The sequence below is a fragment of the Astatotilapia calliptera genome, chromosome 23 (genome assembly GCF_964374335.1).
Source record: "Astatotilapia calliptera chromosome 23, fAstCal68.1, whole genome shotgun sequence".
Taxonomy (NCBI): Eukaryota; Metazoa; Chordata; class Actinopteri; order Cichliformes; family Cichlidae; genus Astatotilapia; species Astatotilapia calliptera.
In genome coordinates, this window is record NC_137443.1 from 144,534 (window position 1) to 216,622 (window position 72,089).

The 72,089-nt window shown below is 43.6% G+C and overlaps 2 protein-coding genes and 1 long non-coding RNA gene across 5 annotated transcripts; 2 read left to right on the forward strand and 1 right to left on the reverse strand.

The window, feature by feature from the left end:
- The first annotated feature begins 16,835 nt into the window (after positions 1-16,835).
- LOC145424405 (uncharacterized) lies at positions 16,836-19,767 on the forward strand. Its single transcript, XR_013905474.1, has 3 exons — positions 16,836-17,682; positions 18,161-18,240; positions 18,689-19,767. It is a non-coding gene; the product is annotated as an uncharacterized LOC145424405 (long non-coding RNA).
- Positions 19,768-25,641: 5,874 nt separating this feature from the next.
- LOC145424193 (uncharacterized) lies at positions 25,642-28,687 on the reverse strand. The gene is made up of 4 exons (XM_080297260.1): positions 28,244-28,687; positions 27,236-27,391; positions 26,907-27,002; positions 25,642-26,747 (listed from the first exon to the last, which is right to left on the reverse strand). The coding sequence occupies exons 2-4, from the start codon at positions 27,347-27,349 to the stop codon at positions 26,508-26,510; spliced, it is 450 nt and encodes a 149-aa protein (XP_080153386.1). The 5' UTR covers positions 27,350-27,391; positions 28,244-28,687; the 3' UTR covers positions 25,642-26,507.
- A 2,236-nt stretch (positions 28,688-30,923) lies between these two features.
- On the forward strand, positions 30,924-39,534 carry LOC145424192 (protein NLRC3-like). Of its 3 annotated transcripts, none has more exons than XM_080297259.1 (6): positions 30,924-34,184; positions 34,269-35,127; positions 35,300-36,141; positions 36,881-36,959; positions 37,122-37,323; positions 37,523-39,534. In XM_080297259.1, exons 4-6 carry the CDS (start codon positions 36,957-36,959, stop codon positions 39,310-39,312), a joined length of 1,995 nt encoding a protein of 664 aa, XP_080153385.1. In that variant the 5' UTR covers positions 30,924-34,184; positions 34,269-35,127; positions 35,300-36,141; positions 36,881-36,956; the 3' UTR covers positions 39,313-39,534. The 3 variants fall into 3 exon arrangements, with proteins under 3 accessions (XP_080153385.1, XP_080153383.1, XP_080153384.1); XM_080297257.1 differs by having other exon boundaries at positions 30,926-34,184; positions 37,514-39,534; XM_080297258.1 differs by lacking the exon at positions 35,300-36,141 and having other exon boundaries at positions 30,926-34,184; positions 37,514-39,534.
- The last annotated feature ends 32,555 nt before the right edge of the window (positions 39,535-72,089 follow it).

Sequence of the window (72,089 nt, forward strand, 5' to 3'; positions counted from 1 at the left end):
TAACATCTGGTACATGATAATGTACACATGGGTTGTATATGAAGTATGGAAAAAAGGAAAATAGAACCGCCTGTACCTGACTCTCCTGCCCTAAACCTAAAAGGTTTCTGGATTGGCCCTCCCTCCATGTCTCTGGCCTATTCCGACAGCACCATCAGAGGCTCTTTGATGTATGTGAAACACTAATTCGAATCCTGCCAATTGTTTTTTGAAAATAAACTGGTGATTCTCCCTCCCCAAATCTGTTATCCTAATCCTAACCATTTCAATCCCTAACCCTTTTGGTTTATTTCCCCTCCCATCCCACTCCCCTTTTCCTGAGGCTTTGGGGGCGGGACTTGGTTCCCACCCTCAAGACCTTAAATCATTGCATCTGTGCATCTCTCTCTGTGTATCCCTCTGAAGAAGCAGCATGTCCTGCGAAACGTAAGGGAGAAAAGACTGAATTGGGCCAAAACTCTAGACCCCAGCCCAGATTTCTAGCTTTAAGTTGCCAAATTTGGCCTTTGATTTTTTATCTAAATGATTTTAATCCTATACAGTTAAATAAATTGGATTTTAAATATGTCAGTATGAGGCTCTTTATCTTGCCGGCCTGCAATTTCCTCTCAGCCTAACAGAGAAGAAAAACCATTCTGAAAACAAGTGGATTAGGACGAGAAGGAACAAAAAAACTCTTTTTTGAACTTAAAGAAAGCAATAGAGACTTCCTCCTTGTGGGATTACTTCAAGCACAAATGTGACTGTGAGTGGGAACTAACCTTTTCCATCTGAGGACAGATTTTCCACTCCAGGACTACAGAGGCCTAGAGGTTTCCATATTTCTGGAAGAAGGCGGCTCAGGAACCCTTCAGACACATCCAGGTAGGCCTCCTACTGACTATGGCTTTTTCCAACAGGTCTGGAGCGGCCCACTTCAGCCGGACAGAGAGATTTGACACAGACACACAGACAAATACACACAATAGAAATAGGAACGGGAGGGAGCAGAGGGGGAGGGAAAAGAATAGAAATGGGATTCGATTTCCTAGACAAATTAAGCAATCTACTAATTATCAACCTCTGGATGTTCAAACTAGGCAGTTGACCAAACAATATTTTAAATTAATACAGGCAATTCATCATAAAGCAATCATAGACTCAGCTATTGCAAACAAAGATCCACCAAGAGGGATGGCAAAACAAGTGACTAAACTCACAAGTTTCATTAAACCAGCCTCACCTTCTGAGGAGGTTCAAAGGGCAGTAGAGAGAAACACTAAACAGTGGTTAGAGAACAACTTACTGGCGCTGCAAGAACATTATATTAATGTGATTACAAACTATGCCAACCTTGCCTTTAATGAAAATGCTCTTCGAATCGCAATTGCTTGGGCAGGAAAAAGATATAAGGCCAGACTAACTCAATCCACTGTGGAAACTATACAGAACTTCTTCTCAGGGGAGGGAGAATCACTTGATGGGTCAGTGTATGCAGAATCATTCCCTGATAGGTCACTGGAGGGGAACTCAACATCAGATTTTGACATAGATAGTGAAGGAGATTTTCCACCATTACAAAGACTAGAACGAGAACATCACCGGTCCCTCTACCCTAAAGTGATAGTTGAGAAGCAGATTAGACCAACGGCTGCGGCCTTAGATGATAGAGGGAGGAACAGCCAGGGCCTAGACAGGGTCCAGCCACCCCTACGGGACTCTCAGTCCACTCCGTATGGAGAGGAATTAACAACAGACCCTCACATGAATGGGCCATTAGAGGTGACCCGTAATCGAACCCTCTCCCCTATAATACCAATATCCACAATCAAGGAAAACAATTTGGCTGCACCCACCCAGGTCCATTCAGGGACATGTGAAGCTGATAGTAGCCAAAAGAGGTCTGTCTCTCCGCCTCCCACCCTACAGCTTTCACGACAAGGAGCTGTGGAGGAGAGAGATCAACAACATAGGGAGACAGAAAATAGACCCCCCTTTTCAACATTTGATAGTGACTTTACAACAGATATGGGTAATCGGATCGAAACAGCTGGTAAACTCAATAAAAGCGAGGGCAATATAAGATCAAATAAACATCATCCGAGATTCACAAAACTTACTAATGTATCTCTTCACCAGCCTACACAGGTTAGAAGCAATGTGGTGGTTTCTCAGAATGACCCGGATTTACAAATCCATGGCCTTGACCAGGAGAGTGGCACTCACCATCATCTTCTCTCTCATTCTACTGCCACAGCAGTAAAATACAGGTTACAGACTGAGGGGAGTGCCGCTGTAATGGACACAGGAACAGGAGAGCGAGACACCGCTAAAAGAGTAACGGGAAATAACAACAACATGATGATGCAGGGTCCGGTCAAGGGCAATAATGCCGACTGTGGGACACAAACGACCTCATCTGACCCAAAAATTACTCTTGTTGCGGGCTCCCTAAATGTGTCAGCGGCAACCTCACATCAAAAACTAAACAACTCAAATCAAATGACTGAGAGAGAGAAAGACAAATATGTACACTTTCCAAATACCCATAAGGCCCGAAAAGGGAGAAAGATCATGGATTGGCAATTTAAATGTAACAAACCAATTTGGTTTCTGGGGGATTCTAACCTCTATCGTATGCCACCACATTGCTCAGGAGAGATTCAGGTTGATAGTTATCCAGGCGCGTCGTTCTATCACTTTAATCAGATCCTGGAAAAAACCCCTCCGCATGCACTGGTGAAGCTGGTGGTGCTGTCGGTGGGTATTAATAATAGAGACCAGGACCCACATAAAACATCCATAAAACAACTTAGAATGCTCTACAGGAAGGCTCAGTCTGTTTTCCCCAATGCAAATATTTATTTCCCACTGATTAACTATTCGCACCTTCTACCTCAGGAGCAGAAATACAACTTAGACATTGTTAATGACTTCGCGCTGAAGCGTTTGCCTGTAATAAGCCGTATAGCCGAGGACCAATTCCATACGGTCACAGATAACATCCACTGGACTCAGGAAACGGCGGGGCGAATATTCAAGCATTGGTGCAGTGAATTGAAATTGGATTTTTAACTCCTATTGAGCCTAATATGGGGGATCGCCCTTCAGACTTTACTCGGGCTCACTGTAGGGAGAAACAGTCTTCCATCTTCTGTTTACAGTCTTTCACTGATCCACCTAACAGTATTCAATTGGATTCTGATTTACCTACAGATGGGATACATGATTTGAACTCCCCTAAACACGGCTGGTGTGCTGAGGGGAGTAATATATTAAATTTATCAACCTTATTCCGACCCACTGCGCGACAAATAGAACTATTGGAGAAAGGGCTTTCTTACATTCCAACCCCAAATATACTAGATAGGGAGGAGTTATGGAGGGACATTTCCTTATATCACAGGAGGATTAAACTCTTGGACCATTTTGGTGAGGATAAAGAGGATGGGGACTGTAGGACTCGTTTTACGCTACCATCTAATTGGGAACCCACTTGGGGCCAGTTGGATGAGAGAGTGAGAAAGTTAATTGAAGCCGACTTGCGGGATTCTGCTGGATTCCGACTGTGGAGCAGGGGTACTGATGGTGTGGGAGGTGAGGATATGGAAGTGATTAGGGAACTTCAACAAAATAAAAACATTATCTTTAAACCAGCAGATAAGGGTTCCAAGATTGTGATTTTGGATAAACATCAATATGTTCTGGAAGCTAATAGACAGCTGGCTAATGGTAAATACTACAGAGCTATTGAGAACAGTATTCAACAGAACACACAACTCCAAGTTCGTAGTATCGTGAGTAAATTATACAATAAAAAATATATTACTGCAAAACAAAGGGATTTTCTATATGGCCCAGATGAACCTCGGAATAGACAGTTTTACCTCCTTCCGAAGATCCATAAAGATCCCCAGACGTGGACAGTACCAAACGTGATTCCGTCAGGGAGGCCCATTGTATCGGACTGTAGCAGTGCGACTTATAACATCTCCCTCTATATAGATCACTTTCTGGGACCTCTCTCGGTTAAACATCCTAGTTATTTGAAAGATACATATCACTTCCTGGAACTTATCAAACCAATACGATTACCAATAAATACGCAACTCTTCACAATTGATATTGAAAGTCTTTATACAAACATTAATACCGAATTAGGTTTAAGCACAATAAAAAACATCTTGGAACAGCATCCAGATCCTAAGAGACCGGACGCAGAACTCTTGCAGCTGTTGGAAATCTGTTTGAGGTGTAATGATTTTGAATTTGCGGGGAGACAATATTTACAGGTTCAGGGCACAGCTATGGGACATAGATATGCCCCTTCTTATGCTAACCTATATATGAGCCAATGGGAATGTGAGGCCCTGAGAAAGTGTCCGCATAAACCAACCTTCTATTTTAGGTTCTTAGATGACATCATAGGGGCGTGGCCCCATGGTGAACATAAATTCACTGAATTTATCAACATCTTGAATAGTCATCATCCCTCCATTAAAGTCAAATATGAAATACATCCAATACAGGTCAATTTCTTGGACACGACAGTATTTTTAGAACAACTGGGTCAAAATCTGAAAATTTCCACTAAGGTTTATTTTAAACCTACAGATTGCCATGCTCTCTTGCATAAGAGCAGCTACCATCCCAAACACACTTTTAAGGGTATCATAAAGTCCCAAATCATCAGGTTCTATAGAATTTCTTCAAAGGAATCAGATCTTCAGGATGCAATTGGCATATTATTCCGGAGCCTCAGGAAGAGGGGATATTCTAGTAGGTTCCTTAGAACAATTAAGAGCAGCACCCTTGCTGGACTAAACTCTAATGCAATGAGGGGAAATCAGACTCAAAATCAGACACAACAGGGAGAACAGAATAGACTTATGCCATTAGTTACCACTTACTCGCGTTCTCACCTACCATTGCATCATCAACTCAAAACAAACTTTAAGAAATACACCTCTGGTTTGATACGACTCCAAGACTGCAGAGTGATTTCAGCCCACAGGAGGAACAAGAATCTGAGAGATATGCTCGTCAGGGCCAAGTTGCCAGAACAGATGAGACGTATAAGATCGGGGAAACCCAATCATTGGGCCTTTCAACCGAAACGGTTCTTGTATAATCCTTATGGGAAAATAGGGGCACCCATCTTACAGAGAATGTCCCTAAACACGAGCAACATCGTTTATTGCATCTGTTGCGAAGAATGTGGTCTACTCTATGTGGGTGAAACAGGTCAAACTCTGTTGGAGAGGTTAAAACAACATATTTACAATATTGAGAGGAATGGACTGGACACTCCACTAGTATTGCATTTCCAAATTCACACATTACAACATCTGAGTATAACGGGACTTCAAACCTGTGCGACATGGACGGAGGGCCAGAGGAGGAGATATGAGAGATTGTGGATTTCCAGACTGCGAACTCAACATCCACGGGGCCTGAACGCAGTCTGAATTGCTCCCTTTCAATTGTATTGACAATTATTGCTGTTTTGTGAGACTCTTGACATGACAATAAAAGCTGGAGAGGTATATGCTGGGGCAAAAAAAAGAATATTGTGTCTTCAATTGAAATTTTCTTCTTCTAATGAGAGTGATAATAGACTGGTTTGCCACAAGGGGTGAGACATGAGTGACAGTGACCAGGCAGCTGTTGCCAGTGCACCGGACTCACAACAGTGACTGTACAAGATCAATAGGCCCCTAACCTAACCTAGCCAGATGCCAGAAGCCTGGGCACCTCACCCTGTTTCACCTCTAATCATTCTGTCCCCAGAAAAGCCACTTGAGGGAGACATTTAGCTTTTGATCATGTATAAGCACCATGTAAGAGTAACCGAAGGGGGATTATCTTAGACTTCAACATAAAATGATGGATATGAACTTCTGTGTGTGGTGTTTAACCCCTGGGAGCTCTAACTGGAATGTATAATGGAAGGAAACTGACTATAAGTGATGCCATTATTAAAGGAACAGGAAGCAAATAAACTTTATATTTTTTTGGAAGGAGATACATACACACATGAATTTTTGTTATAGATTTAATTAAAAGGCAGCAAATAAGATAACATCTGGTACATGATAATGTACACATGGGTTGTATATGAAGTATGGAAAAAAGGAAAATAGAACCGCCTGTACCTGACTCTCCTGCCCTAAACCTAAAAGGTTTCTGGATTGGCCCTCCCTCCATGTCTCTGGCCTATTCCGACAGCACCATCAGAGGCTCTTTGATGTATGTGAAACACTAATTCGAATCCTGCCAATTGTTTTTTGAAAATAAACTGGTGATTCTCCCTCCCCAAATCTGTTATCCTAATCCTAACCATTTCAATCCCTAACCCTTTTGGTTTATTTCCCCTCCCATCCCACTCCCCTTTTCCTGAGGCTTTGGGGGCGGGACTTGGTTCCCACCCTCAAGACCTTAAATCATTGCATCTGTGCATCTCTCTCTGTGTATCCCTCTGAAGAAGCAGCATGTCCTGCGAAACGTAAGGGAGAAAAGACTGAATTGGGCCAAAACTCTAGACCCCAGCCCAGATTTCTAGCTTTAAGTTGCCAAATTTGGCCTTTGATTTTTTATCTAAATGATTTTAATCCTATACAGTTAAATAAATTGGATTTTAAATATGTCAGTATGAGGCTCTTTATCTTGCCGGCCTGCAATTTCCTCTCAGCCTAACAGAGAAGAAAAACCATTCTGAAAACAAGTGGATTAGGACGAGAAGGAACAAAAAAACTCTTTTTTGAACTTAAAGAAAGCAATAGAGACTTCCTCCTTGTGGGATTACTTCAAGCACAAATGTGACTGTGAGTGGGAACTAACCTTTTCCATCTGAGGACAGATTTTCCACTCCAGGACTACAGAGGCCTAGAGGTTTCCATATTTCTGGAAGAAGGCGGCTCAGGAACCCTTCAGACACATCCAGGTAGGCCTCCTACTGACTATGGCTTTTTCCAACAGGTCTGGAGCGGCCCACTTCAGCCGGACAGAGAGATTTGACACAGACACACAGACAAATACACACAATAGAAATAGGAACGGGAGGGAGCAGAGGGGGAGGGAAAAGAATAGAAATGGGATTCGATTTCCTAGACAAATTAAGCAATCTACTAATTATCAACCTCTGGATGTTCAAACTAGGCAGTTGACCAAACAATATTTTAAATTAATACAGGCAATTCATCATAAAGCAATCATAGACTCAGCTATTGCAAACAAAGATCCACCAAGAGGGATGGCAAAACAAGTGACTAAACTCACAAGTTTCATTAAACCAGCCTCACCTTCTGAGGAGGTTCAAAGGGCAGTAGAGAGAAACACTAAACAGTGGTTAGAGAACAACTTACTGGCGCTGCAAGAACATTATATTAATGTGATTACAAACTATGCCAACCTTGCCTTTAATGAAAATGCTCTTCGAATCGCAATTGCTTGGGCAGGAAAAAGATATAAGGCCAGACTAACTCAATCCACTGTGGAAACTATACAGAACTTCTTCTCAGGGGAGGGAGAATCACTTGATGGGTCAGTGTATGCAGAATCATTCCCTGATAGGTCACTGGAGGGGAACTCAACATCAGATTTTGACATAGATAGTGAAGGAGATTTTCCACCATTACAAAGACTAGAACGAGAACATCACCGGTCCCTCTACCCTAAAGTGATAGTTGAGAAGCAGATTAGACCAACGGCTGCGGCCTTAGATGATAGAGGGAGGAACAGCCAGGGCCTAGACAGGGTCCAGCCACCCCTACGGGACTCTCAGTCCACTCCGTATGGAGAGGAATTAACAACAGACCCTCACATGAATGGGCCATTAGAGGTGACCCGTAATCGAACCCTCTCCCCTATAATACCAATATCCACAATCAAGGAAAACAATTTGGCTGCACCCACCCAGGTCCATTCAGGGACATGTGAAGCTGATAGTAGCCAAAAGAGGTCTGTCTCTCCGCCTCCCACCCTACAGCTTTCACGACAAGGAGCTGTGGAGGAGAGAGATCAACAACATAGGGAGACAGAAAATAGACCCCCCTTTTCAACATTTGATAGTGACTTTACAACAGATATGGGTAATCGGATCGAAACAGCTGGTAAACTCAATAAAAGCGAGGGCAATATAAGATCAAATAAACATCATCCGAGATTCACAAAACTTACTAATGTATCTCTTCACCAGCCTACACAGGTTAGAAGCAATGTGGTGGTTTCTCAGAATGACCCGGATTTACAAATCCATGGCCTTGACCAGGAGAGTGGCACTCACCATCATCTTCTCTCTCATTCTACTGCCACAGCAGTAAAATACAGGTTACAGACTGAGGGGAGTGCCGCTGTAATGGACACAGGAACAGGAGAGCGAGACACCGCTAAAAGAGTAACGGGAAATAACAACAACATGATGATGCAGGGTCCGGTCAAGGGCAATAATGCCGACTGTGGGACACAAACGACCTCATCTGACCCAAAAATTACTCTTGTTGCGGGCTCCCTAAATGTGTCAGCGGCAACCTCACATCAAAAACTAAACAACTCAAATCAAATGACTGAGAGAGAGAAAGACAAATATGTACACTTTCCAAATACCCATAAGGCCCGAAAAGGGAGAAAGATCATGGATTGGCAATTTAAATGTAACAAACCAATTTGGTTTCTGGGGGATTCTAACCTCTATCGTATGCCACCACATTGCTCAGGAGAGATTCAGGTTGATAGTTATCCAGGCGCGTCGTTCTATCACTTTAATCAGATCCTGGAAAAAACCCCTCCGCATGCACTGGTGAAGCTGGTGGTGCTGTCGGTGGGTATTAATAATAGAGACCAGGACCCACATAAAACATCCATAAAACAACTTAGAATGCTCTACAGGAAGGCTCAGTCTGTTTTCCCCAATGCAAATATTTATTTCCCACTGATTAACTATTCGCACCTTCTACCTCAGGAGCAGAAATACAACTTAGACATTGTTAATGACTTCGCGCTGAAGCGTTTGCCTGTAATAAGCCGTATAGCCGAGGACCAATTCCATACGGTCACAGATAACATCCACTGGACTCAGGAAACGGCGGGGCGAATATTCAAGCATTGGTGCAGTGAATTGAAATTGGATTTTTAACTCCTATTGAGCCTAATATGGGGGATCGCCCTTCAGACTTTACTCGGGCTCACTGTAGGGAGAAACAGTCTTCCATCTTCTGTTTACAGTCTTTCACTGATCCACCTAACAGTATTCAATTGGATTCTGATTTACCTACAGATGGGATACATGATTTGAACTCCCCTAAACACGGCTGGTGTGCTGAGGGGAGTAATATATTAAATTTATCAACCTTATTCCGACCCACTGCGCGACAAATAGAACTATTGGAGAAAGGGCTTTCTTACATTCCAACCCCAAATATACTAGATAGGGAGGAGTTATGGAGGGACATTTCCTTATATCACAGGAGGATTAAACTCTTGGACCATTTTGGTGAGGATAAAGAGGATGGGGACTGTAGGACTCGTTTTACGCTACCATCTAATTGGGAACCCACTTGGGGCCAGTTGGATGAGAGAGTGAGAAAGTTAATTGAAGCCGACTTGCGGGATTCTGCTGGATTCCGACTGTGGAGCAGGGGTACTGATGGTGTGGGAGGTGAGGATATGGAAGTGATTAGGGAACTTCAACAAAATAAAAACATTATCTTTAAACCAGCAGATAAGGGTTCCAAGATTGTGATTTTGGATAAACATCAATATGTTCTGGAAGCTAATAGACAGCTGGCTAATGGTAAATACTACAGAGCTATTGAGAACAGTATTCAACAGAACACACAACTCCAAGTTCGTAGTATCGTGAGTAAATTATACAATAAAAAATATATTACTGCAAAACAAAGGGATTTTCTATATGGCCCAGATGAACCTCGGAATAGACAGTTTTACCTCCTTCCGAAGATCCATAAAGATCCCCAGACGTGGACAGTACCAAACGTGATTCCGTCAGGGAGGCCCATTGTATCGGACTGTAGCAGTGCGACTTATAACATCTCCCTCTATATAGATCACTTTCTGGGACCTCTCTCGGTTAAACATCCTAGTTATTTGAAAGATACATATCACTTCCTGGAACTTATCAAACCAATACGATTACCAATAAATACGCAACTCTTCACAATTGATATTGAAAGTCTTTATACAAACATTAATACCGAATTAGGTTTAAGCACAATAAAAAACATCTTGGAACAGCATCCAGATCCTAAGAGACCGGACGCAGAACTCTTGCAGCTGTTGGAAATCTGTTTGAGGTGTAATGATTTTGAATTTGCGGGGAGACAATATTTACAGGTTCAGGGCACAGCTATGGGACATAGATATGCCCCTTCTTATGCTAACCTATATATGAGCCAATGGGAATGTGAGGCCCTGAGAAAGTGTCCGCATAAACCAACCTTCTATTTTAGGTTCTTAGATGACATCATAGGGGCGTGGCCCCATGGTGAACATAAATTCACTGAATTTATCAACATCTTGAATAGTCATCATCCCTCCATTAAAGTCAAATATGAAATACATCCAATACAGGTCAATTTCTTGGACACGACAGTATTTTTAGAACAACTGGGTCAAAATCTGAAAATTTCCACTAAGGTTTATTTTAAACCTACAGATTGCCATGCTCTCTTGCATAAGAGCAGCTACCATCCCAAACACACTTTTAAGGGTATCATAAAGTCCCAAATCATCAGGTTCTATAGAATTTCTTCAAAGGAATCAGATCTTCAGGATGCAATTGGCATATTATTCCGGAGCCTCAGGAAGAGGGGATATTCTAGTAGGTTCCTTAGAACAATTAAGAGCAGCACCCTTGCTGGACTAAACTCTAATGCAATGAGGGGAAATCAGACTCAAAATCAGACACAACAGGGAGAACAGAATAGACTTATGCCATTAGTTACCACTTACTCGCGTTCTCACCTACCATTGCATCATCAACTCAAAACAAACTTTAAGAAATACACCTCTGGTTTGATACGACTCCAAGACTGCAGAGTGATTTCAGCCCACAGGAGGAACAAGAATCTGAGAGATATGCTCGTCAGGGCCAAGTTGCCAGAACAGATGAGACGTATAAGATCGGGGAAACCCAATCATTGGGCCTTTCAACCGAAACGGTTCTTGTATAATCCTTATGGGAAAATAGGGGCACCCATCTTACAGAGAATGTCCCTAAACACGAGCAACATCGTTTATTGCATCTGTTGCGAAGAATGTGGTCTACTCTATGTGGGTGAAACAGGTCAAACTCTGTTGGAGAGGTTAAAACAACATATTTACAATATTGAGAGGAATGGACTGGACACTCCACTAGTATTGCATTTCCAAATTCACACATTACAACATCTGAGTATAACGGGACTTCAAACCTGTGCGACATGGACGGAGGGCCAGAGGAGGAGATATGAGAGATTGTGGATTTCCAGACTGCGAACTCAACATCCACGGGGCCTGAACGCAGTCTGAATTGCTCCCTTTCAATTGTATTGACAATTATTGCTGTTTTGTGAGACTCTTGACATGACAATAAAAGCTGGAGAGGTATATGCTGGGGCAAAAAAAAGAATATTGTGTCTTCAATTGAAATTTTCTTCTTCTAATGAGAGTGATAATAGACTGGTTTGCCACAAGGGGTGAGACATGAGTGACAGTGACCAGGCAGCTGTTGCCAGTGCACCGGACTCACAACAGTGACTGTACAAGATCAATAGGCCCCTAACCTAACCCTAACCCTAACCCCCCTAAGACAAGTAAAGTCATGAAAAAAGAAAAAGAGAAAACCCAAGAAGTGGGAGGAGCAAAGCAACAGTATAAAAGCCAAGACGGCACACAACACAGATACACTGAGCTCGGCCTGAGGAAGGCGAATATACGCCGAAACGTCGCGAAGAGCTCAGTAGATGCGCATAAACCCAAGATGGGCAATTTTTTGAACTGGGGCAGGGGTACCACTATCCTGTCCCACGGTGGAGAGTGCATCTCAGGGAACCGGCGATTGCTGGTTCCCTGATCTTTTTCAACACCCTATCCAGCCAGGTCCTCGTGGGATGGGAGGTGCCCCTGCCCTATCCAACTATCCTAACCCTAACCAGGGGGGAACCTTTAAAAGCCAAAGAAGTGCAAAACAAAAGACAAGAAAGTCACGTAGAAAGAAACAAAGCCAGAAAATAAGAGAAAAACAAAGAATAACGTACACCAAATAACGGAAAGGATTTAAAGGAAGGGGGTGCCATAAACACAAATAGAGTGAACAAAGGACGGGATGTCAAAAAAGACAGGGGGTGCCAATAAGAGAAAAATAGAAAGAAAGCAAAGTGAAAAGACAAGTGAGTCACGTAAAAAGAAAAAGAGAAAACCCAAGAAAGGGAAAACAAATAGAGAAAAAGACCAGTAAGAAAAAAAGAGAGAACCCAAGAAAGGGAAAGAGAAAAAGACCAGTAAGTCACGTAAAAAGAAAAAGAGAGAACCCAAGAAAGGGAAAACAATAAAGCAAAGTGAAAAGACAAGTAAGTCACGTAAAAAGAAAAAGAGGAAACCCAAGAAAGGGAAAACAAAGAGAAAAAGAAGTAAAGATAAAGAGAAACAAAGAAAAAAGGAAACACAGAAAGAAAGCAAAGTGAAAAGACAAGTAAAGTCATGAAAAAAGAAAAAGAGAAAACCCAAGAAGTGGGAGGAGCAAAGCAACAGTATAAAAGCCAAGACGGCACACAACACAGATACACTGAGCTCGGCCTGAGGAAGGCGAATATACGCCGAAACGTCGCGAAGAGCTCAGTAGATGCGCATAAACCCAAGATGGGCAATTTTTTGAACTGGGGCAGGGGTACCACTATCCTGTCCCACGGTGGAGAGTGCATCTCAGGGAACCGGCGATTGCTGGTTCCCTGATCTTTTTTCAACACCCTAACCCTTGGGGGAGGTTTATTTAAATTTTATTCATTTTCATGTTTACTTATGGCCTAAAAAACTAATTTGAAACCTAAAATTTGGAATTCATGAAAAACAACACGGAGACTGAAATTCATTGGAAAAACATAAATTTTATTAAAAGCACAATTAAAAACCAGTTGATTGAAAACTAAAAGCAAGGTAAAAACAATTTAAAAACCTGTAAGAAAAAGCATATTAATACAATTGGATTTAAACAACAATAATAAAAATACGGTACTTACCTGGAAGCCTAAATGAGGAAGGTACTTACCTGATCTGGAACCGGAGAGTAACGGACACGGAAGACGGAGTGGTTTTCACGTAGTGGGTCTTGGGAAGGGTCAGTAAAGTATGGCCCGTGCACTGCTCCCGCCCTCCTCGTGCAGGGGGGAGCTTCATTTTCCCTAACCCTTCCCCTAACCCTAAACTTTTTTTGGGGGGGTTCATTAATCTAAATCCATAAATAAATAACCTCATAATGATAAATACCACGGTATTATTACATACTACAAATTGTGTACAATAAACAAACAATGGGGAAACGGGACATATTGGGCGTTAGAACTTTATTAAAACCGTTAACACAACAAATTTTTATTCATACCCCTTTTAATCACTTTACAATTCACACTAAAACAGTTGTCAAAATCAAAATTTATTAAAACCCCTAAAAATACATGTTGATTGAATACACAACTCCAAGAAGCATAAAAACACAATTTGGCTAAAAACACAAATGCAATTTTCAGATCATAAACTAATTTCTCTATAAACTCACAAAAATTCATAAAAACACGATTGGATTTAAAACATAAACATGCAAATTTGAAATCTCATATACATCACTTAAAAATACAGTTTTTTGAAAATTCACATAATATACAAAATATAAAATACATTTCATGCAATTTTATTACAAAGGTTAAAAAACACACATTCATTTTAGTCTAAAACCATCCCAGACATTTCAAAATACATTGCCTAACCTAAAATTCAAAAAAACTCACATTGGAAACCAAGCCTATAAAAGGCTGCACAGTAGAGAGGAGCTCATTTGGGAGCTGACCGTTGAAGAGGCAACATCTCTCTCTCTCTGTGCATTCCCAGTTTATTCATTGTGCCCCAGCCTGAAGAAGACCTATCTTGGGTCGAAACGTCGCGGCAGTGGGCACATTAATTCATTGGTTTTCACTTATAAAAAATTAAACAATTTTATTAATTTCATCTATTTTGGTTTAAAAACAAATTTCATTTACTTTTTTTACTTTTTCTTTTTTTCTCGCCTTGTTTGTGATTGTAAATTCATATACACATAATTTACATATCTAACTGGAATAAATAGCACATTAAAACAATTATTAAATAAAGATAACAAAGGCGACATCAAGAGATACAAAAAAATCCATGGGGTCCCGGATGGACTCAGAAGGCTGGACGGTGGTGCGTCACGGGAGAGGGCGGCTGCCTTCCCGTAGACGTGTCCAGCAGGGGACAAGTGGCAGGGGTGGAGGGATGGACCGAGCACCGTCTGGACCCTTTAAGGACCGGACTCAATCCCACATCCCTAACCCTCATCTAATTATATTATATTACATTATTAATGTTAAGGTTCAGTTTGCATACAATTACAATAGGTTACAATTGTCCTACAATGAGCTGCTTTTACTTTCTTACTTTCAGTACATTTCAGAGCCTTTTCTTTATTTTACTCTGAAACTGGAAACTTTCCTGTTTTTAAACACACGTTTGAAATTTGATGGCAGTGAGACGTTTGAATAACGTTGTTCAACATTCCCAGTCACAGAGGAAGTCTCCTGGAGGTGGTCCTGCTGTAGAAGAGCCTGGTATCAAACCAGTGCTCCCAGCAGTCCTCGAACTGGGGACTCTCTTAGAGGAGCGCCAGGTGAGCATGAACCTCGGCCTTCCTCAGCTACTACACTGCTGCCAGAAAGGAAACCCGATGTTGCTGATGTCTGACGGCGGCGTGAGTCGTATACAGGAGCCGGCTTGTTTCCAGGAAGCTGCTCGCCACCTCGAGCCTCCATTTAAATGGAAAAACATGCGTCATGGAAGAAAATCATCCTCCATGTTTGGATATTTACATCATTTCATTCACACAAAAACATCTTCAATAACAGTCTGAATGAAGCTCAGGTGTTGATGCTGCTCACTGATTGGACGGTTGGTTTCAGCTCTGCTCTCAGTCTTTACTGCACAGGTAAAAGGTAGAAAGTAGGGATGGGTACCGGTATCCGGTGCCATGATGGCACCGGTTCTGACATAAACGGTAGTAACCAGACCGAAAAGCAGCGCACATTTCGGTGCTTTATTTCGGTGCTTTTTTTTTCCTGAGCTGTGATACACTTTAGATTCTAGCCGATCATTTTAGGTTTCCGAAGATAGAAGGCGGGGCCAGGTACGTACGTTCTTTTAGAGCAGAGCTACAGATTAAAAATGCCCAAGGCAAAGCGGTCAAAAGTCTGGCTGTACTTCACAGCAAAATATGCAAACTCAGCAGCCTGCAACAAGCGCTTTGAGCTGATACTGTGATACTGTCAAAGGAGGTAACACCTCAAATCCGATGAAACACCTGGCGACGCATAGCGTTTTTTTTAAAAGCCGAGAAATGCGCCGTATTTGATAGCTTGCTGCGAGACCTCACACCGAGCACATCTACTGCGGGTGGGTTGCCTGTTATTGGACCTGGAGTTAGCAACATTCCCCCAAAAACACGAAGAGGAGAGTCCTGGCCCCTAGCCCTGCCAGTGTAGCAGAAATGATGACGGATGATGATGGCAGCAGCAGCCGTTCTTCTCTGCGTGAGTAGCTTAATGTTGTTCGTGTGTAATTTATATTGAGTAGACTAACCACGTTATTAAATTAATGCATGTAAGGTGAACTAGCAAACATCATCATAGCTACACTGCAAAAACTCAAAATCTTACCAAGTATATTTGTCTTATTTCTAGTCAAAATTATCTCATTACACTTAAAATAAGACACAATCAGCTACAGGGCAACATTTCAGTAAGCTAAAGGAACTTGTTTCAAGACAGTGAATCTTGAAACTAGAGAAAAACTAGAGATTTTTCACTTGTTCCATTGGCAGATTTTTTCACTTAATACAAGATATTTTAGCTTAAAATAAGTGAAAAAATCTGCCAATGGAACAAGTGAAAAATCTCTAGTTTTTCTCTAGTTTCAAGATTCACTGTCTTGAAACAAGTTCCTTTAGCTTACTGAAATGTTGCCCTGTAGCTGATTGTGTCTTATTTTAAGTGTAATGAGATAATTTTGACTAGAAATAAGACAAATATACTTGGTAAGATTTTGAGTTTTTGCAGTGTACATGTTGCTGTCTTCTTGTTTGATGGCAGATACTCCCTTCACCCTGGCCAAAAAGGCTAAAATGACCAAAGAAAAAGTGGAAAACAGCTGAACATGAGAGGTTTTTGGACAAAGTTTGTGTTTTTTTTATTGTTTAAGCACTGCTTCCAGCCAAGAGTGATACCATATATGCCCCATAGCTGCAGAAAAGGCTAACATTGTTATCTTTTGACAAAAAAACAGCTGAACATGAGAGGTTTTTGGACCAATTTTGTGTTCTCCATTCTTTAAGCGCCGGTTTGAGCACCGTTTAAGCACCGGCACCATTTCAAAAGTACCGGTTTGGCACCGGTATCGATAAAACCTAAACGATACCCATCCCTAGTAGAAAGTGTGACTGGATTTATAGACTGGAAACGGAGAAACTCACTGTGACGACAAACAGTTTTGTTCCAAAAACAGTCAACAGTCTGGGTGTGTCAGTATTAGATGTATTAGATGTCTGTTGACACTGGCAGATAAAACAAGGTTTCATGTTAACAACGGAACTTTAGTCTGAACCAGCCCTCCTGGTTCAGATCAAGATTTCTTCCTCTTAAATGGGAGTTTGTCCTTCCCACTGTCGTGAGATCACTTGCTCATAAGAGCAGAGATCCTTTTCAAGTAACGACTGATGTAATAGGTTTACTTTATTGGAGAGGTAAACAGTAATTAGTAACTAATTACTTTTTCATATAACTTGACTACCACTGCATAAGAGGCTGTATGATTGCTGGGTTTTTCTCTGTATGTATTACTGTAGGATCTACCTTATAAGATAAAGTGTCTTGAGGCAACTGTTGTAGTTGTTCGGCGCTGTATAAATAAAACTGAATAAAACTGAAACACCAGATAAACCAAAGAATTGATTGTTGCATGGTATCTGGAGCAGGTGGCACTACTCCAGATTATTTATGAAACACTTCTTTCATGTGGACACGCAGGTGAAACCCTGGATTAACTTAATGGGTTGAAAGCTACCTTCGGTGACAGTTTATTGTCATCACTGGTGTTTTGGTAAGCAAATACAGTTACTGGAAAAATACCCCGGATATATAGCTGACTGGCTGTGCTGAATGTAGGAAGTTTAACAGGATCTAGATGGCAAACAGGGAAACTCCCTGGCGTTGAATGTTTGCATTGTTCATATTCCAAAGAAAACAAACAATGTCAGAGCTGAGCTCCGATCAGTGTGTTCTGATCTCATCAAATATCCTTGAGTTCATGAACAAACATTCTGTTTTCACTTTTAGGGTATACACAGAGGATTATTTGGTGTCAGTCAGACTTTAAGGACTGCTCACAAAAACACTGCTGATTGCTTTCACCTGAATTCATCTCATCACTGTGAGTATGACTTTGTTTATTTGACAGAAAATGAGAGAAGTTAATGTTTATTAGTTAACCTTACATGTAAATGTTTCTCTAACCCCCTACTTTTTTAGAATCTTTTTTTCATTGTTTCTCTGCTCTGTGTGTTTGGAGCACTCACTGTGGAAATATGAGTAATGTCACAGATGCTCAAACGCACTGAGCATCCATTTTGAAAATGTGTTTTTAAAAGATTAAAGGAATGAAATTAGAAAGGGAAGTTTAAGGGGCGGAAAAAGCAGTAGAGCCCTTTGAAGGAAAATTTTTAAATAAGGTCTGTCTTCCTGGAAGTGTCTGACAGGATGGAGCACGGGGACTGTAACATGATCAGTGGACACTATGATGGCATTTGTATCATGTCTACTGGAGACTTCAGCTATGTGTTCACTGATGTACAAACAGAAATGCTTCCACAGACAGATGACATGTTCTTCACTCTCGTTTTGTTCTTCAGTTTACAGACACCATGGGTGCTCGGCAGTCCACCATTCATATTACAAACAAGACCCACGGCTACACCCTTCGTAACCCCAGGTGACTATACCTTTGTTCTTCTGTGTTTGCTGTGGTGATTTCTAAAGTGGGCGGGATTTATATGTAACCCTACAGTAAGTTTCCACACATTAAAGATCTATACTGTATGAATCTCAAAGCATATTCTTTTGGTTTTATTTTACAAACTCATCCATATTGACCTTTCATACTGGTGAGTGCTGCTGAACTGAAAAGCTGATGAATTAAAAACAAAAGAAATGTACATAAAATGAAACAGAATTGGCTTAGCAGCATCACACCTGTGTTTGTGTGCAGTGACCACACGGGAAGCTGTAACAAAGACACATATTTAACACATATGCATGTTACAGTAATACCCCTGTCCATGTTTCTTACTCTAAAGACATTGACCCACCTGACTCATGATGAGGAGTATGGATCCTCTTTGAATAAAAATATTAATTCATGTTTTCTTTTTTCTGACTAGTCTGCATCTTGTTAGCGGACTTTGCCAGATTCCTTTGCCAACAAAACTCAAGCCTTCTGAATCTGGCAATGCTCTGTTCTCTAAGATTGGTGGCACAGCGTGTGGATCTGTTGGAGTCTTCACCTACGATCTCTACAATCCAACTACAGACAGAGCTGATAAGAAAATAGCTGTCATGTTCTCTGTTCCTTTTGACTATGGCCGGTACTCTAACTGGTTTGCAGTCGGAGCCTTTGACAGGGAAACAAACTGTGATAATGATCTTTATCACAAGATGTATTACAGTGATGAGAGAGGGTTTGTCAGAGGAAAAGCTGATGGTCATGATCTGAAACACAGAGATGATGATGTTGTCGTTACATTGGGCATGACAAACTCCAGTGTTGCAACACTGAAAGTTGATGTACACAACAGGGAACAAATCTAATTATTTAAATGAGAGGTCTTATTGCTTTTAGGGCAGATCTAGCGAAATGGCATGATCACCCTTCATTAATATTATCTGGATTTACTCACCCTAAGGCTGATGATCCGGATATCAGATGGTTAAGGGCCCCAGGGCTTCCCTTTCTTTTACAGAAAATGATCCTTATAAAATCTAGAGCAAAGATATGCCAGTAAAACACAACACTGTTGTAAAAAGGACATCGGATTAAGGCTGCAGCTGTTTGAGATTGTGAACCAGCTTCACATTACAGAAAACTCAGGTTAACCCTGAAGTTACCTGAATAAGCTAAAATCCTCTGGAGTTAAAACCTTTAGTACTTTAAAAAATTAGCTTTGACATTGAATCATTAAAGATCAGCTAAAGCAGGCACAACATGGTCACATAGACGGGATATATGAGTTGGATAACTGGTCAAATCAGACTGAACCTCACCACCAAATATTTTTAAAATCCTTACTAAACTGTAAGGGTGTAGTGCAAGATTTTAGGCATTTAATAATCTGTTATTGTTTCTGCTGGAAATACTTTCTGAGAAATACTGATGTTATGTTTCCTGTGCATAACTTTAAACAAACAATTGCTTTGTTTGTTTGTTATTTTACCCTGAACATCAATAAAGACATAAACCGGACTTTAATGAAACCCGTCTCTTTGCTTTATTCACTGACATTTCTTCCACTTTATTGATCTGGTTTCATTTTGTGAAAAATGTGTAATTCCTTTAATGATACAAATCTAATTTTGACACACATGTTCACAGTATTGCTATATAGAAAGAGCAGTCTTGGTCTTCCTTGGTCTCTTGTGTTCTGAGGGCCTCTGGATGTCTGGATCTCCTCCATACCTGCTTAATGCCCTGGGGGACGGGGCTGTGGCCCCCCCACACCCTCTAGCAGATCGTTACCTGAAGGAACCTTTTAAAAACAAGCGCGCTCATGCTCACAGGTGTACACACGGTGCTCACACACACAAACTACACCCTTTTTGGCTCCTACCTCAAAGCACACTGTGTGCTGTCGATCCTACATGCTGCACAATAAGGTTTAATATTTAGTATTAACCGTTATACACAGATTATCATGATGATGTTTTTTATTATATTGCTCTCTTTTTTGCTTGTTTTCTCTTTTTTGTTTTCTCAACAGCTGATCCAGGTGATTGATATATATCTGTAACAACTTTTTTTACACTAGGATTGTGAATCTTCATCAACAGTTTCCCACTTCTTGTGATATGATCAATTGTTCTACCTGCACTATTTTGTCCTACTCAGTTGTCATCCTCTCAATCCAAATTTGAACTTCCTACAATAATTCAGGTATGTTCCATGATCACTAAATTAAGATCATCATCATGTATACTTGATCCACTGCCCACTAATCTTGTTAAACTTTTACTCCCCTCTCTTGGCTCATTGATCACTAATATTGTCATCAGACATCAGATTTCAAAGAGGAATAAATTTGGATACCACCGGCATAAAAGTAGAATGGGAGGGAGAGCCTTCAGTTTTCAGGTCCCTCTTCTGTGGAACCAGCTTCCAGTTTGGATTTAGGAGACAGACACTATCTCTACTTTTAAGATTAGGCTTCAAACTTTCCTTTTTGCTAAAGCATATAGTTAGGGCTGGACCAGGTGACCCTGAATCCTCCCTTAGTTATGCTGCAATACGTGTAGACCAGAGGCGGAGCCAGACATTTGAAACACCCGGGGCTTAGCCCTAAAGGGTAGTATGCATGTGGGATTTTTTTTTTTTTTTTTTTGGGGGGGGGGGGGGGGGTTTAGAAATGACTGAAAGATTAATAGGCTCTGTTTTGAGTTTTGTTCAAAAAAGAATGACTTCATATAGGGAAAAATATATATCACATATACAGGACACCTTAAACTAGTTTTTTAATTAAGCAGCAAGGCAGAACAAAGTCAGGGCTGTATCAAGACACGAGGACTAAACCCCGATTCAACCAGACCCAGAACTGATCCGGAATTAAAACAGGACTACAACAGTTCAAAATCAGGACTATTTAGGATTTAACCAAGATAGAACCAGAATCAGAACTAGATGATAGTAGCACTAAAAATCATCATAGACCTGCACTACACTTATTTTTTAATTCTACCAAAGTACACTATTTAGATTGAGAAAAGTTTATATAATTATTTAGCCTTGTTGTGCAAACAAGCCTGCATAACTTAATAAATATAGAATTTGAAAAATAGCAAACCTAAAAAGAAACACTAGGTACGAGATACATGAGTACCTATGATACGGTGATACTTTTGGTAAACAACCATTTGACTAACATGTGTGTCTCACCTGCTCTTGTTCCACCTCTGTTCTGTCCTCATTCTCCATCTCCCTCTCTGTTCCTCTCTCTCCCTCTTTGTGCTGACAATCATCAAATATACAGTTGAAACCAGATATTTACAAACTCTTCAGATCAAAACACTTTTATAATTGTAACATCAAATCAGACTAAACGTTTATTTTTTTAGATTGATAAATATAAAAAACATAGTTTCTCTCTTTACTCTTAAAGTTAACAAATATCTGTATTTCTTAATTGCAAATGGCACCAAATTGTATTCAAACTGAGCCACACTTATGGAGCTCCATAGTTCTTTTCCTGGTGTTTTGGTTGACATCTCTTGATTTTCCCATGTTAAAGAAACAGGCTCTGTGTTTTGCCTTATATGCATCCACAGCTGTGCCACCAGTTTACTCACATGGACTCTACTAACCTATCAGAAGCTTCTTCAGCTCAGAATGGAATCGTCTGGAGTTTTCTTATTAATTAACAAACTTAGTGTATATGATAAAAAAAATAGACAGCTCTGTCTCTCTTTATTCTAACATTTAACTAATTCAAAAGATATTTCAATATTTATCTAAAACAAAAGTTTACTCTAAATTGATGTTTTACAGTAAAAATGTTTTATGTTTTCTCCCTAAAGTGTATGTAAATATCTGGTTACAAATGTGAATATCCTGCTGTGTACTGAAATCCCTCTTGGGCTACGTCCACACGTACACGGGTATTTTTGAAAACGGAGATTTTCCGTTTTCGTTTTAAAAAATAATCCCGTCCACACGTAAAGGCAGAAATGAAGGAAAACGCTGCTAGGAACATGCCAAAGCAGCAGGTGGCGCTATATTCCTAACCGTGTAGAAATGTTGGCCAATCAGAAGTCTAGAAGCCTCGGCGGGAAAAAGTAAACAAAGCTGGGGCATAGAAGCAGAACCGAGTCGTATGTGTGGGGGGACAGTAACTGTGTGTGTATATGTAAGCATGTAAACACTGCAGAGAGTACAATTAACAGTAACAGTATTGTAGAAATTCATTTCACCGAAACAATAACGTGGTGCACACTGTGACGTCAAAAAAGGCGCACATCTTTGACCTGCATTTTCTGCGTTTTTCTCGTCCGCACGTAAATGCAAAAACGGAGTTTTAGAAAATATCCACCCTGCCCGGAGTTTTTAAAAATCTCCGTTTTCAGTGACCAAAAACGCCGTTTACGTGTGGATGAAAGGTGCAAACGCATAGGTTTTCAAAAATACCCGGGTACGTGTGGACATAGCCTTGTTTTGCATAGAAATATACTGAACAACATACAAAGCATAATATATAAAATAACATTTACCTGAGTTTTTTCTTTGAAAGAACCCTCTAATGTCCATTCTTATATTTCAGTGCATAACTGAAACCGATTTAGTCGGGGAGGGTAAGAACTGAAAATATGAAATAAACACACGTAAGCTAAGACTAAAAAAAATGGCATTTGTTCGGCTTTTCATTTCGCCATTTGTTGATTCACTTGAAGAGCAAGTAACGTAATATGGGTCAAGTGATCAGTTTGATATCAATCTTTCGTGATACACAGTCATATTTACATTATTTGTACAGTACGAATGATTTGCTTTGGTACCTGGTCAAACTTAAGCTCTCCTTAGTATGGCTGGCTCCGTTTCTCCAACAGTGCACTCACAGGCAGCAGCTGCCCCGCCCCCTCGCTCAGTCGCTTAGTGCCTGAGCTCGGATCATACCAATATCAGGGGGGATTCACGCACAGTCGTAAATTCCCACAGTGTGCACTATGTGCTTCGAATATTGTGTGTGCTTTTTGTTTTATACAGTTATCAGCCAGGCATCTAACTATGAAAAAATTACACTCCAAAAGACCCCGGGCTTCTGACAAAACAACCCGGGCTTAAGCCCAGTAAGCCACCCCCACGCTCCGCCCCTGAATACAGAGGAGGGAACTAATGCTGACTTTAGTGACCAGCTCAGGATTCACTTCTACTCTTCTCTTCTATTGTATATTATAGAGATCTCTATATTGCTTTATACCTCAAAGGTTTTTGAAACATTTCATCATGTGTCCATCAATTCATTTGATTCAGTAACGTAAATAACTGATGTCTGCACATGAATTATGTTTCTATCAGTAAAGTCTAGACTATTAATTCTGATGGTATTATAGGTGCTCTTAGTCTATCTGTCTGCTTTATACTTAGCTTCCTCTCCTCACCCACAACCGGTTAATGTTGCTAAAGGCTGTATTTTAATCCAAACCATGATGATGAAATAGAAATCAAAACTTAAACTCTGTCTCCTCCTTTCTGGTGTGTTCAAGGATGCTGGTTGATTAGAGATGGTCTATCTCTAATCTTCTGTGCCATTTAAAAACAAAAACAACAACTGTTAAGGGTTCAACTATTGAGGAGGGATACAGGAGGTAATCCAAATAACAACACTGATCCGGCCGGGTGGAGTCAAACGATGATTTTAATGAACACACGTGTGGGAGATGAACACTGTACGCAGACAGCATCGATCTCTCTCTAACAATACACAAGCAGTTGTTTTATATAATCAGGGAAATTTATGACGCCCCCTCATGAGTCATCACATGCATAAGTTTCAAAACCACAATGACTTTTAACACAGTTTGAAAAAACAACATCACCTCGTCTCCATCCCAGGTGTCTTCCTGTCGCTCGTCCTGCCCGCGCTTATCGTCTGAAACATCAGACCCACATTCTGCAACAAACTGTTCTTTTGCAGGCACAATTTTGCAGTCACAAGCAAAATATAATTAAACTTTCACCTATAAATGAGTCCATCTACTGTGTGTGTGTGGCTGTGTGTGTGTCGACCTGAAATGCACTCAGTTTCACCTCTCACCTCACCAGCTAGACCTTGTAACCTTTCCACCAGACAGAAGGCCAGCACGTACACAACTGAAACTATATGTGTAATATGTTGAATAAATGTTTTAATCAAGAACCTCTACTAAAAGCTTAATCAAAAGATATAAACGAATAAAAGACAATAATGAATAACCTGGTTATTCAAATAGCATCCACCCAACAGCTCCTCAAAATAACTTACACTTAGACTCTGCTTTAGTTTCACTTTCACAAGCACGCTCTGCAAAAACCTGCGCTTCCTGTCTACTTTGGCACAGAGTGTACTCAGAGTTAGGCCTTTCTTTTATAATGCAATATAATCTGCATATAAACATTTAAGATTATGAAAAGCATTCAAAAGCATTTAAGACTATGAATTCAACTCAGCAGTTTAAAGTGGTTATAACTGCACCTGTAATAAAAGTTAATTGGGTGCCAATATGTTTAAACATCTGAATACAATATCAATGCTGTAGATTATGTTATTAATGTTATTAATGCAATAGTAATGATGATGACCATGAACAATAGCAGTAAAATATTTCTCTGATCTCCACACAACAAAAAAAACCCTCAAAAAACAAACAAACAAAAACAACTGGATTTAACAAAAGAGAAAAACTTTTCTCTCTTGGCTTCAAGTTTATTTTACTGACTCTCCATCGCAGTGGGTGGAGGAGATGGAGCCCTCAAGCAGCAGATTCTGGAGTTAAAGTAACAATCAGAAGAAAGCTGGATTAGAGAGAGGACGGAGAACCCAAATGGCTCTCTGACAGAGGATGAGAAATTATTATTTCGAATTTTAAATCACATAAAGTTACTTCAATCACTAAATTCACTAAAATACAAACCTCGGTTATGAAAGAAACCTCAAACAATAAAACAAGTAAATACGACTTTATTTACACAATGAAACCAAACCTGTCCTGCTCTACTACACTGAAAAAAATGTTTTGTTCAGTTTACTCAATTTTTTTATGACAAGTGGTTGCACGAAATAAATTTGTTTGAATCCAGAAATATTTTTTAAGTACACTGAATTTAATTTAAGCAAGTAAAACCAACATATATTTTTAAGCTACTTTAACTTAACTGTTGTGGATACGTCTTAGTCAAATATTATTAGTAAGTCCAACTAAGGTCGTGTTAAATGTACCAGAATAATTTGTTTCCTTTACACTTATGTCCCAAACTTATATTCAAATCAATCAAATTGTTAATTTCTCTCTTTTTCAATTAAGTTAAGTTTACTTAAAAAATATTGCTTACCCTGATTTGTAGTTTTTAAAAACGTCAATAATGAAAACTACAACATTCTTTCACATCATTTATTAATGCAAAATTTGTTGCAAACAGAATAAGAATCCACATCTCTAAGGGAAATTGCTGCAATTTGTATAATACAAATTACAAAACTTTTGCCTATGAACTAGTAGCTTTAAAAAGCTGTATTCAAACAAAACAGAAACAACAGACAAGAGAAATGTTAACCAATGTTTCTCTTCCTCTAAAAAAAAAAAAAAAACTCCTTACATAAAAGAATAAAACACTACCAGCAGTATAATGTATCACAATTAAAAACTGATGCATCCACAAACTAACCAGTTTCAGACTTGCTGTTCTGCGATCCATATTTAGAAATTGCATTTTAATAAGGTAATTAGACTTAAAATTAAACTTGTGTTTTCCTTACTGCTTATTGACCACTGTCTTTCCATTCTAGTCCTTCCTTGAAGATTCTGAATGTTTTACATATTTTCTGACCTAACATACTCGCTTCAAAACAATTAATAGCCTTTAAAGTGTTACCAGTGTGCTGCAGTGTGGTAATCATGAATTTTTTTTTTTTTTTTTAATCCGGTTGAGTTAACACTGATTATACGCAGGGCAGCAGCTATAACTGAATAATTACAAAGTTGCTCTTCAAGCTACTCAAATGTACCACACGTGAAACATTCATTATTGAAAGTTAAAATGTTCAATCGAAACATAACACAGAACAAATGATGGTTGTACAAGAGTTTCACTCCTATTCACAAGAGCACCAGTCATTGGTAATTTACATAACAGCATTCTCTTGATGTGTTATTTTAGAAATCTTCCTATCCAGTAGCAATTTTGTTCTTCAGCCCAAAGACTTTGGGGGAGAGCTTTTCACCATCGAATCCCATCAACACTTTCTAAATGAATTCATAATAGTCCTTCAATTCCTTGGGGAAGGCTAGGTTTAGTGCATAGATTACTCCAAGCATCAATGCACAAGCTTGGGCCAGAGATCCAATGTTGTCCATGACTATCTCCCCTTCAACAAATATTCCAATGTCATCATAATGTCCATTTTGTCCATCCTCCCTGTTGATGACATAAATGCCCATGGTGTGCTTCTTCAGGTCTCTCTGGATATCATCTCCTTCAATGTCCTAAACATTTAATAAAAAGGTAAAAGAAAAAACAATTAACTCTACAATTAAATTCCAATCTAGTCGTTTGTGTGTGTGTGTGTAATACACACACACACAGATATCTATCTAAAAAGTGTGTGTATAGATGACTTGCTTACAATGACTTAAATGACTTACAAAGAACTCCCGAATAAGGCTTCCGTCCTCTTCACCAAGGTAGAGGCAAAGTGCCCTGAGAACTGCTTCCCTTTTCACTTTAACATCACTTTCAGCCTGTTTAAAGAGAGTTGCTGATTAAACCAATTTGGAAAAAAGAACAATGTCTGACATTCGCAATAAGTAAATTTTATCATTTGTCAGTTCAAACATAGTAAATAAAATTTATATATGAAATTTCAAAATTTAGATTGCTTGGCTGGTCACCTAAAACGGCTTATTGGACTCACCAGTGACCTGCCACTTAAGACAAAAGAAATCCAAATAGAATTTGCAATATTCAGATTTACCTCTTGCATGATCTGCAAGTGGTGGGCAAGTTTCTGCCCAGAAACACCGCCCTTCTTCTGGAAAACTGTCATCAACTGAGGTGTAATTCTGTCTAACTGTGCCGCGAAGGTCATCTCCAGTTGAAGTGTTGTAATACACTGGAATTCAGCATTTACCTGTATCTCTCACTCTCACACACTCTCACACACACACACACTCTCACACACACACACTCTCAGAGAGAAAAAAAGAAGACTGGTGCTTAATCATTGGTATGATTATTTTGTTATTTCTTCATTAAATGCTACAATGCAATTGCCATCACTTCATAAAGCATGATTATCATATGGGTTAGTATACAGTGCATGAAGGATGTTACTACTGTTAATCAAAGAAGAAATGAATGGCATCAGTCCATTTAACGGGTTTAAAGGGTTTTAAAAAGCAGATATTTGTCTGTTTCAGGTGGTTGGCAACACATTTTCCTGTGCTCTTTGTCCACTGGTGGGAGTGTCTCACCTGTGAGGTCAGCGGGGCAGAACTCTGCCATCAGCAACAGAGAGCAGAGAAAATTTAGATGTGCAACTAAAAACATGCTTGCCATGTAAGCCCCAAACATCTCTGAAATTGCTCTGCAAACTTCAGAGTACTTATACTTCAGGAGTCCTGTGGGTACCGTAAAGACTCATGTATGCAAACAAACCACATTTTTTTTTGCAATCTGATCCTTTTTCTCTTGGCTGTTTCCTTCAGGGATCACCACAGTGAATGATCCACCTCCATCTAACCCTATGCTCTGCATCCTCTTAACTCACAAGAACTAAATTCCTGTTTTTCATTTCACTTTCGCAAGTTTTTTTTTCTTTTGTCCTGGATAAAAGAAATTTTATCATATATATTAATTGATATTAATTAATATCAATATTAATAATCACAAGAACCCTTAAGATGAGATAGATAAACTTGTCCCTGCAATACTGTGACAAATACTGTTGTGATAAATATGTAAGGAATTTGCATGTACTTACCAAAATAACACCATCTTCTTGAATAAACAGTAACACATAAGGGGAAGAAAATCTGCCAGAAAAGGAAGACAAATAAAAAAAAAAAAAACTTTAGAAAGACAAACAATTACCGTTTCCAAGCCATTAGTGCATTACTTCATGATACTCCCTTGTAACAAAACAAATCTTACTTGTGCCTCTGTGCAAACTACAGATGGCACGATACCACTTTTTTATGTCCGATACCGATATCATAAATTTGATTATCTGCCGATGCCGATATGAATCCGATATAGTGTATTTTATAATAAATAAAACTGTTTTTATAAATATTTTGCTGCATTTTGTATAAGTTCATACTCAGTTTTAAAAACAAAACATTAAAGCTATTCTGTTATACCTGTATGCAAAAAATACACTGCACCCAAAATATTTTATACTTCAGCAATACTGATCAACCTAAGAAACTTACACCATCCTCCTTATTCAGGTATTCTAAACAGTACATAGAAATATTAAACTAACTAATAGGACTGCCAACTCCCAGCAAAAATATTAGGAAACCACCCCGCACCCTCCGCCTGATAATGCTTAATTGACGTAATCTACTTTAATGCACAGAAATCAATTATTTTTCTATAATAATTTGATTCAACATTTTTCTTCAATACAGTTGCAACAGCGCAGACAGCGTACCTTCCCAAAGGAAAAAGTGCTATATGTACTACTATTACTAGGGCATATATTAGACTTAATATTTACTACATACAATAATGGATCTCTATACATTTAACCAGATCACCACTTTGGTAGTAAGATTTAGAATAATTATTTATTAAAAGCTAGACATTTTAAATGAGAATAAGAAAGAAAATTATGTCTTTGTGTCTCCCTTTCCCTGTTAATGCCCTACCTGGCCCCTGGCAAAACTTTGCTAGATCCGCCCCTGCACAGTTACCAGCTGTCAGCTACCTAAAAAAGGATCCTGGAGTTATTTGTCTCTCAGAAACAGTTCATAACTTCCCTTCAACTCATTCATGTGACCTAAAATGTAAACCTGTTTCTTCATTACCTGTTCAGCTCTAATGATTCAGTAAAAACTTCTCCTGGTTTCACCTTCATGTTTCCTTCTCACCACATATCCAAACTATCATGACCAGCAGCTATTACGGCCGTGGCTCCAGAAAACATAAGCGGATACTAGAAGTTAAAAAAATTCTAGCAACAGCTTATCAAGCTTAAACGTGCTGCTGTTGTTTATCTGCCGTTTTCCTCTTTCTAGCGCAAACTGGGTGACTAACAAATGAGAGAGACTAGCGACAGAAAAGCCGATCACCTGATAATCGATCAGTTTCATGATTGAAGTAGCAACAGGAGAGGGAGGGGGGAGAATGAGGGAAGTTTTAGCTGTTCAGCATGAAGACACCGAATAACTCCAGCTTTGTGTCTTTTTTCATTCTAGCTGAAGTATAAAACAAATCGCTTCCTTTCCCCCTCAATACAAAACTCCGACAGCCAGTCCAGCTGTGGCTCCATACATCGGTTGTTAAGCTCAACATGGAAATACTATGCAAACATAAAGAGATGAACTTACACACTTGCTTTACTTCTCTGTGTTAGTTTTCTCTGAGATTAAATGCAGCGGTTTGGAAGCACGTAGCGAGGCTTTAAATGCTAAACCAGACCGCTGACAGGTCTTGCACTCAACAGCTCTATCAAGTGAAGCAACTTCTTTTCTGAGTTAATTTCAGTTCTGACAAACATCACTCTCAGTGCCTTTTGATCTCACATTTTTGGCAACCACTGAGTTATTCTCCTCCACAGTTTACAACCATTATTTTTTTCTGCACAAAAGACGTTGTGCAACGCCAATCCTAATTATTTCCTACTGCACCCCTGACTGTGCAGGTGCGTTCAGAAGCCCCCTCCCCCGCCCGACTATTCCTTAATGCCAATGTTGTGGCGGGAGGGACGATTTCTCCACTTAAAACTGCAGGCGACTGTACAGTGAACTTTACAGCTAACTACAGAGAAATTGCCTCGTTCCATAATTTGTTAGTACAAAGTGTGCCACAAGAACTAAGCTAAAAACATATGACATTTTAACGCATCAATACAATTACTCTTTTAATAGAGCAGTAGCTAATAGAGCACATAGCTAGCTTAAGTCAAATTCATGACAAAGTTCAGAGGTGTACAACTACTTAGACTTCTTTCTCCATGTGCACACGTCTTAAAGAGTCAACATGCTTTGACTGAGGTAAAAAAAATAAAACAAAAACGACCGTAAAAGGTTTACTTACCGAAGCTAGACCACCTTTATATGAAGTTGTGCGATTAACTTAAGCCCGCTTGCAGCACAGCAAAGAGTCCGCTTCTTCAGTCCGCGCGCAAAATGGTGGCCTGTCCTAACGCATGCGCAAAATGGCCCAGCAGGAGGCTATGAAAAACATACTTAAGCATTTTGAGCTACATTTAATTAACTAAAATTAATTGGATTAAAACGCAGGGAATGTATTCTGGAGTTACTCGAATTATATATGTAGACAGGAATTACTCATTTGAATTGAAAAGATATACCAAAATATAATATGCTATATTTAAAAGGAGACAATATCACTTTTTTCAGTGTAGAGCTGAAAACCAATGAGAATAAGTAGTTTTTCAATTATTGACAGATTAGGCAGCTTTTATGTGAAAGAGCTAAATATTTTGAGCCATGAATGAAAAGACTTTTTCACCTCCGCTTTTGAGCACTGGTTTGAAAAAAACATTACTCCAGCAAGTAATTAAGTAATGTTCTGCATTACTTTTAAGAAAAGGAACCAGGAATGTGCAATACTTTACTTTCTTTTTGAGTAACCACCCTAACATGTGAACTTTACTCTGACTGAGACTCAGTTGGACTTGTCAGCTTTTCCTTGTTTTTCAGTTTGATTGCTGCTGTCACACTGAGGGTTTTGTGTTCACTTTGTACTTCTTTTAGTGTTTCAAGCTTTTAATAATTATTAGCGGATCAGAGTGTGGTCTCTCGAGTTTCCCTGTGTGTTGCTCTCCACTGAAGTCATTGGATATTTTGTATTTTTTTTTTTTTTGTTTGATCCTATTTCACAGATAAGACCAGAGGCCTCCTTCCACCCTTGGTCATTGGTCATTAGCCAGTTCATTATTCTGTAGAAAGACTTCTTTCAGAGCAGGTATACTCTAGGTATAGGTTAAAATCTATCCATGTTACAATAACCACAACTGAACATTAATGACAACTGATTGCCTGGTACCAACATATCAGTCCTTACATAATAGACACAGAGTGAACTCAGTGTGTTTTCAATGTGTAGGAAATATTCACGTGTAAAGATCTAAACCACTGTAATAAAGATAAGATGGTAGTGACCAGAAGATCAGGTCTGAGTTTGTCTGAGACCTTTTCACCCTTTCTTTTCACAAACAGTCAGACTTATCGATGAAACCTAAAAATATATATATATTTAAAAACAGAAGGAATAAAGTAGAATAAAGATTTAATAACCTGTGTGATGTTCCCACACAGCCAACCAAAGCCTGATGGCTCTGAAAGACAGAATAGAAAGTCAGACATTTTTATGTATTTTACATAAAGTATATCTGATGTATGATCTGGATTAAAGTGTAAATCAAACTCCTCATGTATGTTAGTCTTTTTACAGTCTTTTTATATAACATGTTTTTACTGTAGAGCTTCACAAAGATCAGGTGTTCTGCAAACTGAAACTATGCTGCATGGAGGTCCCAGTTTTTCTAGTTTGTTGACGGGAACTATTATGAAAGAATGTTTTCCTTGGCTGAGAACACCTAACGTCATTAAAAAAAAAAAAAAAACTACCTTTATTTCTCATTAATTTGATGTAGGAAAGAGCAAAGAACCAATGCTGACTTTAATGAACATCCTAATCTCTATAATATTTCTATCTTTGAGGTTTCTGACAAGTTTCTTTATGTCTGAGTCCCTGAATTCATTTGATTCTGCATGGTGAATAATTTGATCTCTGCACATAAATAATAATCCATTAGTAAAACCTAAACTATTAATTCTGATGGTGTTATGTCTTGATGATCTTGGTCTGTCTTTCAGCTTTCTGTTGGTGCAGCCACTGTAGAAACAGTTTGGTCTCATAGTTTACTGACAGGAATAAACGAGTTCAGAGTGAAAAAAGAGTTACAACAGTCAAAATTTTGTGTGTCACTGTCCCAGAACATGTGATCTTTGCCAAGACAGGCAAAGAAAAGTGATGATTGTTGTTGCTGAAGAGTAAACTGTGATGATGAAATAGACAGAACTGTCTCCTCTTTTCATGTTGGATCCCAGTGTGACCGAAGTCTGATCAGAGAGGTTCTCTGTGTGATGAGTAAGGAGTGAGACTATGTTGGCCGATCATCTCTAAACTTCTATGTGATATAGAACAGGATTTGAAGTATCAGTTCAGCTGTATTAAAACCCTTAATAAACAGTCCTTCTGTATTTACTGTCTGTATTGGGCTCCTAATCTTCAAAGATTTAACACAAGATGTTGGTCACATGACAATCAACATAAAACACACACACAAAATCCAAGATCTGCTGCAGATGTTAAAGTTTGTTCTCCATATCAAAGAATCTGCTGATCATGTTAGTACCTGTAGGATCAATGGAAAAAACACTGATTGAGTTCACTAATCAGACTCAGAGGAAGAAGTAGAATATTTCCCCAGCAGCAGCAGCATCATGCTGTGATCCTTATTTCCTGTTTCAGACTCTAATATTTCTGCTCTGACATTTACTGACGTAACGAAAAAAAAAAAAGGTTTGTTAGAAAGATCATATTTGTGTTCTCATTAGGATACAGATCGGTGTGTGTGTGTGTTGGACTGTAGCATATTAGCATACAGTTTTGTATTGTTAACTGGTAATTATGTGACAGTTTATTTCCGGTCAGTGTAACGAGTAGTATAATATATTACTTACTCCAGAGAGTAATGAAGTAATGAATAACATACTGCATTACTTTAGTAAAAGTAGTGAATAATGGTTAATACATTACTTTTCTTGCGTAACTAATCCAAACAGTTCACATCACAATATGAACTGTAGTCTGACTCAGACTCAAGCGAGCAGTCAAATGGCACTTTTTTTTCTCAAGTAAACACATATATTTGTGGCCTCCTCAGTATGGAACAGTGCCGGCCATGTGCTTTTAACTGTTTTTAGTACCATTCACACACTCAGACTCAGACACCTGACTTGCTAGTTGACTCAAACACTATCATCATAAAGATGCTGTGTGAGCTCCTTCCTTTGTTATGGACTTTGAAGCTGAGCTTTGGCAGTTAGAAAGTTTCATGTTTTTAAATGCCAGCATGTAAACTTTAATTTCTTTCAAAAGTTTGTTTTTATTAGACAAAGGTTTCGGTGCAACATACAATACAGAGTACTTCAGAATTTTTCACACTATGGTTCCCTCCTCAACCATTAAACAACAAATAACTGCCAGCCAGATGAATCATGGATCAGCTGAAATGTTTGAAAATGTTCTCTACACGTGTTGAACTGACTGAATATTAATGGACTGAAGCTTCCAGTCACAGTGAATCAGTGTGTGTCAGTGAATGCATCATGTGTGCTTCACGGCTCCATCTAGTGGACTGATAGTAGAGCAGCTGATGGCAGCTTCCTCTGCCTCACACTGCTGTCTGACTGCATTCAGCTGACACTGAGATGAAGCAGGAAAGAAGCAGCTGATATTTGGACAGCACACATGATGGAAAGGAGGATTTCAGTTGATGTGCACATGAATGATTTGTGTTTCCTCTGCAGGTGAAGGTAGAAAGTGTGTGTGAGCTGATGTGAATTGAGCAGCATGGATCAGTGTGAGGACAGAGAGGAGGGAGTCCCTCCCTCTAAAACCACTCTGTGTGGGGAACATGAGAGCCAGACCAAAGCTCAGAGGTGAGATGACCATCTCTAACTGTCCATGACTCTTCTCCATGTCACAGCTCAGCACTCACATCACTGCTCCATCATTATTCACAGGAACCCACCTGGACCTCCACCCAGCTCTGTGTCCTTACAGAGTGACTGGTGTAAAGATCTTCCCATTCATTTTAAAGTCCAGCCTGTATCTGCTGCAGAGAGGTGAGCTGTTAGTAACATGAACTCTTTGATGTCAGTTTAACGTTGATGTTGATGCTTGATGCTGTTTCCTGAGTGAGGAATTCCTTTATTTTATAAAACATGTCCAACACTTTAACTCCTGCTGCTCACAGTGGGACCCTCAGTTACAATGACTCACCTCAAATGTATTTAATGTAAAGTAATGAGCCTGCTTTGACAATGTAAGGTGCATATATTTGTTTAAAAATGTAGTGAGTAAAACAAGTAAATTACTTCAAATTTACTTCAATAGTGAAACTTAAAAGAGTGTGCTTAATATATAACGTCTTACACTCCCCTGCTCCACCACCCCTGAAGGAGTTCATTAGGCGTAAAGAATGCTTAGACAGGACCACTCGCGCTACAACCCGAGGAGAGTTGTTTATACCCCACAGATGGACTGCATTTGGGCAGAATGTCCTTTCTGTCCAGGGTCGCCGTCTGTGGAACAGTCTTCCTCAATCCATTATAAAATGCTCTAAATTCAACTTGTTTAAGGCAAAGGTTAAAAACTGGTTATGGACAAATCAAGTGTGTGATCATGTATAAGTTGTATAGTTTTAATGTTTTAAAACTCCACGACTCTTCTCCATGTCACAGCTCAGCATTCACATCACTGCTCCATCATTATTCACAGGAACCAACCTGGACCTCCACCCAGCTCTGTGTCCTGTAAGAGTGACTGGTGTAAAGATAACTTTATTGGTTTTAAAGTCCAGCCTGTGTCTGCTGCAGAGAGGTGAGCTGTTAGTAACATGAACTCTTTGAGAGATGATTTAACTGCTTGATGTTGTTGGATATAAAGTGCAGTGCAAACATGTCTGCAACCCAAAGGACCCAATGCGACTCCATGTGATGTGTTTTGCTTTTCTATTTTGGCACAATCAGTTTTTGTTCATTGCACTTTCCAGCGCATGCTGCTCTGGCTCCGGTGCTCTGCTTCAGCTGCTACCCTCTCTCCACCGCAGCCGCTACTGAAAGAAGAAAGGCATTGTTAGAAAATACTCACCGGCTGTGACACACCAGCCTCCCCGACACCATACCCTGAACCCATTGCTTCACTCCTCCTGTGCAGCCAAGCCACCAACCACACAAATTCTAAAACTAAAAACTAGTATAAGGGGGTCACTGCTGTGCAACAATGTTTTTATGTTAAAAACAAGGATACTTTGCAATTTCACCTGTTTTTCACTGAGTTACCAGTTCTGTCAGTATTTAGCTAATGTAAACTGATGTAAATCTGTTAGCAGCAACCAACCTAGTGACATGTTCTGTACAGTCACAAGATGCCATTAAACATGTATTAAAATCCTGTGTCTCAGACAGTGTTAAATGTGTGACAGTATTTAGAGCAGGGCTCCATGGTGTAAATTAGCCTTTTGGAGTGTTTTCACAAACACAGCAATCAGTATCAAGAACAGATGGTGTAGGAGGTATTTCTGTAGTGAAGAGGCTGAGTGTCTGCAGGACTCCAGCTGCTCCAGCAGGTATCTCCTTTGTGCTTTGCTTCAAACACAGTGTAGGTGGGAACTTCCACTCAGGTATTTCAGGTGTTGCTGGATGGAGGAGGACAAATAGTTTAGTGAGCATGACTCCATGTGAGAGCTGCTTTGATGTCCTGCTGAGAAGTTTGTCTTCTTGGAGGTTTCAGGATTGTTGCTGTGAATATTGCAGTGATGAAATGAAGACCATGAACTGTGAGCACTGAAATTTCCATCTGAAGCCAGAAGAAAGAAGTATGGACCTTGTCTGTGTAGGTTCTCAGTATCCTGCTAAATCAACAGCAAAACAGAAAACTAGTTTTCATGACTGTTGGAGAGTCATGAAAACTAACCTGGGTTGTTCTGCTTTACAAAAGCCTTAGTTTAGGAAAAGAAAGGAAGGAAAGTTGAAGATCACAGAAACTGAAGCAGAAAATAATAAATACATTCAAGAAGGATGAAAAACGGCACAAGACTACACTATAGTATTGCACTGACAAAAAAAGCACTGAAGAATTAAACATGAAAGAAATTAACTCAAAACATAAAATTAAGCTTAATGCAAACCATCATCAGCAAAACAAAATCATCAAGCACCAAAAACTCCACAGAAATGAAACAAGAACAACAAATTTGAAAACACAACAAACCTAAAGTTAAAATACTGTGATTGTGTTAAAATGAAAAAGAGAAATCTCAATGACCTTGAAAAATGATGACTTAAGTTTTCAAAAAGGAAAAGAACTATCTGCATTGTAAGCAGTGACTGATGCATGCAAAAGGAACTTATATGCCAGATATCAGCTGGAGACACTACAAGCTCCAATTTGCTTTTGTGCTCAGAATATAAACCAGCAGATTGGTTCCAAGACTTGATGAATAACTAAATATACTGTCATAATTAAATTATATTGACGGGATGAAGTACACACTAGAAACAACTGTGTGTCTTTTTGTTTCTCTCTCGGCGACAAATTTAATGTGATCTAATTCTTCATGGTTCCTCCACAGAGTGGACCAGCAGAGCTCAAAGGTTCCCAGTGGTCAGTCTGCCCAGCAGCATCAAACACAGCTGGACTCCATATTTATGGTCTGTACATGTACAACAACTACTGTTACATCTATTCTGTTCACAATCATCTCCATGCTGCTCTTTGTAGACCAGTGGATTGTCAGTGTGTCCAACATGTATCTGGTGTTTCGCTCCATGATTTCAATTTGATTGGCTCATTCATAAAGTATTCTGTTCCAGCTGCTGGAGGACAACATCATCACTTTTGTGAAGAACGAGCTGAAGAAGATCCAGAAGGTTCTGAGTCCAGATTACTCAGAATGCTCAGAGAGTCAGAGGGAGGATGATGAGGAGAGGAGCAGCAGAGAGGCATTTGTGAAGATCACACTGAACTTCCTGAGGAGAATGAAGCAGCAGCAGCTGGCTGACCGTCTGCAGAGCAGTAAGAGGATTTCAAAAGATTTAAGCTGCTGGTGAAACATGAAATATTTACTAATTTCCAAATACACAGACCAACATGTAAGAATTATTATATATGGACCTTAAATCGTCTATGCATTTTGTAAAACAGCATAATGAATTTTACATTGTGTTTTATGTTTTTGTTTGTGTTTGTGTGGCTTTTTTTTGAGAACTTCCAGCTTCAGTTTGTCACCGTAACCTTAAATCCACCCTGAAGAAGAAGTTCCAGTGTGTGTTTGAGGGCATCGCTAAAGCAGGAAACCCAACCCTTCTTAATCAGCTCTACACAGATCTCTACATCACAGAGGAAGGGACTGCAGAGGTCAATGATGAACATGAGGTCAGACAGATTGAAACAGCATCCAGGAAACGAGACAGACCAGAAACAAGAATCAGACAAGAAGACATCTTTAAAGCCTCACCTGGAAGAGATGAACCAATCAGAACAGTGCTGACAAAGGGAGTGGCTGGCATTGGGAAAACAGTCTTAACACAGAAATACACCCTGGACTGGGCTGAAGACAAAGCCAACCAGGACATCCAGTTCATATTTCCATTCACTTTCAGAGAGCTGAATGTGCTGAAAGAGGAAAAGTTCAGCTTGGTGGAACTTGTTCATCACTTCTTTATTGAAACCAAAGAAGCAGGAATCTGCAGCTTTGAAGACTTCCAGGTTGTGTTCATCTTTGATGGTCTGGATGAGTGTCGAATTCCTCTGGACTTCAACAACACTACAATCCTAACTGACCCTAGAAAGTCCACCTCAGTGGATGTGCTGCTGATAAACCTCATCAGGGGGAAATTGCTTCCCTCTGCTCACCTCTGGATAACCACACGACCTGCAGCAGCCAATCAGATCCCTTCTAAATGTTTTGGCATGGTGACAGAGGTCAGAGGGTTCACTGCCCCACAGAAGGAGGAGTACTTCAGGAAGAGATTCAGAGATGAGGAGCAGGCCAGCAGGATCATCTCCCACATCAAGACATCACGAAGCTTCCACATCATGTGTCACATCCCAGTCTTCTGCTGGATCACTGCTACAGTTCTGGAGGATGTGCTGGAAACCAGAGAGGGAGGACAGCTGCCCAAGACCCTGACTGAGATGTACATCCACTTCCTGGTGGTTCAGGCCAAAGTGAAGAAAGTCAAGTATGATGGAGGAGCTGAGACAGATCCACACTGGAGTCCAGAGAGCAGGAAGATGATGGAGTCTCTGGGAAAACTGGCTTTTGATCAGCTGCAAAAAGGAAACCTGATCTTCTATGAATCAGACCTGACAGAGTGTGGCATCGATATCAGAGCAGCCTCAGTGTACTCAGGAGTGTTCACACAGATCTTTAAAGAGGAGAGAGGACTGTACCAGGACAAGGTGTTCTGCTTCATCCATCTGAGTGTTCAGGAGTTTCTGGCTGCTCTTCATGTCCATCTGACCTTCATCAGCTCTGGACTAAATCTGCTGGAAGAACAGCAAACAACCTCTCAGAAGTCTGAAACAAGAGAATCTGCAGAGAAACTCTTCTACCAGAGTGCTGTGAACAAGGCCTTACAGAGTCCAAATGGACACCTGGACTTGTTCCTCCGTTTCCTCCTGGGTCTTTCTCTGCAGACCAGTAAGACTCTCCTACGAGGTCTGCTGACAGACACGGGAAGTAGCTCACAGACCAATCAGGAAACAGTCCAGTACATCAAAAAGAAGCTCAGTGAGAATCTGTCTTTTGAGAAAAGCATCAATCTGTTCCACTGTCTGAATGAACTGAATGATCGTTCTCTAGTGGAGGAGATCCAGTTGTACATGAGATCAGGAAGTCTCTCCACTCGTAATCTGTCTCATGCTCAGTGGTCAGCCCTGCTTTTCATTTTAATGTCATCAAGAAAAGATCTGGATGTGTTTGAACAGCAGAAATACTCTTCAGAGGAGGTTCTTCTGAGGTTGCTGCCAGTGGTCAATGCCTCTAATAAATCTCTGTAAGTAAATAGGTGCTCATCCCTTAATTTTGTAATTATTTTGTGCACAATTTTTAAAAAATAACTGTAATGGATGCTGGTATCTAGAAATTGGATAAAATCTTAAGTGGTCATCAGTACTCAATTCAATAGAGAATACATGTGTAGGAGCAGAAATTGTCAGCATTTCTGAAATAATTCTGGTTGTAATTGTTATTAAAGTAACATCCGGACCATAAGAACACAAGACCCAGCCTGTAGTGAATCCATACGTGATAATCATCAACTCTTCAAAAACGAATAGAAAAAAACTCATGTTTTGTTCATATCAAAAGCAATTTGAGTGAACCAGTGTTCTGTTACTGCACTGTTCTCTCTTCAGTATTCCTCATTTCCCAAAATACTAACTGGGTTGTCAGTTAAAGACGTGTTCACTCTTATATACTACACTAAGCCTTGGTTTTACAATCACCCAAATTTTGAAGCTGCTGGTGAATTTAATCATTTTCTTCATGTTGCTTGTGGGTTCCTGTTGCCAGTTCTCAGAAAAATCTCATTCTTTTTTTCTACAGCTTTGCCTCAATCCCCCCTGTTTCTACTTCTCTGATTAGTGCTGTCCTCCCCTTCAACCTTTTTCATGATATTGGATTCAGTTTGTATTTTATTTCTTCTTTCAGTCAGTCAGTCAGTCAGTCAGATTGACAGAATGCCATGACCAGTATAGACACAAAGGCACTATTAACACTGGAAAATGAAGCATGAGACTGCTGACTGTCTCTAATCGCTTTGTGGATGATCCTGATGTAAGGATTTGGGTTATTACTCTGCTTCTGTGGGAATAATTGCCAAGAAGTCTATACTGCACCAACCTCTCAGCCTTGTTCAAATTACCCAGCCTTTTAGCTTTTATTTTAGGTCACACCCTCTATCTACATTCCTCACACCTGCATTGTTCAATGCTAGATGCCAGGACCATGCCTCTTCTTGTTTCCTCTGAACCTGGGTTGTTCTGCTTAAGCCAGCACCTTACCAGAGTATAGTCAACCTGTAGTATTCCTCTAAGTCTTGAAAGATGTGGCTAGTCTTCTTGGAGTCTGATTTCCATGTGACTGAGCTGATTACCTGAGAAATTGTGCCTCCTGTTCCTGAACTAGCTAATCCTGAAGCAGATGATCCTGAACCCAGAATTTTGAGGCACATGAGCCTGCATGGCCCAGATCCTGAGGCAGTGTCCTGTTCCTGAACTGGAGCTGGCTGAACCGAAGACTAAGGCCACTGCTGGCTATGTGCCTGGCCTTCAGATTGGCTGTGTCTCTGTGGTTGGCCACATGTTTATCCACCTGAGAGGACTCAGTTACATCTCTGGCTTGACCATATTCTATCTTTAGACTAGCAACTTCACCACTGGAAATTCACCACTGGCTGGTTAGCTCCACCTTGATTTCCAATTATTTGTCCTGTCTCATTGATGGCGTGCTGGCCCTGCCTGACCATCACTGGGCATCCTCATTGTCCAAGTGGATAGTTCTACCTCAGGCACCTTTTTCCTCAGCCTTCAGAGGGTCTGTGTCCTGTTTTGCCTTCAGAATGGCACATAGAGAGGTTCCACTATCTTGTTCTATGTTTAGGTTTACTAATCTCACATTGCTCATTTACAGCCTTGTCAGTCTCAAAATATTGTGTATAATTTCTAACGCATAAACTTTAGTCAGCAGTATGTAACTACATCATCAACTACTATATTGCCATCCATCCATCCATCTGTCCATCTATCTGTCTTGGCCACCCGAGACATATAATCTTTCCAACATGTCCTGGGTCTGCCCTGGGGCCTCCTGCTGGTGGGACATGCTGGGAACACCTCACTCAGGAGGTGCCAGGGAGTTATCCTTATCAGATGCCTAAACCACCTCAACTGGCTCATTTCGATGTAGAGGAGCAGCAGCTCTACTCTGAGCCCCTCCTGGATGGCTGACCTTCTAACCCTATCTTTAAGGGAGAGGCCAGCTACCCTTGGGAGGAAGCTCACTTCTGCCGCCTGTATCCGTGACCTCGTTCTTTCAGTCACTACCCACAGCTCGTGACCCCTGGTTCCCCAGCTCCAACAGTCTCGGTCATTGTGTCCTTGGGCAAGACACTTCACCCGTTGCCTACTAGGCTTAAAATGGCGCCGGTGAGGTCGGCTGCCGTGCTGGATGCTCTGCCCTAACTTCTCCACTTTTTGCAGTTTTTCGTCACTTTTTGCTATATCTGCGATAATCTTGCATGGGCATCATGCAAAACACACAAATCCGCTACAGTAGAGACACTTTGGTTTCTATTGGTCTACAATACACGAACATTTCACCATGTTTAACTCCGGACCCAACCTGGCCAAAGGAGATCCTGAGAGAGAACAAAGGACGCGACCCTAAGCGACGGCCTCGAGGTAAAAGAGCCGGCATCAGGAACAGGCTACGGGCTCGCGCACACCGCGCACCCATGCCCAGTATCCTGTTAGCCAATGTTCAATCCATCGAGAACAAGCTTGATGACCTCAGAGCCAGAATCAAGTTCCAGAGAGACATTCGGGACTGCAACCTCCTCTGCTTCACCGAGACTTGGCTGAACCCAGCGATACCAGACCACGCCGTGCAGCCGACGGGGTTCTTTTCGGTTTACCGCATTGACAGGACAAGGGAGTCGGGGAAGAAAAGAGGTGGTGGAGTGTGTTTGATGGTGAACAACAGACAGCACAAACATCTCCCCACTCACACGCTCTTGCTCGCCCAATCTGGAGCTTTTGATCGTTAAATGTCGCCCTTTCTATCTCCCTCGGGAATTCACTGCGGTCATTGCCTGCACTGTTTACATTCCGCCTCACGCGGACTCGGACACTGCCTTATGTGAGCTACATGAGGCTCTCACACATCAACAAACACTTCACCAAGATGCCGCACTCATTGTTATGGGAGATTTTAACAGAGTGAATCTCAAACGGACATTTCACAACCTTCACCAGCACATCAACTGCCCCACCCGGGGCACGAGGACATTAGACCACTGCTACACCCCGTTCAAGAACTGTTACAAGGCTCAGCCCCTGCCGGCATTTGGAAAATCGGACCATGCCGCCATCTTCCTCATGCCTGCTTACAAACAAAGGCTAAAGCAGCAACCACCAATCAGGAGGGAGGTCGCTCGCTGGACGGACCAATCAGTGGCCGCGCTGCAGGACGCACTGGATGACGCAGACTGGGACATGTTTCGGCACAGCTCTGATGACATCAACATGTTTACGGAAGCGGTTGTGGGATTTATCGGGAAACTAGCGGACGACACAGCAGAAAGAACTATCATCCGAACGTTTCCCAACCAGAAGCCGTGGGTGGATAAAAACATCCGCGACGCTCTGAGATCACGCACCGCTGCCTACAATGAAGGGCTCGTCTCCGGTAATATGGACCTATACAAGGCTGCATCCTACAACGTGCGCAGCGCGGTCCGAAAGGCAAAGCGGAGCTACGGGGAAAAACTAGAGTCACAGCTACGACAGTGCGACTCTAGGAGCCTGTGGAAAGGACTGCGGACTATAACGGACTGTAAACGACCAGCATCTTCAATGATGAATGCCAATGCTTCACTGGCTGATGAGCTGAACACGTTTTATGCTCGCTTCGACGCCGCAGCAATTAAAACAACAAATGGCTGCGCGCGCTCGGAGTGCACCAGTGAAGAAAATGCATTCGTCATCACAGAGCATGCCGTGAGGAACACCTTCAGGAGGGTGAACACCAGGAAGGCAGCAGGACCAGATGCAATCCCTGGCCGGGTCCTTAGAGCCTGCGCTGATCAGCTAGCACCGGTGTTCACGGAGATCTTCAACCTCTCCCTGGCCCAAGCTGTGGTTCCCACGTGCTTCAAACAGTCCATTATTGTTCCTGTTCCAAAGAAACAACAGCCCGCTTGCCACAATTACTACCGTCCAGTAGCACTGACTTCAATTGTGAGGAAGTGTTTTGAAAGACTGATGAGAGATCACATCACTTCTTCACTTCCTGCCACCATCGACTCACTTCAGTTTGCTTACCGGACTAACCGTTCCACAGACGATGCCATATCTCACCTGCTCCACACATCCCTGAGTCACCTGGACACTGGCAGAGGGAATTATGTTAGGATGCTGTTCGTGGACTACAGTTCAGCATTCAACACAATAATTCCCTCTAAGCTTTTCACCAAGTTGACAGATCTAGGACTCAGCTCATCACTGTGTCAGTGAATCCTCAACTTCCTCACAGACAGACCCCAATCAGTGAGGGTGGGAAAACAAGTCTCCCCCTCCATCTCACTCAGCACTGGAGTGCCTCAGGGCTGTGTTTTAAGCCCCCTGCTGTACTCACTGTACACTTATGACTGTGTAGCCACATCAGACACCACCTCCATTGTCAAGTTTGCTGACGACACTGCTGTTGTGGGCCTGATCTCCGACAACATCGAGACGGCCTACCTGGAGGAGATTAGGAACCTGGAGACCTGGTGCCAGGAGAATAACCTCCTCCTAAACATCAGCAAGACTAAGGAGCTGATCGTGGACTTCACTACAAAGCAGGCGAGGAATTACAAACCCCTCATCATCAGTGGCACGCCAGTGGAGAGAGTGGACAGTTTCCGATACCTGGGTGTCCACATCACTCGGGACCTGTCATGGTCCTGCCACATCAACACCCTGGTTAAGAAAGCCCGTCAGCGTCTCTTCTTCCTCAGAAGACTTAGAGACTTCCATCTGCCACTGAAGGTGCTCAAGAACTTCTACTCCTGCACCATCGAGAGCGTCCTGACGGCAAACATCTGCACCTGGTTTGGGAACAGCACCAAGCAGGACAGACGAGATCTGCAAAGAGTGGTGCGCTCAGCCGAACGCATCATTCAATCAGAGCTCCCTGACCTGCTGTCCATCTACACCAAGCGGTGCAGGTCCAAAGCTAGGAAGATTATGATGGACCTCTCCCATCCCAACAATGGACTCTTCTCACTGTTGAGGTCTGGGAAGCGCTTCCGCTCCCTTAAGGCCAAAACAGAGAGAATGAGGAGGAGCTTCTTCCCCCAGGCTATTCGGGCCCTGAACCAGGTGTAGGACTGGACTCTCCCAAACACGTCACTATAAGACTGGACTCTCACACACGTCACCACACGCACCACCACACATTTCCTATAATCCTATAATTCCTATAATTTATAATCTTTATAATCTTTATAATCTCTTCTGCTATTTGCACATTCTTTACTGTAAATTCCTAAGTTAATTTGTAAATTCTGTTGTAAACTGTAAATTGTAAATATTGTAAAACTTTTCTTCTGTCATTTAATGGTCGGGCATTGTACAGCTACAAGCATTTCACCCCCATGTCATACTGTGTATGGTTGTGTGTGTGTGACAAATAAAATTTGAATTTGAATTTGAATTTGAATTTACTGGTGGTGGTCAGAGGGCCCGGTGGCACCAGTGTCCGGCAGCCTCGCCTCTGTCAGTGCGCCCCAGGGCAGCTGTGGCTACAATGTAGCTGCCATCACCAGTATGTGAATGTGTGTGTAAAAGGGTGAATGACTGAATGTAGTGTAAAGCGCTTTAGGATCCTTAGGGACAAAGTAAAGCGCTATACAAATACAGGCCATTTACCATAGGTGACGGTATGGACATAGATCAACCAGGAAATTGAGAGCATCACTTTTACACTCAGCTCTCTCTTCACCACGACTGACTGGTACAGCATCTGTATCACTGCAGCCACAGCACCAATTCATCTGTCAATCTCCTGCTCTTTTCTCCTGTCACAACAAGACCATGAAAAACTTAAAGTTCTCCACTTGGGGCAGGAACTTTGTCCCTGACCCATAGTGTACACTATACCCTTTTCTGGTTGAGGACCATGGCCTCAGATTTGGAGGTGTTGATTCTCATTCCCACCGTTTCACACTCGGCTGCAAACGTTCCAGTCCGAGGTGAAGGCCATCACCGGATTAAGCCAACAGAACCACATCATATATGAAAAGCAGAGATGAGATTCTGCAACCAGCCAAGTGAAAGCCTTCACCACTTAGCTATGGATAGAAATTCGGTCCAGAAAAATTACGAACAGAATCTGTGACAAAAGGCAGCCCTGGCGGAGTCCATCGTATGCTGAGAACGAGTCCAACTTATTGCCGGCTATGTGGACCAAGCTTTTGCAACAGTTGTATAAAGATTGAATGGCCCAAAGCAGACACCTCATAATCCCAAAGCACCTCCCACAGAACACTCTGAGGGACACGGTCGAATGCCTTCTCCAACTCCACAAAACACATTTAGACTGGTTGGGCAAACTCCCATGCACCCTCAAGTATCCTTGGGAGGATAAAGAGCTGGTCCAGTGTTCCATGACCAGGACAAAAACCGTATTGTTCCTTGCTCCAAGGTTCAACTAATGGACAGACTCTTTTTTTTTCCAGCACCCTGGCATAAACTTCCCAGGGAATCTGAGGAGTATGATCGCACTATAGTTGGAACACACCCTCCGATCCCCTTTCTTAAAGATGGGAACCACCACCGCAGTCTGCCAATCCAGAGGTACCACCTCTGATCCCCACACAACAATGTAGAGGCGTGTCAATCAAGACAACCCTACAACATCCAGAACCTTCAGGAACTCAGGGAGTGGACCTCATCCACCCCCGAGGCTCTGCCACCAAGGATTTGTTCAACTGCCTCAGTGACATCACCCCCAGAGATAGGTGAGCCATCCCCATACACTACTTCCTCCACGGAAGACACGCCAGTGGGATTAACAAGGTCCTCAAAGTATTCCTTCCACCGCCCTGAGAATGTTCTCCTTTGAAGTCAGCAGCGCTCCACCTGCACTATACACAGTGCAGGTAGAGCGCCACTTTCCCCTCCTGATTCACCTGACAGTTTGCCAGAAGGAAGTCCAAAAGTCTTTTTCCATGGCCTCTCCAAACTCCTTCCACACGCGAGTTTTTGCTTCAGCCACTGCGCAACCCGCGTTCCGCTTGGCCTGTTGGTACCTGACAACTGCGTCCAAATTCCCACAGGGTAAGCCTGGTGGCTCCCTTCACATGTGATGTCCACCATTTGGTCAGGGTTTCCACCACAACAGGCACAGGCCACCTGGCGGCCGCAGCTCTGTTCAGCAGCTTTGGTAATGGAGGTGATGAACATGGTCCATTCGGACTCCATGTCCCCAGTCTCCCTCGGAATGCTGTTAAAGCTCTGTCTGAGGTTGAAGATCTCACGGACTCTGGCCTCTAGTAGGCGTTCCCAGTGCACCCTCACTATTCGTTTAGGTGTGCCATGTCTGTCCAGCATTCTCCCCCGCCACCTGATACAACTCACCTCCAGGTGGTGATCAGTTGACAGCTCAGCCCCTCTCTTTGCACAGGTCACAGGTCTGGTGAAATGATTACAAAATCAATAATCCACCTAGGGTGTCTTGGTGACATGTGCACTCTTATTTTTGAACATGGTGAGGACAGTTCACTAGCTAAGGATTTCCTTGCCCTTAATTAACACCTTCAATCTCACCCAGTGGGTAAGTGAACCAACTCACACAAAAGGTCATATACTTTATTTGGTACTGTCCTATGGTCTGGACATTTGCATTACAGACATTAAGGACTCTGGGATTTCAGATCACTTCCCGGTTTTTGTTTAATGCTGTAGTGAGCAATGTGGAATTGAACAGTGATAGTCCTTTGCGGCAGATGCATACATTAACTCCCAGTCAATCGCTCACTTTGCAGCTGCTTTCCTTGACCCTCCCCTCTCTGATGCTAACTGTAATGGGGATTTATCAGCGGCTGAGCTTGCTAACCTCTTTTATACTACATACGCTGACATTCTTAACTCTGCGGCACCTCTGAGGATTACATGTGCCAAATCCACATGCCAACCCTGGCTAAATGATACTACTTGCACCCTTAGGCGTGAATGTCGTCACACTGAGAGAAAATGGAAGAAAGACAAACTCCACATCTCTCTGGACATCCTTCATAATTGTTTATCTAAGTATTAAAAGTCTGTTAAAGCTGCCAAATTTGCCTTTTTGTCTAGCATTATTATGACTAAAACCACAACTCCCGAGCCCTTTTAATATTTTTTTCTGTGATAAACCCTTGCACTATCACTTATAGGGATGCCTCCCCGGCTCTTTGTAATAAATTCTTAAAGTATTTCACTGAAAAGATCTCAGCTCTAAGGGCTTCTCATCCATCTCATTTATCGTTAGTTTTAGACCCAGTTCCAGTCTCTGAATGCTTGACTGTCTTTCAACAGTTTGAGTCAGTCTCTTATTCTGCTTTAAAAGATATAATTGATCATCTTAAAATCTCTGGTCCCCGTACGATATTCATTCTTGTTTCTTTAAGCAAGCTTAACATACTATAGTTCCTTGTATCTTACTTCTGCTGAATGCATCATTGTCATCAGGTTGTGTACCGTCTGTCTTTAAGCATCCTGTGGTGCAACCTATTGTGAAAAAGAAAAACCTTGACCCTAAAATCAAATCAAATCAATTTATTTATATAGCACTTTTCACAGGATAAAAACCACAAAGTGCTTCACAGTAATATAAAACAGAAATACATAAAATACATTAATAATAAAACACACAGCACAAATCTAATTAAAAGCCAATCTAAATAAATGAGTCTTAAGTTGCTTTTTAAAAGAATAAATGCAATCAAGGCAATGCTCTCATTAACCTCAGGCTGATCTCCAAAATCCCTTTTATGTCCAAAATATTGGAAAAAGTAGTTCTAAAACAACTTAAGGCCTTTTTAGATGGAAATGGTATTAATGAAAAATTTCAATCTGGTTTTAAACCTCACCACAGTTCTGAGACAGCCTTACTTAGACTTTTAATGATCTTCTTTTAACTGTTGACTCTGGATATTCCGTAGTTTTAGTTTTACTAGACTTGACTGCTGCTTTTGACACGGTTAATCACAACATTGTTCTATCTAGACTGGAACATTTTGTTGGTCTTAAAGGTACAGTTTTACCCTGATTTAAATCTTACCTCTGAGAGATCATTCTCTGTTGCTTTGGGGCAACACTCCTTGGCCTCTGCCCTTATTTATTGTGGTGTGCCTCAAGGGTCTGTGCTTGGTCCTGCTCTTTCTCTTTGTACATGTGTTACGTCCCCACGAAGAGGTCTAGGCGTTTGAGTGAGGGGACCAGTAACAAATGGGTCCGGAAATAGAATGAAAAGGAAAACAGACAAGAGATATTCTATAACAATATAGTTTTATTACAAATAATATAGTTTTATTACAAATAACCTTAACTTAAAGAGCCGGCAATGCCGTTTTACCAACAATGCCAAAGAAACAAAGGAAACAAGAAAAAACAAGAAAAAGACTACCAAACATCTCCTTTCACTGTTATGCTGATGATATTCAGGTTTATTCATCTTTGAAATCTGATGTGTCTGCTTCTATGCAACCTCTGTTCAACTGTCTGCATGAAGTTAAAATTTGGTTATCACATAATTTTCTTACACTGAATGAGAATAAGACCGAAATCATAGTTTTTGATAGTCACATTCTGCCAGACTGGTTAGCTGATGTCCTAGGTCCTCTTGCTAGTCATCTCTTGCTCACTGTAAGAAACCTTGGAGTGTTCCTGGATAGCTCTTTTAATCTAGAGAAACAGGACTCCACTGTGGTAAGAAACAGCTTTTACCAGTTGCACCAGATATCTAAAGCAAAGCCATTTCCACGCATTTATCACATCCTGTAACCCCCTCTACTTGGGCGTCCAACACTCTTCTCTTTACCGGCTTCAGTTAGTTCGAAATGCAGCTGCACATCTTTTAGCAGGTTAAATTGTAGCCAACTTACATTGGCTTACATAGTTAAATATCGTATAGATTTTAAAATTCTTTTGTTCACTTTTAAAATTCTAAAGAATTTAGCGCCCAGCTATCTTTCCAAACTCCTCCATTTGTACAATCCCAATAGAGAAATAAGATCTTCCAATCAGATGTTCCTAGCATAACCTAGGTCTCGACTGAAGTTGAGAGGTGACCGTGGCACCTAGACTCTGGAATAACCTCCCTGTTCATATTCGTACCGCCGAGTCCATCCAGTCTTTTAAATCCCATCTTAAAACCTCTTTTTACTTTGGCTTTTGATTCTAACTAGTTGGCTGTTATGTGGCTTGCTGCGTTGTCACCTATTCTTTCCTGTCCTGTTTTCTTATTGTTTTGTTTTAATTGTCTCATACTTTTACTGACTGTGAACAGAGGTGGGTAGTTGTCATGGTCCTGGGTCGTGCGACCCAGTGTTTTGTGTTTAGTCTATTTTGATGTTTGTTTGTTTAGGTTCATTAAGTTATTCCAGCTCATTTGTAATTATATTACCCTATTAAGCCTCCCTTGCCCTTCATGTGTTTATGTCTGTGTGTCTTGTGTTGTCAAGTTCATGCTGTCGCTTCTGTCATCTTCTCCCTGGTTCGTGCGTCTACCTGTCATGAGTCATGTCTGCGTGGTTATGTTTAGTTCATGTCCTGTCTAATCTCCATGTTTCCTGTTTTACTTTGTAAGTCTGTATTCAATGTCAGTGTATTTAGTTTCACCTCTCCTGTCCTGTCGTTAGGTTCATGTGTGTCAGCTGTGCTCCCATGTGTGGCCACTTCCCCTGATCATCCCTCATGTGTATTTAGTCTCGGTGTTTCATGCAGTCTGTGTCGCGTCGTCTGTGTTCCCACCCTCCATGTTGTCACAGCCAGTCTTTTGTATTCATAGTTATGATTTCCTGTGTCTTCATAGTTTATCCTGGTATCACTTTCCCAGTTTAGTTATAGTTTAGTTTTGTCACTGCGCTTCTGCCTTGTTTGCACTCCTTGTCTTCAGCCACAATAAAGGCTCGCTTTTCGTTCAACTCAGTTTCGTGTCCACGCCTGTGTCTGCACCTGAGTCCTCCACACACTCGCCACACGGTCTCCCACTGCGACCGTGACAGTACGGCGCGACCATGTCGGACTCAGCGGACATTTCAGAGGAGGTAGGAGAGGAGCTGAACAGGCTCTGCCGCATTATGGATCGCATCATCGGATGGACGGATCCAAGAGTGGTTTCCATGGGATTGGCGGCCGTGGACGCCATTTTGTTGCGGGAGCCACGGTTGCGACAGCTCCCCCACCTCATCGAGGCGTTTGACTCCCTGGGCCCCCTTAAGGAGGAGCTTCATGCCCTTGCGCTGGCCCAGAGGGTCCTGAATGCCGCCTCAGCACCCACACCTCCACCCCGTAAACGGGTGTCGTCATCGCTGCCTCATGAGCCAGAGGCTGTGAGAGGTGGAACGCTCAGGCCCACTTCCACTCAGCCATCGCCTCACCGTGGATCGGCTTCCTCGTTTCTGCCACAGTCAAGCTGCACTGACCAGCACACGGAGGCGATGGAAGCCATAGATTTTGGTGACGATGAGCGTCAGCAGGTGTTACGGGCTTATCGGGAGGAGGAGCTCCGTTGGAAGCCTTGGCTCATTCCCGAGGAGGAGTTCCCACCTGTCGCCCTGCTTCAGACCGGCCGCTCACCTTCACCGCCTCGCGAGGACTTCTCGTCTCCGGCCGCTTGTCTGTCGAGGATGTGGGCAGAGGAAGAAGACCCGATCCCAACAGTTAACGCTGCCGCGCTCGCGGCCGCTCCCACGAGGAAGCGGCGTCGGCGTTGCTCTACACGGCACTCAGAGGTTAGTGATAATGTTCTGTTGCCACTGAAACGCCCTGGATGTAATGAGGGCGAGGGGCTGGGAAAGACAATTAAGGTCTCGGAGATGGAGACTCAATTTACCTGTACTGTTAACTCTGTCACCCCCCCATGCACCTCATCGCGGTCTGTTTTCTCGGGGGCCAGTGAAGAAGCTGTCTTTTCCATGCCTCTGACTGCTAATGTTGAAGGTGTTAATCTTGTGCCCACGTTGTGTTTTGACAACAAAGCTAAAATTTCTGATGTTGGGCACGCTATTCTTGGGGAAAACACACTGCCATCACCGAACTGTGAAACCGACACTGCCAAACCGGCCATAGACTCTTCAGTCCTGAGAATTAAACCAAGTGATGTACTGTTAAACCCTGGTATTATGTATGAGCAGGCTGAGGGGGGACATTAGCGAAACAGAATGTACTAATGATTCTGCACACCCAGAACATCCATCTTCCACTGAGAGGGCTTCTTTTAAGACCGCTACGGCATCTGGGGCCTTATTTAAGACCGTGTCTCAGCCCCTGCTGTCCGTTAACTACAAATTAAGTGAGAAAGCTTCTGATCGGACCAGTAGTAAGACTGTATTGCCTTTGGCTAGCACCCCCCTTTCCAAGTCTGTTTTCCTTGTTCCCAAGTCAAATAACAAATGTTCTGTTTGTATAACTAGGCCAGCGAAAGAAGAAATGTCCAGTGTTGATCATGAAAATGTCTGTTATGATCCTGTGCTGATCGGTCCCCATGTTCCTCACTCTGCTGATGGTTTGACCAGAGTGAGTGCTTTGGAGCCCGACATCAGCGACTGCTTTTCTACACCAGTCCATCGGGCCGGGAAAAATATTATGGGTCTGCCAGGATTCCCTATGTCCGTGAATGACATTGCAATTTCCGTTAATACAAAACTGAAGGACTGTTTAAGTTATGCTCCTGTTTTATCCAATGACAAGGCTGAATTTTGTGTTTCCAAGACTGTCGGGGGGGAGCGCCATGCTAGTCATTACAAACCAGCTAGCCCTTTAACTGCACCCCTGGGCCAGGACCTTTTGACAGCAGTTAATGAACTGGCCGATCTAAAGACAATTCAGCCGGATTGCTCAGAGCCAGTCCACTATGTTTTCTGTGCAAAGCCAAGTCCATGTGCATTCCACTCACTAGCCTTCTACAGCCGATTAGTGTGTGTGGCTGAACCCCTCCTTAACTCAGTCTCGCCAACGGGGGGCTTAGATTCCAATAAGCGTAGTTATTTCCCATGTGACTGCCAAATTATTGTGTTAAAATCATCTGCACATAGTCCTGGTTGTTTTATGTGGGTTCATGAATCAAGTCTTGGCCTTAAGACTCATGCTTCCTGGGACAATATAACTATCACTTATGTCACTGAGCCAACTTATTTCAGGTCTGAAATGTTGTTTGAATCGTGCTCCAAGACAGAAGGTGTGTTTAGCTCCCCAAGAAGGGCAACTAAGGACAAGCCGGACTGTGTTAAGGACTTAGAGACTTTAAGGTTTTTGTCTGTCGTTGCTCCTCTGCTTACACCTGACAAAGTCAATGTCCGGAACTTTGTGCTCACTCCCAGGGTGGCTGTGGCGTTGCCTGACCTCTCACCTGCGTCTGATCTCCAGGTAGAGGCAGTGGTCACCCATCCAGCACCTGAGCTAGTTCCCACCACCAGGGTCAGGGCAGCCGTAGGTCAGCCATATCCTGCACCTGCATCTACACCTCAGGTGGGAACGGCTGCCGTCCGGTTTGTTCCTACACCCGGGTTGGTTCCCAAGGTTATGCCAGTCAGCACACAGCTGAGCTCCGCACCCAGCCTAGGCACTTGGGTGGGAGCGGTTGTCGCTCTGCAGGCGCCTGCACCAGCTCATGTTTCCATTGGAGGCTCAAGAGAATCATCTCCGCCACAACAGCCTCCTACTCAGGTGGCAGCCCTGCTCCCGGTCCAGCCAGGGGCCTCCATAACTGTTCATCCTGCGCCTGCTGCTGGATGCCTGGGTGTGCCTATCCGGCACCCTGCAGCATCCACACCACTTCACGTCATGCCAGCTGGAGGGCCCGAGGAGCCCGTCCAGTCCCATGCCACGTCAGCTGGGGGGCCCGAGGAGCCCGTCCAGCAACCTTCCTCGTCAGCTGGGGGGCCCGAGGAGCCCGTCCAGCCACCAGCTGCTCCACCAGCAGCCTCATCCACGCCTGCAGCAGCAGTTTCATCCACACCGCTGCCTGCTGCAGCGCCTCCATCTCCAGCTTCCACGCCGCCGCCAGCTGCGGTCTCCGAGTCTTCGTCCTCGCCAGCTGCGGCCTCCGTGTCTTCATCGTCGCCTGGTCCAGCCTCCGTGTCTTCACCCACGCCGTCCCCTGGTCCAGCCTCCGTGTCTTCACCCACGCCGTCGCCTGGTCCAGCTACAGCCTCCGCCTCAGCTTCGGCGTCATCAGCTTTGTGTTCGCCTGGTCCAGCTTCAGCCTCCACCTCAGCTTCATCAGCTTCGCCTGGTCCAGCCTCTGCCTCAGCTTCGCCTGGTCCAGCATCTGCTTCAGCTTCACCCTCTTCGCCTGGTCTGGCTTCACCTCCGCCTGGTCCAGCTTCAGCATCCGCTTCAGCGTCACCTGGTCCAGCCTCCGCTTCAGCTTCTGCTTCGCCTGGTCCAGCCTCCGCTTCAGCTTCTGCTTCGTCTGGTCCAGCCTCCGCTTCAGCTTCTGCCTTGTCTGGTCCAGCCTCCGCCTCGCCTGGTGCCGCAGGGATCACGCCACCTTCAGGTCCCAAACTGCCGCCTCAACGTCATCGATCATTTGTCAGGCCGCTTGTTGGTCATCATCACCACTGTGGCCGCCCTCCGGACTTCTGTTGCCACCCCCCCCCCGCCCCCCCTTCCGCGTGGACGACCTCCTACACGCCACCACTGCCTTCCGCGTGGCCGGTCTCCAGACTTGCATTCCCGCAGCCGTTGCCGTCCGCACGGTCGGCCCCCAGAACTGCTTCCTCGCCGCCGTTGCCATCCGCACGGTCGGCCCCCTGAACTGTTTCCACGCCGCTGCCTACTGCGTGGCCGGCCTCCGGACCTGCCCCACTGCCGCTGCCATTCACATGGTCGGCCTCCGGAACTGAACTGTTTTGGCCTCCTGCGCTGTCGGCCCCCTGAACTTGGCCATCTGGGCCTTTTTGGAATCTCAACAGGGTTGTCCGATAAGAACAGATGGCGTATCCACAAAATCCACTGCCACTCAGTTATCTGCCGTTCACTCATTTATTTAACAAGAATCTGAAGCACACATCCATCATGTGAGTGAGGGGATTTAACAGGCTGTAAAATGCTATATGCCGTGTGGTGAGTGATGGTGTGGTTTCTGTTGGAAAGAACATAAAAGTCTTCCATAATTATGTGAATAGAGTGAATTAAATGTGTAATACAACAATACAAACAATACTGGATAGTGGAACATTCAACCAAAATAAGGGAGTATCAACAAATGCTAATTTTACTATTTACATAAATCCTAACTAGGCACTTTACACTAGAGCTAACATGAGAAATTAGTGACGGTCCCTAATGACCCCACGGCAGAGGCTGCTTCGCAGTAAACGGCAGTAACATTCGGTAAACAAAGGGTGCGCCAAGGATTAAACAAGGGAGGATAATGGCCGCAGCAAAGAACAAACACGATAAAACACAGAAACTTACAGTCTCATGGACGCACCGCTAACAGCATTAGAAGGAACGAAAATCCACACGGTGAGTAAAACTCTGCTGCTTCCCACCTGCAGCTCCGACCGAACTCTCTGCGTCGACGTGTGCATAATGATGAGGTGGAATTGTGTCTTCTGATTGGTGAAGAGAATGGGTTGCCTCACCGCTCATTGGCTAAACGGCAGCAGTATGCTGATATCTTACTCAGCAGATGTGGCTCCGTTCGTGAGTTCTGCGAACTGGCTGGCCTTTTGTACAGTTTCAGTCTGCCTGTGTGACAGAGGCAAATAGGAGCAGCTAACATTTGAAAGTGGCAGCTTTATTAATTGAAACTTTGATAAGCTAATGCTGATAAGCTCATGCTGTTTATGAGCCGTGTTAAAATCAATATTGTATTCTCATTCTTTTTTTCTTTTCTTTTTTTTTCTTTTTTGTGTCCCGTTTGGATCTTTAGCCATCAGAATTGTTGTCTTAAGGCCAAGAAAGATGCCAAGCGGATTTATTTTACCAAGTGGATCATCATGGTCTTGCCATATTGGTCCATTTGATTGACCTTTATTATAATTATGAATTTATTTAATTTTCGGTTGCTACAAACGGGACAGACATGACTGGGGGATAGGACCGGGAGAAAGAATGAAAGAAAGAGAGGGAGAGAAAGAAAACCAAAGGGGAGAAGAGAGGGTGAGAAGGGGGGGAAGAAAGAAAAAAAACAAAATAAACAAAAAAACAAACAAACAAAGCACCTGGGTCACCTGTATGGAGAAAAAAAACAGAAGAGAAAGCAAACAGCAAAGAGCAACATAATAAAAAAAAAAACAGCACCATCACAATAAACTAGCTAGCAGTAGATATCAGTAGATACTAAATAACAAACGATATTGTTCAGCGCGCAAGATAGACAGCGCACAATGTGCTTTGAGGCAGCAGCCAAGAAAGCTGTAGTCCGCGTCTGTGAATACCCGTGTGTACACCTGTGTGCATACCTGTGTGGATCAGCATGCTTGTATTCCAAAGGTTTCTCCATGTAACGATCTGCTAGGGAGTGTGGGGAGCCACAGCCCCGTCCTCCAGGGTATGAAGCAGGTATGGAGGAGATCAAAACTCCAGACATCCAGAGGCCCCCAGAACACAAGAGACCATGGAAGACCAACAGAGGGGCAGCCGCGCCACTGTCCCATTAAGAGCTGAGGAGAGTCCCAGATGAGGGTTCACCCAGCAGCCGCGGAGCAGAAGCCAGGGGGAGTTGCAGTGACGTGCCCGTGAGCTCCGCCGGCAGCCAGCTGTGCCTGAGTGACCGAGCCCCAGGCCGAGAGGCCGGGGGCACCCCACCTCCGAAGTGGCCCGAGCGAGCCCAAGGCTCCAGGCCCCGATAAGCGGCCGCCAAGGAGTGAGCCGGTGTGTACCTGGACGCCCACCCCCAGACACAAAGAACCACCAACGCACCGATACCTGAGGGAGTCCGCCACTGGCAGGGGAAGTGGTGGTGGGTGGAGATAGGCCTCCAAACCTTGGAGGGCCTGAGATGTCCCCAGAGAGGTGGCGTCTGATACCCAACCTGACATATAGACACAGACATACAGGCACACACAGACACAACCATCCATTCCCCCCCTCATGCTCTCATATGCACTTACTCCACACTGAACCAACGTGGAGACAGACATAAAGAGACGCTGTACACACGATCACACTCCCCAAGCGTACTCTACGAACCGGGTCTAGGTACCCTTGCCCCTGGAGGGGGGAACTGCACCCAGACCCAGGTGGTGTTACCCTTTTCCCTGCGGTGGGGAGAGGCAGACCGCCCCGACTCCGTAGCAGCAGGGAGGCCCCACACTCCAGACCGCAGTCGGACGGCCAACTCCTCCTAGCCCTCCCGCTCCAGCAGGCCGCAGAGAACGGGGGTGGGAGAAGACTCCAAACCTCCCTCCACCCGCTCATTGTAGTGTTGATGCATGTGTGTTCTAAGGTGCAATTAAAACCCAGGAGGGCATGGAGCTACCTGCCAAGGAGCAGCAGGTAAGCGCATAGTCCCTCCTGATAGCCCTCAATGTCTAAGTGTATTTAAAATTGAGAGGTGGGCAACGACGCCAGGGGTGAGATGTACACCCTGATGGTAATTTGGACTCCGTGTATCGTGCCCACCCCCAAGATCCTATATGTATGTGTAATGAGAGTGTGAGTAATGTGAATGTCTAAGTTGTGGGATAAAATTGAGGCAGAGGCAGCCAGAAGGGGACGGGGGGGGGGGGGGTAGCCTCCTCTGCACCCTGGTGACATACCCCTACTTCAAGGCCCTGCATGTGTGGGTGGTTGTGGTGGAGCGGGAAGAGGGAGGCAGCTGGAGATGGGGAGGGAAGGAAGGGAGGGGCAGGTGACCCCTCCCTGGGGCCAGCTCCCCCGCTGACCCCAGTAGGCACTCCCACACTCCGCGACCCGCCAGGGAAAGGGGGCCCAGGCCCATCCAGACCGGGGCCCAGTGCAGCAGCGCCTCCCGGCCCCACAGAGCCCGGGACAGTCCACCCAACCCCACCACAGAGAAAACTGCACCCACCCCACCATCCACTCATCTTCCAGACTACATAAGACAATAAACGCCCAGGCTGAGATCTTCCTCCACCTCTCCTGTATCTCCCCCTCCTGCAGAGAGAGTTCCTGAAGAGAGGAAAGCTCCTGCAAGATGTGACCATCTCCCCCACCAGTTGAAGAGCCCCCCAGGTGGCTCGACGCACCGGCCCACAACCCCGGCAACACACCAACCAGGACCCAAGCCCCCGAGGCCCGGCCCGGGCCCCAGCCCAGAGATTCTCATTCTTTAGTTTGACAACAGTAACAGAAAAATAAGAACTTGAGAACAAACTTATTTTGGATTCGGCTTTGAATGTGGTTAAGAACCACTCAGAATATAGAAACGTGGGCTACCTAGCATTAGATGGAAATGGTGATGGAAATGGTGCCTCTTCGAGGCAGTCCGAAAGTCTTTTTACATGGCCTCTCCGAACTCCTCCCACACCCAAGTTTTTGCAAAGAAAAAAAGAAGAAAAAAAGAAAGAAAAGCAAGAAAAAAAAGAAAAGCAAGAAAAAAAAAGCATTAGATGGTCACATGGTTAAAAAGCAAGGGAAAATGGCATTAGCTTTAGCAGCTAATGCTTATAAGAGCTGTCCCACAGTAATATTATCCCCGAGAACACTTCAAATAAAGCCTACACTTAAACTGAGAGTGATTTGTGTTGGACAAAATATGCTTTGCTGCTAATCATCCACAGCAGTACAATTTGCATAGTGTTCCAAGCTTTCTGTTAGCTAGCAGTGAGGGGGTGGGACTATGGTCTGTCAGAGAGAGATGGATTAAAACCAATTAGATGATGATAATCAAATAACTCAGCTCCTTAACTGGCATTGGCTGCACCTATGTCAGAGGAGCTATTTAGGTACCATGGTTACATGAGCTCATAAACCAGAGCTATTGAATGTTTTGAACGCTACCCCAACAGAGGTCTATTATCTTGTTAATAATTTCACCTCCTCACTACGTACGACTCTGGAGACTGTAGCTCCTGTGAAAACTAAGGCCTCAAATCAGAAGTACCTGACTCCGTGGTATAATTCTCAAACACGTACCCTAAAGCAGATGACTCGTAATCTGGAGAGGAAATGGCGTGTCACAAATCTAGAGGATCATCATTTAGCCTGGAGAAATAGTTTGCTGCTTTATAAGAAAGCCCTCCGCAAAGCCAGAACATCTTACTATTCATCACTGATTGAAGTAAATAAAAACAACCCCAGGTTTCTCTTCAGCACTGTAGCCAGGCTGACAAAAAGTCAGAGCTCTTTCGAGCCAACCATCCCTTTAACGTTAACTAGTAATGACTTCATGAACTTCTTCACAAATAAAATTTTTATCATTAGAGAAAAAATTACCAATAATCATCCCACAGATGTAATATTATCTACAGCTACTCTTAGTACCATTGATGTTAAATTAGACTCTTTTTCTCCAATTGATCTTTCTGAGTTAACTTCAATAATTACTTCCTCCAAACCATCAACCTGTCTTTTAGACCCCATTCCTACAAAACTGCTCAAAGAAGTCCTGCCATTAATTAATTCTTTGATCTTAAATATGATCAACCTATCTCTAATAATCGGCTATGTACCACAGGCCTTCAAGCTGGCTGTAGTTAAACCTTTACTCAAAAAGCCATCTCTAGACCCAGCAGTCTTAGCTAATTATAGGCCAATCTCCAACCTTCCTTTCATATCAAAAATCCTTGAAAGAGTAGTTGTCAAACAGCTAACAGATCATCTGCAGAGGAATGGTTTATTTGAAGAGTTTCAGTCAGGTTTCAGAGCTCAGCACAGCACAGAAACAGCTTTAGTGAAGGTTACAAATGATCTTCTTATGGCCTCTTTTTTTTTTTTTTTTTTTTTTTTTTGCCTGTCCCATTTGGTTCTTTAGCCATCAGAATTGTTGTCTGAAGACCAACAAGGATACCCAATGGATTTACTTTGCCAAATGGATCTTCGTGGCATTGCCGTATTGGTCCATTTGGTCGATCTTTGTTTTTATTATTTATTATATTTTATTTTCAGATGTTACAGACGGGACAGACATCAGTGAGGGATAGGAAAGGGAGAAAGAAAGAGGAAGGAAAGGAAAAACAGAAGGGGAGAGGGACAGTGAGAAAGGGGGGGAGAAAAAAAATAAAAATCTCCTGGATCACCTGTTGAGAGAAGAATAGAAGACAAAAAAAACAAAGCAACATACTAAACACAACACCATCGCATTAATCTAGCTAAGTGTAAACAGCAGTATATACTAAATATTCAATGTTGTTGTGCAGCACGCAGGACAGATGTGCTTCGAAGTAGTAGCCAAGAAAGGTGTAATTTAAGTCTACGAGCAGTGAACACCCGTGTGCATACCTGTGTGGATCAGCGCGCTTGTATTCCAAAGGTTTCTCCATGTAACGATCTGCTAGGGAGTGTGGGGGGGGCCACAGCCCCGTCCTCCAGGGTATGAAGCAGGTATGGAGGAGATCAAAACTCCAGACATCCAGAGGCCCCCAGAACACAAGAGATCATGGAAAACCAACAGAGGGGCAGCCGCGCCACTGTCCCAGCAAGAGCTGAGGAGAGTCCCAGATGAGGGTTCACTCAGCAGCCGCGGAGCAGAAGCCAGGGGGAGTTGCAGTGACGCGCCCGTGAGCTCCGCCGGCAGCCAGCTGTGCCTGAGTGACCGAGCCCCAGGCCGAGAGGCCGGGGGCACCCCACCTCCGAAGTGGTCCGAGCGAGCCCCAGGTTCCAGGCCCCGATAAGCGGCCGCCAAGGAGTGAGCCGGTGTGTACCTGGACGCCCACCCCCAGACACAAAGAACCACCAACGCACCGACACCTGAGGGAGTCCGCCACCGGCAGGGGAAGTGGTGGTGGGTGGAGATAGGCCTCCAAACCTTGGAGGGCCTGAGATGTCCCCAGAGAGGTGGCGTCTGATACCCAACCTGACATATAGACACAGACATACAGGCACACACAGACACAACCATCCATTCCCCCCCTCATGCTCTCATATGCACTTACTCCACACTGAACCAACGTGGAGACAGACATAAAGAGACGCTGTACACACGATCACACTCCCCAAGCGTACTCTACGAACCGGGTCTAGGTGGGGGGAACTGCACCCAGACCCAGGTGGTGTTACCCTTTTCCCTGCGGTGGGGAGAGGCAGACCGCCCCGACTCCGTAGCAGCAGGGAGGCCCCACACTCCAGACCGCAGTCGGACGGCCAACTCCTCCTAGCCCTCCCGCTCCAGCAGGCCGCAGAGAATGGGGGTGGGAGAAGACTCCAAACCTCCCTCCACCCGCTCATTGTAGTGTTGATGCATGTGTGTTCTAAGGTGCAATTAAAACCCAGGAGGGCATGGAGCTACCTGCCAGAGAGCAGCAGGTAAGCGCATAGTCCCTCCTGATAGCCCTCAATGTCTAAGTGTATTTAAAATTGAGAGGTGGGCAACGACGCCAGGGGTGAGGTGTACACCCTGATGGTAATATGGACTCCGTGATTGTGCCCACCCCTTTTAGACCCCATTCCTACAAAACTGCTCAAAGAAGTCCTGCCATTAATTAATTCTTTGATCTTAAATATGATCAACCTATCTCTAATAATCGGCTATGTACTCAAACAAGCTTTCACAGCAATAGGTGTGGCATGTACAGAACTCAAATAACATCTCCTTAAAAGGAGAGACTGTTAGCTTATCTGTTGAAACAGGTGGTAGCTTTTTGGCTGTCACAGCACATTTTTTCTGCACACAAATGTCTCACTCCCTTTTCCTGCAATTGTCCAATTCACAAGCTCTTCTTCCTTTAAATGAAGCTACAAATAAACATAACACAAAACTCAAAATCTTTCAACAACAGTGAAACAATCACAGCTGATTGTGTGATGATGTAAACTGTCACTGTTACATTCAGTGTGTGTGACATAATGTTAGTGCAGGGCTGATAACAGCCTGGTTCTGTTAGAAACACATGAACGTGTCCATAGATCAGTGTGTGTTTAACATGAGAGCTTCAGCCCTGCTGATGTGTTAAATAAAGACATGCAGGAAAACTGATGAGACTCTGAAATAACTCTTTATATTTATAATGTAACTCTGCATCAAAAGAACAAGAAAGGATCCCAGACAGGTTTATGTGAGCAAAGACGATTCTGACGTTTCTGTGTTTCTAACAGTTTGACATTATTAGTAAATAGACTGCAGTGAACAGGATTTATAAAGAGCTTATATATAAAGATATGACAGCTGTTTGACAAGTTTATCACTCTGTGTTTTGACCTGATCAGTCCAGCTGTTTACTTGAAATATGTTCATTTACCTAGTCTGTTATATTTATGTTCTTGTCTCTGTTGAAAAACACATTTTAATGTCCCTCAGATTTTTCGCCCAGATGAATAAATATAAAAATGACACAAACTGACTGCAGCTACTTTTTGTCCTTTCTGTCAAAAACCTTCATCTGACTCATGAGAGACACGTATCAGCTGTTTGTGACAGATCAGAGGCCAACAAGTCATTTATAACACTTTCAATCATTGTTTAGCACAAATTCAAATTCAAATTTCAAATGTTTTATTTGTCACGTACACAGTCATACACAGTACGATATGCAGTGACATGCTTAGACAACTGCTCGTGACCTAAAGAAAAAAAAGGAAAGGGCTATGAATAAGATAGGAAATAAATATGAAAAATTAAAGTGTAAATTTAACTAGGAAGGAATAAAATATAAAAAATTAAGGTTAAAACTGAAATAACTGTACAACACAAATTAGAATGAAGGGTAAATTTAACTGGGAAAGAATAAGATAAAATATATAAATTAAAGTTGAAAATAAAATAACTGTACAACAAAATACACAATACACAGTATAGAACTATATAAGAATGTATGAAGAAATATAAATAAATATATATATATACACACACACACACACACACAATAACAGCAGCTGTACAAGTATTAACTGGAAATGAAGAATATAGTGACCAGTGTTGTGCAATCCACATTATGTCTTGTGCAGTGCAAATATGCTTAAAGTGATTTAAGTGATAACAAAGTCCAGAAAGTCCAGTGTGTGTGTAAGAACTGTATGTGTGGGTCAGTACTGTGTGGTGGTGTGATTGAGAGACCGTATCGCCTGCGGGAAGAAGCTCCTCCTCAGTCTCTCTGTGTTGGTCTTCAGGGAGCGGAATCGCTTTCCTGACCTCAACAGAGAGAACAGTCCGTTGTTGGGATGGCTGAGGTCCTTCACGATCTTCCTGGCCTTGGTCCAGCACCGCCTGCTGTAGATTGAGTGCAGGTCAGGGAGCTCGGAGCGGATGGTGCGCTCAGCTGACCGCACAACCCTCTGTAGAGCTCGTCTGTCCTGCATGGTGCTGTTCCCGAACCAGGTTAAGATGTTTCCCGTCAGGATGCTCTCTATGGTGCACGAGTAAAAGTTCCTGAGCACCTTGGAGGGCAGTTGGAAGTCTCTCAAGCGTCTGAGGTGGTAGAGACGCTGACGGGCCTTTTTCACCACGGAGTTGATGTGACAGGACCATGACAGGTCCTGCGTGATGTGAACTCCGAGGTATTTGAAGCTGTCCACTCTCTCCACTGGGCACTCGTTGATGACGGGGGTCTGGTAGTTCCTCTCCTGCTTAGTGCTGAAGTCCACTATCAGCTCCTTTGTCTTACTGACGTTTAGAAGGAGGTTGTTCCTCTGGCACCAGTTCTCCAGATTCCTAATCTCCTTCAGGTAGGCCGTCTCGTTGTTATCAGAGATCAGGCCTACCACGACGGTGTCGTCAGCAAACTTGATGATGGTGGTGGAGCTGGTAGTGGCCACGCAGTCATATGTGTACAGAGAGTACAGCAGGGGGCTCAGAACACACCCCTGGGGGGCTCCAGTGCTGAGAGTGGTGGAGGCTGAGACATGTCCGCCCATCCTTACTGCCTGTGGTCTGCCAGTTAGGAAGTTGGAGATCCACTGACACATAGATGAGCTGAGTCCCAGATGCTCCAGCTTGGTGGTGAGTGTGGAGGGAATTATGGTATTAAATGCAGAGCTGTAGTCTATGAAGAGCATTTTAACATAATTCCCCCTTCTAGTGTCCAAGTGAGTGAGTGATGTGTGGAGGAGATGAGAGATGGCATCGTCTGTGGAACGATTTGGACGGTAAGCAAACTGTAGTGGGTCCAGTGTGTCTGGTAGTGAAGAAATGATGAAGTCTCTGACCAGGCGTTCAAAGCACTTCATCACTACTGAGGTGAGGGCTACAGGGCGATAGTCATTGAGAGAAGCAGGGTGGGGTTTCTTCGGGACAGGAACAATGATGGACTCTTTGAAGCATGTGGGGATCACCGACTGAGATAAAGAGATGTTGAATATCTCAGCGAACACAGGAGCTAGCTGGTATGCGAAGTCTCTGAGGATACGACCTGGGATCCCGTCTGATCCTGCTGCTTTCCTGGTGTTCACTCTCTTGAAGGCTCTCCTTACTTCATGCTCGGAGATGACGAGCACGTTTCCGGTGCTGGCAGTATCTTCCTGTCTGCAGCCGTTAGCGCCGCTAACACTAGCATTGTTGGAGTCCTTAGCTGCAGCCTCGCAGCGAGTATAGAAAGTGTTCAGCTCGTCTGCCAGAGTCACGGCCGCGTTCGTCATACCGGTCGTTGGTGCTTTATAGTCCGTTATTGTCCTTAGTCCCCGCCACAGGCTCCTATTGTCATGGTTCGCTGTGTGGCAGGCAGGATGAGGACCCAATTGCAAAACTCACACACACGGGGATGAACTCAAAAAACACAGCTTTATTGCTGGCCACGAGAAACAATACAAAACTAAACTGGGAAAAACTAACATAAAGCTCACCAAGGAACACAGGGGAATCACACACAGCATGAGGGAGAACGCGACGCCGAACAGAGGGAGACTCAGACAGAAATACACAGAGGGTAAACGAGGAAAGTGGGCACACACGGGGAACACAGGTGACACTGATAATCATAACGAGACAGGGCGGGGTGAACTGAACATGACATGTACAGGCACAGAGGTTCAGACAGGAGGAGAGAGAGCACGGGGAAACACAGACATAATGGGCAGGGGAAACATGGGATAAAACATAAGGAGAGACGAGGGCTCACAGATACACAGAGGGGCACACAGGGGGTAAAAGCCATGAAGGGAAAACACTTAGGGAACAACACAACAGGGCAACTCAGAAAACATGGCCTAAATAAGGAACGAAATACAAAAATACAAGGAACTAAGAATACTGGGCCCACATGGCCCAGGACCATGACATCACCCCCCCCCCCCCCCTAAAGGGCTGGCTCCCGACAGCCCAAACCCGAGAAACAAAAACAAAAACAGAAAACAACCCACCCAGGGCGGGAGGCGGGGGACCAGGACGGAGGGACCAGAACGGGAAACAAAACAAACAACAGAAAACACAGGAGCACATGACCATAGTCAAAATAAAGTTCAGGGGGCCGACCCAGAGCCCACAGGCACAAGAGTTCACGGGTCACACGGTCGGGGGGCCGACCAGGCGGGTGGCACAGGTGACAGAGCTGGTCCGTAGGCCGGCCGTGCGGAAGGCAATGGCGGCGGCGACGAAGGAGACGACGGAGCAGTTCAGGAGGCCGGCCGCGCGGAAGGCAGCGGCGGCGGCGAGGGAGACGACGGAGCAGTTCAGGAGGCCGGCCGCGCGGGAGGCAGCGGCGGCGGCGAGGGAGACGACGGAGCAGTTCAGGAGGCCGGCCGCGCGGGAGGCAGCGGCGGCGGCGAGGGAGACGACGGAGGAGTTCAGGAGGCCGGCCGCGTGGAAGGCAGCGGTGGCTCTCCAGTGTCAGGCGTGCTGGCCATGGCCCGGTGGGCACAGGACCAGACGAAGCACAGGCTGAGGCTGGACCAGACGAAGCACAGGCTGAAGACTCAGAGGCTGGGCCAGACGAGGACGAAGACTCAGAGGCTGGGCCAGACGAGGACGAAGACTCTGAGGCTGGGCCAGACGAGGACGAAGACTCTGAGGCTGAAGCCGGAGCCGGACCAGGCGGAGCAGGAGCAGCTGATGCAGAGGCCGGACCGGGCGAGGATGACGGCTCTGAGGCTGCAGCTGACGAAGCACAGGCTGGAGCTGCAGCTGACGAAGCACAGGCTGGAGCTGCAGCTGACGAAGCACAGGCCGGAGCTGCAGCTGACGAAGCACAGGCCGGAGCTGCAGCTGACGAAGCACAGGCTGGAGCTGCAGCAGACGAAGCACAGGCTGGACCAGGCGTAGCAGAAGGTGGCTGGATGGGCTCCTTGGGCCCTCCAGCTGATGTGGCATGGTGCTGGACGGGCTCCTCGGGCCCTCCAGCAGACGAGGCGTGAGGCCGGACGGGCTCCTCGGGCCCTCCAGCTGACATGAGGCTGGTGCGGTTCTCCTGAACCCCCAGCTGACGAGGAAGGTTGCTGAATGGGCCCCTCGGACCCTCCAGCGGAGACAGGAGGCTGAACGGGCCCCTCGGACCCTCCAGCGGAGACAGGAGGCTGAACGGGCCCCTCGGACCCTCCAGCTGACGAGGTAGATGGCGGCGTGGGAGCCGCGGAGTCCTGGATGAGCTCATCCGAGCTCCCAGCAGGAGCTGATGCAGAGCCAGAGAGATTTGAGACCCCTGGCTGAATGTTAAGCTGACCAGCGGACCATACTGCTATCGGGGACTGGGCTACAGGAGCTACTGGGGCCTGCGCTACAGGCGGCACTGGAGCTACTGGGGCCTGCGCTACGGGGGACACTGGAGACTGAGCTGAGGGGGACACTGGAGACTGAGCTGAGGGTGGCTGCGAGGGAGCTAACTGAACTGAGGGTGGCTGCGAGGGAGCTGACTGAACTGAGGGTGGCTGCGAGGGAGCTGACTGAACTGAGGGTGGCTGCGAGGGAGCTGACTGAACTGAGGGTGGCTGCGAGGGAGCTGACTGAGCTGTGAAGGGCTGCGAGGGAGCTGACTGAACTGGCCTGGGAGGAGAAACACGAGCAGGAAAAGGAGCAGGCTCAGAAAAAACTGTCCGAGAAATGGCAGGCTCAGGGTCGACAAAAATAGCTCTATCAAAAATGAACCCGCCGTCCACTTCATGTTTTGTAGTTTTAGCATTGTCCGGTTTATGGCGGCGGGCGCGCCGCCTCCTTCGAGCAGAGGAAGCTGGCGCGATGGGCGCTGATGGCGCCAACACAGAGGGTGACGTAGTGGTGAGTTCCCCGTCGTCCGCCCCCATCCTTGCCAGAAATGAGACAGGCGAAAAATAGCCTAAGCGGATCGGAACAAAACAAAACAAAAAAAACAAAAAACAAAAAACAAAACAAAACAAAACAAAAATCTTCTAGTTTCACTCATTTAAACTCTGGCTGCAGGATTCTGTTCACCCCTGCTATCATGTTCCCCAAAATAATACTAATTCAGTCGTCTATGTATCAGTTCTCAACCCACTCAATAAACCAGACAGGATGATGGTAACAGTATTACCTACTTAAAATTGTGTTTGATCTTCATTACGTGTGTGTGTGTGTGTGTGTGTGTGTGTGTGTGTGTGTGTGTGTTAGTCGGGTTAATACATTTTCTGTTTTTATGTTTCCTTTCATGTACCTTCCCCCTTTTTCTGAAACAAAACTCCGTTCACTCCAAATTTTGTTTCAGAAACATCTAAATGAAAAACTCTGTCTTAGTCAGGCACAGCTAAACCCCAAATGCTTCCAGGTTACCATAGGCAACCACACTGTGTGTTGTTAACCCCTTCTACAAATGCCCTCTTTTAATGTGTAACACTTTGTGTATGATTTTGTGTTATCTCTGGTGCATATTATGTGCATGTGTGGTGTCACCTTTCCATTTTTCTAACAGTACACTTGCATACCTCAGTGCTTGTCTTCCTCCCCCTTTTGTGGTGGTCTGGACACTGTGTCAATCCTCCACTTCCAGGCAGTCGCTTGTCTCCCCGGATTCCTTAACCTAATTTGATTCCCCACACTAAAACAGCCGCCTCAGTCCTCTTCTGTTCCTTTTCTTCTCTCCCACTTTTCAGTCCAATGGCAGTCAGTTGTCTTCAGCTTTGTCCCGTGTATCTCTTTGTCCCACTGTCTCATTCATTGCCATCTCACTCCAAACATGGCAAATGTCAAGCTCAGACAGTCTTCTCAAAAGTCCTTCACACACAGTGAGGTTGCAGCTTGCTGGGAACGCATCTCCATCCATCCAATCTAGATGGTGGTTCTTCTCTTTCTGATGCCGTTTGCCCACAGCGCTGCTGGACCTCTCTGCTCAGAACTCTGGTATTGTCTCTTGGACTTCTGTCCATTGTTGATGTTCATGCTTATGCTTCTGAAACTGCACTCTGTGTCTTCAGGGAGAGATTAGCTTCCTTGGAGCTTGCTTGTTCAGGATGAGGACGGGAAGCTGCAAAACAATTCAGCCAAAAAATTCTGGCTGGGTGTTTCTATTTTTTCTAATGATTTCAACCTATAATTTTCTTCCGACTGCTGCCCGTGGAGAATTGATCCAGGTCCGTTCCCCACCTGTAATCGACAGACTGAGAGACTTTCATTATTCAGTGTGACTGCATATGTTTTCATCACTCCTAAAGCAACACATCTCTACTCATTTTGTTTTAAACTCTGACTTTAAACCCCAAAAATGAAAATTTTATTTGGTCTTAACTACAAACCCAAAAATCTTCTTGATGTTGTTGTTAATTATTTTCATCCACCACACTCCAAATTATGTTTTCTTTTGTGTCCAGCAGGGGAAGAAGGTGACCTGTAGCGTCACTGCTTCCCCCAGTTGGAGACAATTTCCCACTCACACTTCCACGCTTTTTATTTTCTTTGTTTTCATGATTTTCTTTCTCTTTTTTTATTACCCCATTGTTTTACACCCACACATTAACCTGTTAACTCACTCCTTCAACCTCATCTTCCTTTCACCCCAACAGCTCTCATAGAGTCAGCAATCAAATTCTCCATTCATCCTTGAATACTTGATCACCTTTAAATGTCACTGTTAATTTTATCAATTTATTTATCATTACTTTAACACTAATCCACTGTTTATTTATTTTTTTATTTACTTTAGTTCATTTCCTCCTCTTTGATCACTACGATTTCTTGACTATTTATTATTTCACAGAAAATCAACTAATCTACTTTGTCTCCCTTTTTGTCATCAAGGAATTCACACACACTCACAAGCTAGTCACTAGCCCCCACCTTTTCTTTCTCTCTCACACACACGCACATTTTACTCTTCGTTCGTTCCACCTGTGAACCCGCCCCTCGAGGCTGGCTCACACACACCTCATGCTTCTCGCAGTCCCATTCAAACTTTCTGCGAGACACTTCTTCCTCTGCTTATTCCGGACAACGCCCCAAGCGGCACACAGAGCGGGTGCCGTCCGCTCTTGTGCACCTCGCAAATTATTCAAACTGCGCCACGGACTCGATACTGCGGTTTCTCTTCCCCTAAAAGATATAAAACCAAATTAAACCCCCCAATTGACTTCACAGTTTGCAACAATTCGCGACACGGCCTCCTGCCGCGATTTCTGCACACCACAAACACACACTTTTAGACACGAATTCTTTTTATTACTTCAATTGACTCCCGTACTTCAGATGAGACACAGACTCTAACTGCGCTTTCACACAAACTGCACAGTCTACACACACTGCAGTCAGTGGGCTGAGCCAAGCAGTCGTGCTCTCACTAAGAAGCAACTTGCCCCCACTATTATGCATGTTATCAACCGCGACTAGGATCCAACACCTAGCTTTAGTTATTTAGAGCGCCCCGGTGCCCAGGTCACCAACCCGGCAAATCCCAAGGACGCGTCCGACCAAGGGTGGAGTTGCCAAACTCGGAGCGCACACGGCCCTTAGCCGGCGACAAAGCCTTTCAGCCCCGCTTTCTAACTAATAGTAACACAAGTTTCCTGCTTTAACGCACGGGGACGGATCACCGCCACTTTTTTCCTAATTAAGACGGATGAAACACTGATTCTATTAAGCCGTAACAAAAATCTCCTGCTTTAACGCACTGAGATTTTCTTACGGGGCGCTAAACATCAACTTGGAGTTCTTAAAAAAGTCTCTTGCTTTAACGCACTGAGACGGACGCTAGCCGCCTTTTTTCTACTGAGTGAATTTACACTGGGATACGTTCAACTTAGCGAACAGATAATTTAGGCTTTAAACAATATGCACGGTTCGAAAATAAACAGGTCGTGCTTACCTTTTAATCATGTGAGCTAGCTCTCTGTTCGCCTCGTTTCACGATCTTAGCTCTGCCAATTCATCTCTGCGCCTCGAGCGAATCCCGGGTTTCGGCACCAAAACTGTTAAGAAATCAGTTTTACCCCGGTTCTTTTTATTCCTCGAGCATCCAGAGATGGCACCGGACTCAGTAGTCATTTTCACAAAACTTTTATTCATCTTTATTCATCTTCATTTAAGCATGCATGCACTTCTAGAAGGGAAGACGAGGCCGGTGTCCCTCTCCAAAATCTTCACTCCTTTGTCTGTGAAACACAGTTTTATAGGGGCGACCCTATCATAAAACCCCCTACGGTGTGCTGCAAACTCTGTCTGTGTCTATGTGCACGAGCACATGAATGCCTACATGTGCGCGTTCCCTCGTGTCAATGTGAGTGCTCGTGTGTGACTGTGTACGCATACCTGTGTGTATGTGTGAGTGCACATGAGTGAGTGTGGGTGTGGATGTGTGTGCGTGACAGTTAAAACACTGTGGGTGTAGGTAACTCCCTAGAGGTCATAAAACCCCTCTCACTTCCAGACCACAGTTACAAATCTTGAGACCCCCACCCTAAAACATCCTCTGGGGAATTTCCACTCAGTGGGGGAGAGGTCTCATACAATCTACTCCTAAGTTCACGACACAGTGAGGCCTTCATTACTTTAAGGGCAGTATCAATGTCTCTACAATAGTTCTACATTCTATGTTAACACATTTCTAAACTCTAAAATCAGCTAAACATTCTACAAAGGTTAACTGGTTATAAATGAAGGAAACACTGCAGAAGATGTTCGAGTAACCAAGGCTGAGGCTAAACCAACAACACGTTACAGACTCTCTAATGTTAACCAGACATGCTGGGGCAAGGTGTTCAACTAAAACTGGAAGAGGTCCAGTCAGAGAGGATTCACTGAAGCATGATCATAATAATATCTAATTATTCAGTGATCGTTCTAAGTGCTGAACTTCATAAAAATGAACCAAAGAGAGTTAAATCTTGAATTTCTCCTCCTCTGTTTCTCATCCTGACTGAAAGTCTGAACCAACTCCACAGAAACAGAAGCTAACCCCAGGCAAGGCAGCGTGATGCATCCCGAGACAACAGGACTGGGATATCTACATAACTGTGTGAGTCAATTGCCTTCAAAAAGTTTATCAATTCACTTGAACCAAAATCACGAACACCCGGTGCTGCAAGAGTTAATAGTCTCATTGGGGCCAAGATATACATTTTATAGTTGCCTGGTATCAATGGTTGTTCATCTGCCTTTATTTATTTATTTATTTAAAGAACCCATAGGTGGGAATGTGAGTTGTCTGTCTCTGCGTGTTAGCCCTGCGACAGACAGGCGACCTGTGCAGGGTGCAGGGTATGGTAGCTGGAATAGCAACATACCCAAGGATAAGCAGAAGAGCATGACTGATATGATGAAACTGGGATTTTGTTGCACTTAATTATTGCAAACAAAACTAAAACTATAACTGAAACTAATCAAAACTAAACTGAAACTAAGGATTTTCAAAAAAAATTAAAACTAAACTAAACTAGCAAACAATTGGTAAAAACGAATTAAAACTGATATAAAATTGAAAATCTGAAGTCAAAACTAAATAAAAATAAAAACTAATGAAAATTGCAAAACTATTAAAACCCTGGTAATTAGTTACTGATTACTTTTTTCAAGTAACTTGACCAACACTGTTCACGGCAGCCATAAGCTTCTCCAAGATCTTATCCGTGCTGCACTCAATGAGCCCATTTTGAGAAACTCACGCCTCGTCCCATCATTTCAATCCCAGCGTGCAGCCTTGTGGGGGTTTGAACAGCCGGTTCCGCTTCCTTAATTCTTCGATAAGCCAGGGCCAAGCCAGCTCCGATCAGCAAGAACCCTGTTATCATGGTTCCGAATAGGTAGATATCTTCAGCACTCAGGCTCACCCAAGCTCAGACTTCTCGTTGAGAAAAGGGGTGTCAATTGCATTCAGCGACAAGTTGATCAAATCCATAATTCCTCTTTTAGGTTTTAGAGAACAGACTGTGAGAGAGTGTTCCAGGGAAAAGTAATACAAAAAACACGAGACTAAGGGGGAGGAGGAGGAGGAGAAAAGTGCGACTGCCTTCGTCAAGAGCAAGAGAGTAGTCCATCATCTGGTGTCCCCACTGTGGACTTCTCTGACCTCCTCTTAGGACACCAGAACATGATCTTCCTTTGGTTCAACACGACTCACCAGGAGGCCACGTTTGAGCTGTAAGGAGATGACATCATCACAGTGATCACTCTGGGAACATCCAGGACCACCATGTTTGTAGTTTTCTCCTTCCCACTGTAGCTGTGTTTGAACAGTTTGTGCACACATGCTCTTCATCTACCCACAGTGACTCCACGCTGGTACAGAGCTCTCCTCTAACCTGTCACATACTTATAGGGATGTATTTCCTTTTTTTTTTTTTTTTTTTGCCTGTCCCGTTTGGCTCTTTTGCCATCAGAATTATTGTCTAAAGGCAAAGAAAGATGCCCAACGGATTTACTTTACCAAATGGACCAT

What these genes read in the sequence shown, in the direction of transcription:
- LOC145424193 (XM_080297260.1), bottom strand. Translation starts at nt 27,349, where the DNA reads ATGACCTTCGCGGCACAGTTAGACAGAATTACACCTCAGTTGATGACA. An exon ending in ACTTGCAGATCATGCAAGAG is followed by an intron (nt 27,003 to 27,235) that starts GTAAATCTGAAT and finishes CTCTTTAAACAG; the next exon opens with GCTGAAAGTGATGTTAAAGT. An exon ending in GCCTTATTCGGGAGTTCTTT is followed by an intron (nt 26,748 to 26,906) that starts GTAAGTCATTTA and finishes TTAAATGTTTAG; the next exon opens with GACATTGAAGGAGATGATAT.
- LOC145424192 (XM_080297257.1), top strand. An exon ending in GGCTGACCGTCTGCAGAGCA is followed by an intron (nt 37,324 to 37,513) that starts GTAAGAGGATTT and finishes CTTTTTTTTGAG; the next exon opens with AACTTCCAGCTTCAGTTTGT.